This window comes from Bufo bufo, chromosome 1, assembly GCF_905171765.1.
Source record: "Bufo bufo chromosome 1, aBufBuf1.1, whole genome shotgun sequence".
Taxonomy (NCBI): Eukaryota; Metazoa; Chordata; class Amphibia; order Anura; family Bufonidae; genus Bufo; species Bufo bufo.
In genome coordinates, this window is record NC_053389.1 from 777,916,873 (window position 1) to 777,988,961 (window position 72,089).

A 72,089-nucleotide genomic window follows, 5' to 3' on the forward strand; every position below is an offset into this window, starting at 1 on the left:
ACACCCAAAATGTACAATAAGAAAATCAGGATCATAAAAAAACACTGAGAACAACATCAATTGATCCATAAACCCAGTCCATGTGAAACCTCATACACCAGGCCAGCATACGCGTACCACTAGAGATGAGCGAATTTGCTGAAAATTTTTGAAAAATTTGGTTCGATACGAATTTATTCTTGGCGAATCACATTAAATAATGGCTATTTCCTGGCTGCAAAGAGCCTCTATAGTTGTGTAGAATACAGTGCCTTTCAGTAACACGCATAGGGAGTCTGCTGTGATAGTGAAATAATACTGTGAGTCCGTATGACATGCAGATGATAGGCATCACTCTTAGAATCACTGCACACTTCACTTATTTGGGCAGTCATGGGGCCAAAACTGACCAAATAACTCAAGTGTGAACTCAGCCTTACTGGTCTATGTTAGCACCAAGAAGAAGCGCACTACTTTTACACCGTCGTCAGCTGATTCCACATAGATGTCTACAGAACCTGTTCAATTAAACGCTTATACAAGTAGAGCCCACCGACAGAGTGGAGAGGGTGTCAGCAGTAAGTTTGTGTTTACATCAATGATTATTTTTCCCTTAATCTGATCCATAAGAACAATAACCTACAAAAAAATTGTCCCTGTCTGTGCTCTATCTGCCTTTATTCGGTCAGCATTTGGTCAGTAATCCATCAGTATTGTTAATGTAAAAAAAAACAGGAGTGGATCCAAAACAGAGATGACACGTAAATGGGATATTTGCATGTCATCTACTCCTGCTTTTGGCTACCAAATCACAAGCCAATTCTGATGGGATCATACAAGCTTTACAGCTGCTAAACAGACAGGATCCGTCTCATTTTTCCTTCCTTCTGACAGATCAGAAGAAGGGTCAAATAAACGTTCATGTCAGTCAGGCCAAAAGGCAAAATTGTGGCCTAGTCAGGTAGTGGTGAGGGTGGAAACAGCATGAGAGTCCACAGAGTGGCCCTATGATGTAGTGGTGAGGTGGCAGCAGCATGAGGAGGCCGCAGAATGGCACAATGACAGAGTCTGTAGGTGGCGGCAGCATCAGGAGGTCACAAAGTGGCACAATTACAAAGTCTGGAGATATCTTTAGCATGAGCAGACCACAGAGTGGCATAATGACAGAGCCTGGAAGTGGCAGCAGTGTTAGGAGTCCGCAGAGTGGGAAAATGACAGAGTCTGGAGGTGGCTGCAGCATTAGGAGCCCGCAGAGTGGCACAATTACAGAGTCTGGAGGTGGCAGCAGCATGAGCAGACCGCAGAGTGGCACAATTACAGAGTGTGGAGGTGGCAGCAGCATGAGCAGACAAAAGAGTGGCACAATAACACAGTCTGGAAGTGGCAGCAGCATCAGGAGGAGGCCACAGAGTGACCCAACGACAGAGTGTGAAGGTGACACCAGCATGAGCAGACCACAGAGTGGCACAATGACAGATTCTGGAGGTGGCGGCAGCATTAGGAGGCCGCAGAGTGGCACAAATGCAGAGTGTGGAGGTGGCAGCAGCATGAGCAGACCACAGAGTGGCTCAATAACAGAGTCTGGAAGTGGCAGCAGCATGAAGAGGCCGCATAGTGGCACAATGACAGAGTCTGGAGGTGGCTGCAGCATCAGGAGGAGGCCACAGAGTGGCCCAATAACAGAGTCTGGAGGTGGCAGCAGCATTAGGTGGCCGCAGAGTGGCATAATTACAGAGTGTGGACGTGGCAGCAGCATGAGCAGACCACAGAGTGGCACAATGACAGAGTCTGGAGGTGGCAGCAGCATTAGGAGCCCGCAAAGTGGCAGAATGACAGAATCTGGAGGTGGCAGCAGCATCAGGAGGAGGCCACAGAGTGGCTCAATAACAGAGTCTCAAGGTGGCAGCAGCATTAGGTGGCCGCAGAGTGGCATAATTACAGAGTGTGGAGGTGGCAGCAGCATGAGCAGACCAAAGAGTGGCACAACAACACAGTCTGGAGGTGGCTTCAGCATGAGGAGGCCACAAAGTGGCACAATGACAGAGTCTGTAGGTGGCGGCAGCATTAGGAGGCCGCAGAGTGGCACAATGACAGAGTCTGGAGGTGGCAGCAGCATAAGGAGCCCGCAGAGTGGCACACTGACAGAATCTGGAGGTGGCAGCAGCATCAGGAGGAGGCCACAGAGTGGCTCAATAACAGAGTCTGAAGGTGGCAGCAGCATTAGGTGGCCGCAGAGTGGCATAATTACAGAGTGTGGAGGTGGCAGCAGCATGAGCAGACTACAGAGTGGCACAATGACATAGTCTAGAGGTGGCGGCAGCATCAGGAGGAGGCCACAGAGTGGCCCAATAACAGAGTCTGGAGGTGGCAGCAGCATTAGATGGCCGCAGAGTGGCATAATTACAGAGTGTGGAGGTGGCAGCAGCATGAGCAGACCACAGAGTGGGACAATGACAGAGTCTTGAGGTGGCAGCAGCATGAGGAGACCGCAGAGTGACACAATTACAGAGTGTGGAGGTGGCAGCAGCATGAGCAGACCACAGAGTAACACAATGACAGAGTCTGGAGGTGGCAGCAGCATTAGGAGGCCGCAGAGTGGGAAAATGACAGTCTGGAGGTGGCAGCAGCATGAGGAGACCGCAGAGTGGCACAATTACAGAGTGTGGAGGTGGCGGCAGCATTAGGAGGCCGCAGAGTGGCACAGTTACAGAGCTTGGAGGTGGCATAGCAGACCACATAGTGGCACAATGACAGAGTCATGATGTGGCAGCAGCATGCGGAGGCGCAGAGTGGCACAATGACAGAGTCTGGACGTGGTAGCAGCATCAAGAGGCCACAGAGTGGCAAAGTGACATAGTGGGGAGGTGGCAACAGCATGAGCAGACCACAGAGTCACACAATGACAGAGTCTGGAGGTAGCGGCAGCATGAGGAGGACGCAGAGTTGCAAGGTGACATAGTGTGGAGGTGGCAGAAGCATCAGGAGGCCACAGAGTGGCAAAGTGACATAGTGTGGTGGTGGCAGCAGCATGAAGAGGCCACAGAGTGGCAAAGTGACATAGTGTGGAGGTGGCAGCAGCTTCAGGAGGCCACAGAGTGCAAGGTGGCATAGTGTGGAGGTAGGTGGCAATACCAGTACCCTCTGAAGATGATGGGTAACAGAAGGAGGACTTGGCATCATATCTGTGACATCAGGCAGATGGCAGCATTAGACTAGTAGCATCATGTAGCCAGAAGAAACCGGTCTCTATTTTCAAAGTGTTGGTGTGGCCCTAGGGATGATCTAGTCTGATGCATCAGGAATTGGTGGATGGAAATCCTGGCTGATCCACGCGTGATTCATCTTGACTAAGGTAAGTCTCTCCACATTTGGACAGGCGAGTTCTTCTTGGGGTAACTATGACCCCCGCCGCACTAAACACCCGCTTTGATGCCACACTACTGGCCGGGCAGGACAGCTTTTCCAGGGCAAACTCGGCCAGTTGTGGCGACAAATCCAGTTTGGCTGCCCAGTAGTCCAGCGGATCTTCAACGACGGCTGGCAGGGTGCACTCCAAATATGCTACCACCTGCTGGTTCAGGTTCTGCTCCAGGTCTAAATGCTGCTGCTGGTGAGTAGTTTCTTCACTAGGGGGGTGAAGAAAGCTGCTCATCAGCGACTCTAGACTCAGGCTACTGCTAATGGAGCTGGTACTGCTCCTGCCACCCCTCCCCAGTAGCCATGCCTGTAAAACGTGAGCGCAGAGGGGCCCCCCGGTCGGCCCTGCAAGAGGATGGACGGTGGTGCAGATAGGCATCTGCCAACTTACTACATAGGATGTCTCTATAGTAGTTCAGTTTGTCCTCCCTCTCAGCGGGTGTAAAATAGGCCACCATTTTGCACCGGTAGCGAGGGTCCAACAAGGTGGAGAGCCAGAAGTCATCCCGCTGCCGAATGGTGATAATTCTTCTGTCACTACCCAAGCAAGTGAGCATGCAGCGGGCCATTTGCGCTATTGGCTTGGAGGGACTCCCTGCCTCCATCTCCGCTGCATACTGCCACAGTGTGTCTGGGTCCTCTGCCTCGTCTTCCTCATTGCCCTGTAGTTTTTCTTTGGCTGCTCCTGCTCCTCCTCTTCTCTCTCATGTGTAGAAAAACCACCCATTTCACTACACAGTGCTTGTGTTCCAATGTCCTCCTCCTCCTCCAGTTCAGCCCCCACAGGGCTCATGTGGTGGTGAGATCTAGGCGCCACTTCTCCAGTCCCCTGACCAGCCAGATTTGCCAGCATCTGTTCCAGAACATGAAGCAGTGGAATAACATCGTTCATCCCGTAGTCTTGGCAACTGACAAATAACGTGGCCTCCTCAAAGGGCCTGAGCAAACGGCAGGTGTCACGCATGAGCTGCCACCAGCTGACATCGAAGTTACACAGGAGAGTACTCCTGTCCGCTTGGATCATCAGGAAATCATTTATGGCCTTTCTCTGTTCTTACAGTCGGTCCAACATATGGAGGGTGGAATTCCAATGGGGGGAAACGTTGTATATCAGCCAATGTTGGGGGATGCTGTTCTGCCGCTGCAGCTCAAGGAGTGTGTGCTTAGCGGTGTACAAGTGGCTGAAGTGTATGCAAAGTTTCCTGGCCATTTTTAGGATGTCTTGCAGATGGGTGGAAGAATTCAGGAACCGCTTGACAACCAGATTGAATACGTGTGCCATGCAGGGCACATGGCTCAACTCTCCTTGACGCAGCACCGACACAATGTTTTTCCCATTGTCGATCAACATGTTTCCAATTTTCAGTTGTCGCCGAGAAAGCCAGGATTCAATTTCTTGCTGAAGGACACAGAGCAGTTCCTCTCCTGTGTGACTCCATTCTCCCAGGCAAACAAGGTGCAGAACAGCGTGACACCACTGCACCCTGCACAGGTGGTATGCTGAAGGGGCACTGTGAGTTGTCCCTGCAGTGGAGGCTGAGGACACATTGGATTATGAGGAGGCAGAGGCAAACATTGTCGCAGGACCAACGGCGTGAGAACGTGGAGGCGGAAGCGGCGTCACCTGGCCAAGTTGCTGGTGTGGCTGTGCAAGAACCACATTCACCCAGCGGGCCATAAAGGACATGTATTGTTCTTGACCTTAGTAATAGCTCCACATGTCGGCGGTGCCATGCACTTTGGCAGACACCGACAGGCTCAAGGACTGGCCCACCTGCTGTTCTACATATTTGTGAAGAGCTGGTACTGCCTTTTTGGCAAAGAAATGACGGTTAGGGACTCTCCACCTTGGCTCGGCACAAGCCATCAGTTCTCTGAAAGGTGCAGAGTCCACCACTTGGAAAGAGAGGGACTGCAGTACCAGAAACTTGGCCAGGAGCACATTCATCTTCTGCGCCATTGGAAGAGTGCACGCATACTGTTGTCTCTTGCAATCGCTTCACTGATCGACGGAATGATGGAATGACTGACGAGGAGTAGGAGGAGGAGCAGGAACATCAGGACCAGTACATAATGGTAAGGACACACAGCTCCCTTCGGCCAAGGTGGTGAAGCCTTAACTGCCTGAAAACGGGTGCGTGTCACTGGGTGATGCAGCGGTTGCTGCGGCAGGCTGGACCACCACATTGGAGCAATGGTTTTCCCAGGCCACTTTATGGCGACGCTGCATATGTTGATGCAGGGCCGTAGTGCTAATATTGGCACCCTGGCCACGCTTCACCTTCTGCCCACAGATTCTACATATGGCCACGTTCACCTCCTCCAGCGGCTTTACAAAAAACTGCCACACCGCCGAGTAGGTGATGTTATGCCCAACACTACGCACTGTCTGACTGCTACCGCCGCTGCCTCCTTGAACCCATGCACCGTTACTCCCCGGGCAGGTAGGCTCCTGCGAAGCAGGTGGTCTACCCTGGGCACGTTTTGCTCTTGACCTCTCACTGCTGCCACCCTGCTGACTCCCTGCCACACTAGCGACTTGTTTGTTCCACTGCTGCCTCACAGGCAAGCTGCTACCCTCTTCTCCCTAATGATGATGAAGCCCCTTTGTCACCTGGCTCCCAAGTGCGATCAGCTACATCATCAACATCGAGTACTGTCTGCACGTCACTGATGTCCTCCTCAACTGTCTCTAGATCAGGAGCCTGACCGCTCGCAACACCTGCTCCCACGCCACTCTCCCCATCACCACTTGTTCACCTAGTGGAGGAAGCAGTGGATGTCTCCTCCAGATCTTGGCTGGGCAGTAGCTGCTGACTGCCCTCTAGTAGCTCGTCTTCATTGTATAGTGGAGCTTAGCCCACAGCATACAATACTTTTCTGGCTGAGGGAACAGAAAAGGACAAAGGCAGGTTGAAGACAGGTGAGGGCACAGGGCCTGCTCCTGGGCCATGCCAACTAAGCGTCTTGTCAGCGGAACCCACCGACTCTTGGCTGGGGGTGTCTGATGTCACTTGGGACGAAGTGGATGACCGAGTCAACCATTCAAGAACTGCTGTGTTGCTGGTCAAGACACAACCACTAGATGACACCGGAAGCTCAGGCCTCTCGCTGTGACCCCTGCTGCCATGCCCCCTTACTCTGCTGAAACCTGTGCCTGCACCAGAAACATTTAGGCCTCTGCCATTTCTCTGTGCAGGGCCTGGCACTTGTCTATCTGACTTAGGCCGAATAAAAACAGTCGTGGAACACAGACGTGAGCTGTCCGTGGTATCTTTGCCTGGCATCCTGCTGACAGCAGGAGCGCACGGTGTCACTGGTTGCTATAACGCCGTGCGCTTCATGCCGCCGCTGCACTACAGTAATACACTGGTATGATCTATACGAGTGTATTACTGTAATGCAGCGGCGGCATGAAGTGTATGGCGTCATAGCAACCAATGAGGCCGTGCGCTCCTGCTGTCAGCAGGATGCCAGGCTGGGATACCACGGACCGCTCACATCCGTGTTCCACGGCCGTGTGTATTTGGCCATACTGTTAGATCAAATAAATAAAAAGGAAATTAAAACACCCCAAAAACCTTTGTAATTTTCTCACTTTAGCACACAACGGAAAATACTTTTGTGTGCCAGTAACACACAGCAAAAAGGGGCTGTAATTTTGTCACTTCACCACACAACATAAAATAGTTTTTTGTGGCAGTAACACCCGCCAAAAAGGGCTTTTGGGACATATAACTGCATCGCTGACCGGCAAATATATTTTTAGTTTGCCACTAAAACACAGTAAAAATGGCTTTAAAGCAGAAAACTGCACGGCTAATTGGCAAATATATTTCTGGTTTGCCAATAATACACGGCAAAATTGGCTTTAAAACAGATAACTGCACCACTGAGCGGCAAATGTATATATTTTTTTAACGCTAACACACATCACAGAAGGCTTTACCACAGATAACTGGACCACTGAGTGGAAAATATATATTTTCTTTTTCCGATAATACACGTCACAAAAGGCTTTACCACAGATAACTGAACCGCTGAACGGAAAATGTATATTTTCTTTTTCCGCTCACACACGTCACAGAAGGCTTTACCACAGATAACTGTACCGCTGAATGGTAAATATATTTTATATTTTTCCAATAATAAACATCACAATAGGCTTTACCACAGATAACTGTTAGTGGAAAAGAAAATATATATTTTCCCCTCAGCGGTTTACACGTCACAGAAAGCTTTACCACAGATAACTGTACCGCTGAGTGGCAAATATGTATTTTATTTTTCCGATAATATACATCACGAAAGGCTTTACCACAGATAAGTTCACTGAAATCAAGGGAAAAGTGAGGTGTGTGAAGTGTATAAAACTATAATTTTATTGATATACAGTAAAAACAGGGGAAACAGGAGTGCAAACCTAATAGAGCATTCCTCATATGGAACGGTGCAACACTAAAACGCTCAGAGGACTTAAACACGTAGGTCATGAGCAGCAGGGGTAGGCTAGAGATGGATGTTAGCCAAAACCTACACCACCCGCTATCGCCCACAGGGGAATGTATATGTGCTCAACTGGTGAGAGATAGCCCCACCTCGCTCAGGTGGGTGTGATACTGTAAACACAACACTGGACATGCACTGAGCTCAGGGGGTGACAACACCAGTAATGCACGTATATATGACACTGCAGCTAACTCCACTCCCCCTATATGTCAGGGGAGGGAAATTAACATGATTAACCCAGTGAAATAACGAGTCCCCTAGTGAAATCCACATTCATGTCCCACATATATTGTCAGTATTGGGGAACTGTACATGCAGACACACACTGGGGATACTCCCTAACCACCTGCCTGGTATCTGATATTGAACGCAGATGGAGGGATAACGCCATAAAAGTAAGGGACTCACAGGCTAGTTAGCTAATCAGGCAGATAGCTAAGCTTCATCTGAAGCAGTGATTGCCAGGACATTACAGCTCAAATCTATCATCAGTAAGTAAGCTCTATGCGTTACATATATATTAGATTCATCAGGAGCAAGACTGACTGGCTGTAAAACATGTAAGTATAGCTGTACATCAACTGTCCCACCAGCGTGGTGACAGCCTCCGGCGCTAGTTCGTCCGTGAAGCGGCGGCCGAAAGCGCTTCATTTTAAAGAAAAGGTCCTTACCTCCTCATGGCGTGGGAATCCAGTGCGGGGCGAATCCCAAGCCAGCGGGCAGCAACCACCGCCTGTCAGCTCCCAGCAGAGATACGGCCGCACAGAATAGAGGATTGCCACATATGTAGCAAGGTAAGAAAGGCTACTTAAAACAGGAAACCATGCCAAGGACACAAAGGGGGATAAGGGATGAAGATACAATCTGTCTTCCAAATCTTTGCTGAGGTCAAAACCATTGAAGAATAGTCACAGACCTAGCAGTGCCAAGTATATATATAGTAAACACTATGGAAATTTGTAATACCAGGGGCATGTTGGCATGTATATCCTATTGCCAGATGAACCATATCACATATAGCCCATTCAGGGGGCACAAGATGAGAGGTAAATTGTCCCCCAAGAAGGCAATGTGATGGATAATGGATACCGACAAACACTTAACGTCTACCAACGTGCGGATGATAAATAGCCCACGTTGTGGAAAACACTGCATATAGATCAATCGATGAAGCTGACATAGGAGATATGATCATTTAGTCCATGAGGTCGCAGCGTCCCTAATTTAAAGGTTCACTGGGCCTCCTTCTGTAGGACTTTTTGATCTAAATTACCTCCACGAGGCGAAGACCGTACCACCTCGATCCCCTGAAAAGATATTGCCTGTACATCACCTGAATGACAGTTGTTGATGTGATGGGCAAGTGAGGTTTTTCCCACGTATTCTACCTCGCAGGTACATGTAAGCAAATAAACCACCCCCACGGTTCTGCAATTGATAAATGTACGGATAACATAAGATTTTTTTGTAACCATACTGCAGAATGTGGGGCCGGATTTTATAGAGTCGCATGCAATGCAACTGCCACAGCGAAATGTCCCTTTTAAGGGATTCGTCAGCCAGGTAGATGACACTGGTGTCTGAAAAAAGCTGTGGCAGAGTCGATCTTTAAGATTGCAACCTCTTCTGTACGTGACCGCTGGCGTGGGACTCACGAGATGACCAAATAAACAAATAGTAGCGAGCACACTTACATATGAAGTACGTATTTAATATCAAAAATTAATTACACTTGTAAATATATCAAATTAGAATATAGGTAAGGAATAAATATTAGCAGCATATACAGTATGAACCAAAGTCAATATCCACTAAGGTGAAAAATGTCTCTATAGCAGCAACGATAAAGATGAGTTTTCTGATTACATAGAGAATGTAATGAGCTCTAGTTTGAGTCAATGTCCTGGAATAGTTGTATCGACATGAAATTGATGTCAAAAGTATTAAAACGTATAACAATTGTAGGGCAATGAATTGACGTGTGGTCGACATAATATTCAGTCCAAAACAATAATTCCCAATAGGCAGTGATAAGTAAAGCTGTAGTACTGACCATATAATCAAGAGTTCATAAGAACATAGTCGGTATCAGCGCTTGTAAGTTATAGCAGAGTCAATTCACCACATATTCAGTGACAGAAATATAAAAGCCGCAGCACCAGACGGTTATTGAAGGACCTGCAAGCGGGGGTAAATAGGTTTCAGGCCGGTGTACCTTAACGCGCCGTCCCGCGTGTTCTCCGGTACTAACCCGGCGCTTACCACTCCAGAAGTTTTCTTTCTCCCTTCTCAGTCCCGTAGGTTCCGTCTGTTGTATCTGTCTGTATGCAGGCTTTTCGGCGTTCCACAAGAAGTGAGGCAGCGCTCGTGGGCTCTGTTTGATGCAGCACACTTCTGGGTAGTCCAGACATCAGCAATGACCTCACTTGGATTCCCTCTCACACGTGATTAGTGTGGTCAAGGTCCAACATGGCAACAATCAAAAAGCGGTGCGGTGAATTGAATGCAGTACTTCTATATAGCTATTCGCGTTCGTGCATCAATGCGCTTTTTATTTTATGAGGTTGAGAATCAAGTCGAAAGATTCTTTATCTTGCTTGCAAGCAGAAATGAGCCTCCAGATTCCTCAAACGTATTTCGGGACCCGTAGTCCCTTCATCAGTGAGTGGGGGCTGTATACTCCAAGTTGATTTATATAGGGTGCATGTATCATCTCCACACATCTGAATATAATTCACCTAATGTGTTGTTAAAAATCTTTCAAAAGGTGGATCTGGATTGACTTGGTTCATAGAAAGTATAGAGTATAATTTGGTTAAGAGGGATAACATATAATAATTAATGGTCAATCAAAATAGATAAAAATAGATAAAAAAATCAATAGAAATTGATAAAACATGGAATAAAATGCATAAAAGTACTAATGTTAATAAATAAAAACAAACATTTAGATTATATGCGATTTTCATGCAGTAATCATGCGATTTACATGCAATTTCTTCTTATATTTCATCTCTGGTAAGAGGTAAGTGTGTCTTTATTTTAATTGTATTCTTTTTAATTTTTCTTTTTTTCATTTTTTCAAAAATTCTTCTATATTTCATAATTCTAGGTAAATGAATCATTTTGGATGTTCAAGAAGCTTATAGAAGGGTGGGAACCCTCCACCAAGGGAAAACGCTTCCAGGGATAGTCTCTATTGATGAACCGATTGGAAAGGTTATTAGCTTTATGCCGAAAGTCATCCAAGGATGAGCAATTACGGTGCACCCTTAGGAATTGTCCTTTCAGTATTCCTTTTTTCAACGGATACGGGTGGCAGCTCCCCCAATGAAGTAAAGTATTAGTTGCTGTACTTTTGCGATGCAGACCAGTATGAATGCTGCCATCGTCCGATTTTGTAATGGTCAGGTCAAGAAATGTGATTTTAGTGGAATCAATTTCCGAGGTGAAAAATAGGCCATAGTTGTTTCTATTCAGGGCCTCCACAAATTCATTAAACTCTGTGGTAGTACCATTTCAGAATATTGATACATCATCGATGTACAGTGGGATGCGAAAGTTTGGGCAACCATGTTAATCGTTATGATTTTCCTGTATAAATCGTTGGTTGTTACAATAAAAAATGTCAGTTAAATATATCATATAGGAGACACACACAGTGATATTTGAGAAGTGAAATGAAGTTTATTGGATTTACAGAAAGTGTGCTATAATTGTTTAAACAAAATTAGGCAGGTGCATACATTTGGGCACTGTTGGCATTTTATTGATTCCAAAACCTTTAGAACTTATTATTGGAACTCAAATTGGCTTGGTAAGCTCAGTGACCCCTGACCTACATACACAGGTGAATCCAATTATGAGAAAGAGTATTTAAGGGGGTCAATTGTAAGTTTCCCTCCTCTTTTAATTTTCTCTGAAGAGTAGCAACATGGGGGTCTCAAAACCACTCTCAAATGACCTGAAGACAAAGATTGTTCACCATCATGGTTTAGGGGAAGGATACAGAAAGCTGTTTCAGAGATTTCAGCTGTCTGTTTCCACAGTTAGGAACATATTGAGGAAATGGAAGACCACAGGCTCAGTTCAAGTTAAGGCTCGAAGTGGCAGACCAAGAAAAATCTCGGATAGACAGAAGCGACGAATGGTGAGAACAGTCAGAGTCAACCCACAGACCAGCACCAAAGACCTACAACATCATCTTGCTGCAGATGGAGTCACTGTGCATCGTTCAACCATTCGGCGCACTTTACACAAGGAGATGCTGTATGCGAGAGTTATGCAGAGGAAGCCTTTTCTCCACCCACAGCACAAAAAGTGCCACTTGAGGTGGTCTAAAGCACATTTGGACAAGCCAGCTTCATTTTGGAATAAGGTGCTGTGGACTGATGAAACTAAAATTTAGTTATTTGGCCATAACAAGAGCGTTATGCATGGAGGAAAAAGAACACAGCATTCCAAGAAAAACACCTGCTACCTACAGTAAAATATGGTGGTGGTTCCATCATGCTGTGGGGCTGTGTGGCCAGTGCAGGGACTGGGAATCTTGTCAAAGTTGAGGGACGCATGGATTCCACTCAGTATCAGCAGATTCTGGAGACCAATGTCCAGGAATCAGTGACAAAGCTGAAGCTGCGCCGGGGCTGGATCTTTCAACAAGATAACGGCCCTAAACACTGCTCAAAATCCACTAAGGCATTTATGCAGAGGAACAAGTACAATGTTCTGGAATGGCCTTCTCAGTCCCCAGACCTGAATATAATTGAAAATCTGTGGTGTGACTTAAAGAGAGCTGTCCATGCTCGGAAGCCATCAAACCTGAATGAACTAAAGATGTTTTGTAAAGAGGAATGGTCCAAAATACCTTAAACTGGAATCCAGACTCTCATTGGAACCTACAGGAAGCATTTAGAGGCTGTAATTTCTGCAAAAGGAGGATCTACTAAATATTGATTTCATTTCTTTTTTGTGGTGCCCAAATTTATGCACCTGCCTAATTTTGTTTAAACAATTATAGCACACTTTCTGTAAATCCAATAAACTTCATTTCACTTCTCAAATATCCCTGTGTGTGTCTTCTATATGATATATTTAACTGACATTTTCTTATCGTAACAACCAACGATTTATACAGGAAAATCATGACGATTAACAAGGTTGCCCAAACTTTCGCATCCCACTGTATCTCACCCAAAGGGTGATGTGACCTGACCATACGTTCATCTCGTCTCCAAATACCGTCTCCCTCTCCCACCAGCCCCAGTACAAATTGGCGTAAGATGGCACACATGGACTACCCATGGCAACGCCCCTGAACTGATGGTAGAAGCAGTGATTAAACAAAAAGACTTTGTAGTGTAATACAAAATCAAGCAACTTGATGACAAATTCATTATGCTAACCATATTCACTGCCCTGTAAAAAGTACTGTACTGCCCTGCAGCCACCTACGTAAGGGATTGAACTGTAAAGGGCCTCCACGTCAAGATTGGCGAGGAGAGTGTTCTCCTCGACGTGGAGGCCATCCAGTTTGTTAACAATCTCAATTGAATCCCTCGCATAGGAGGGCAAGGCCAACACAAATGGACACAGAATGATGTCGACATAGGTACTAACTTGTTGGGTGAGACTATTGGTGCCGGATATAATGGGTCTGCCTTTAAGGGGATGTATACCCTTATGTACCTTAGGCAGACTGTAAAAACATGCCATCTGTGAATGTTTCGGCAGAAGCTTGTCAAATTCGGCCTTGCTGATAATTCGCAAATCAAGTGCTGAGATCAAGATGTGCCTTAGTTCTTTTAAATACTGTTCTGTAGGATTAGGTGACAAGATGTTATAACAGCCCCTGTTGTCAAGAATGTCACTGCACAAGTTCTTGACATATTGTACCTGATCCATAAGAACAATATTGCCTCCCTTGTCGGCAGGCTTTATGATAATGGTATCATCCGCCTCAAGGGATAAAAGGCCATTACATTCCTGCTTGCTGAGATTATTCATGCCCATCCTCTGCCCCTCTACTTGTGTTAATTCATCAATGACTACCCTCAGGAAAACATCCATGGGGGTAACGTCATTAATGGGGGGATTGAGGTGGGAGCGTTTCCTCATGGAGGTAAATGGCCCCTCCCCAGGGGTCCTTTCTTCTTCAACAAGCAGGTCTGCAAGATTGCGTACATCCTCCAGGTCAGCCAAGTCAACACCCAACTCCTCACACTGATGTCTATCGTGGTGGGCAATTTTTTTTTCCATTTTAAGTTCCTAATAAACAAATTCAAATCCTTGACCCAGGAAAATAGGTCAAAGGAATGAGTAGGAACAAAGGAGAGGGCTTTTTTAAGGAGGCTGACCTCACCATCAGTAAGAGACCTGTGAGACAAATTGATGACTTGTAGTTCATCTGCTTGCTATCACTGCACTTGAGGGGGGCTCAAAGAGACACATCCTTATCGATCCTTCCTCTCTCTCAGAAGGTATGACAACAGAGGAGGGCCTTGGCCTAAAAAATTGGCTCTAGATTGAGAACCTCTACGGGGCCTTCCCCTGTTTAGTCCCCTAGAAGCTCTGGGGGGCTGAGGATATTCCCTCCCACTCCTTGAGGATTCTGTATCAGTGTCCCCTTCTGAGGACGAGGGTTCAGTTTGTGCTTTCAAACCCTTGACTGATGTAGTATTATAAGCGCCCTTCCCTGAAGTCAGTAGTATCCCTCAAATACTGTGCATGCTTCCTTTCTTTGAGTTGGTATATGTGGCGAAAAAAGGGGGAAAGGCGCTCATAGGATAGTATGAAATAATGGGGTAAATCAAACACGAAGGGTGCCAAATAATGTGCTCACCTTTGTGTGTTGTGCATCAAAAACACCACACTCGTGAGATCAGTGGGTATGTGCTGCCAATTCTCCAGAGGAGTGATGTGAGGTTCAATGGGGGGATATGTACCAAGACAGTACACAACTGTGATACCTCTTGGCGCAAACACGACTCCAGTGGATATTACTATAATCTTTTATTATTTAAGTGTGGAGTGACAACGCGTTTCGGAGTGAATATACTCCTTTTTCAAGTCTTTTGGGTCCGTGCTAATGCAGATAGCATAGCTTCTCACATATGGATAGTCCAAGCTGTAAGATCCAAGCAGCTGCAGGCAGCGCGGCCTCTCACGTGTGTGAGAAAGCTGGCTAATCTGGAGCTGTCTCCCGCTCCATACAGCGGGAGACAGCTCCAGATTAGCCAGCTGTCAATCCATGACCCCGCCCCCCGTTCCCCTGGTCTTGAACATGCGTGCTTTCTAACACACGTCAGAGGCCACTCTGCCTGCAGCTGCTTGGATCTTACAGCTTGGACTAACCATATGTGAGAAGCTACGCTATCTGCATTAGCACGGACCCAAAAGACTTGAAAAAGGAGTATATTCACTCCGAAACGCGTTGTCACTCCACACTTAAATAATAAAAGATTATATTGATATCCACTGGAGTCGTGTTTGCGCCAAGAGGTATCACAGTTGTGTACTGTCTTGGTACATATCCCATATATAAAAAGGTTTGGCAGCACTACTGTCCCACATAAGGAGAAGCCATTAAGAAATACCTTGAGGGTAATGATGGTGCACGCAGATGAGGACCCTGGCTGATGATCCCGACGTCAGAATAGAGATACAAAAATCCGCAGCACTCGTCAGTGTATTAAATCCAAAGTGATTTATTCCATAAACAGCAAGGTGATGCAACGTTTCGACCTAACTAGGTCTTTCTCAAGCAACAAAATGAATTTAGTCTGCATGTGCTTTATATCATACAAAGTGGGTGGAGCTATCCCTCCACCAGGTGGGATGATATATCCAAATACATATACATTCGTGGGTCATCATAATAAATGAGGATCACTTCCGATCCAATACAGTGTACAGTGAATAATCTTAGTGACATATAAAAATAGACACTCCTACATAATAGCATTGGGTAGGAGGCAATGCTATTATGTAGGAGTGTCTATTTTTATATGTCACTAAGATTATTCACTGTACACTGTATTGGATCGGAAGTGATCCTCATTTATTATGATGACCCACGAATGTATATGTATTTGAATATATCATCCCACCTGGTGGAGGGATAGCTCCACCCACTTTGTATGATATAAAGCACATGCAGACTAAATTCATTTTGTTGCTTGAGAAAGACCTAGTTAGGTCGAAACGTCGCATCACCTTGCTGTTTATGGAATAAACCACTTTGGATTTACTACACTGACGAGTGCTGCGGATTTTTGTATCTCTATTGGTACATATCCCCCCATTGAACCTTACTTTGAGTTGGGCAGTATACCTCTGCTATACCAATTTGTACCTGGGCAGGTGGGAGAGGGAGATGGTATTCGGAGACGAGATGAATGTATGGTCAGGTCACATCACCCTTTGGGTGAGATACATCGATGATGTATTGATTTTCTGAAAGGGTACTACCACAGAGTTTAATGAATTTGTAGAGGCCCTGAATAGAAACAACTACGGCCTATTTTTCATCTCGGAAATTGATTCCAGGTCACATTTCTTGACCTGACCATTACAAAATCGGATGATGGCAGCATTCATACCAGTCTGCATCGCAATAGTACAGCAACTAATACTTTACTTCATTGGGGGAGCTGCCACCCGTATTCGTTGAAAAAAGGAATAACGAAAGAACAATTCCTAAGGGTGCGCCGTAATTGTTCATCCTTGGATGACTTTCAACATAAAGCTAATGAACTTTCCAATTGGTTCATCAATAGAGGCAATCCCCGGAAGGTACTTTCTTTGGCTTCTCAGCATGCGTTATAATGTACTTTGGAATCACTTCTCAATTTTCGTGAAAGGGATAGCGCTCAAGGTCAAGTTCAGTTGATTGCCATTTATGATGAGGTCAATGACCCAATTCGCAAAATCCTTCATAAATACTGGGGTATTTTGCAGATGGATCCCAACGTCGGTCATCTCGTGAGTCCCACGCCAGCGGTCACGTACAGAAGAGGTCGCAATCTTAAAGATCGACTCTCCCACAGCTTTTTTCAGACACCAGGCTGACGAATCCCTTAAAAGGGACATTTTGCGGTGGCAGTTGCATTGCATGCGACTCTATAAAATCCTGCCCCATATTCTGCAGTACGGTTACAAGAAAATAGAAACATAGAAACATAGAATGTGTCGGCAGATAAGAACCTTTTGGCCCATCTAGTCTGCCCTATATACTGAATACTATGGATAGCCCCTGGCCCTATCTTATATGAAGGATGGCCTTATGCCTATCCCATGCATGCTTAAACTCCTTCACTGTATTTGCAGCTACCACTTCTGCAGGAAGGCTATTCCATGCATCCACTACTTTAGAAACATAAAGTTAAAGAGAGATGCAAAGTGTGAATGCCGTGACCCGGATTCGAACCGGGGTTGCTGCGGCCACAACACAGAGTACAAACCACTATAAATCTTATGTTATCCGTACATTTATCAATTGCAGAACCGTGGGGGTGGTTTATTTGCTTACATGTACCTGCGGGGTAGAATACGTGGGAAAAACCATATGCCCCTGGTATTACAAATTTCCATAGTGTTCACTATATATACTTTAGATCTGTAAAGGACTTGCAGGAGGGAAGTCCTGCTCAAAAATCTGCCTTGTCAGAGTTTATCCGGGCGATCACTGAGATAAGGCGATCAAAGTATATGCAATCTTATATGATCAAAGCAACAGGTCTTTAGCTAAATCCACCTTCTTCGACACCTTCAACATCATAGGGCCCGGTTCTCCCTACTCCTTAAGGACATGTGCAGGTAACATTGAGACGGCAGGGAGGAAAGTAACTGGGTACAAGGTAGAGTCCGCGAATGGTCAGACCTGCTTGTCACTGCCAACCATACTAGAGTGCAAACACATTCCTGAAAACCAGTCAGAGATAACCACACCAGAGGTGGCAGCATACCACCCCCACCTGAGGAGTATAGCTCACCTGATACCGGAACTGGATCCAGAAGCCCCGTTAGTCTTACTCCTTGGAAGATACATATTACAAGTTCATAAGTCTAGAGGACAGATTAACGGTCCCCAAAATGCTCCATACGCCCAGAGACTTAACCTAGGATGGGACATCATAGGAGACGCCTGTCTAGGAGGAACACACAAGCCGACCTTAGTCAACAGTGTGCTCACCAACACACTTGAAAATGGACATCCTTCCCTATTCCAGCCATGTCACGGTAGTTTCCTGATAAAAGAACTGACACACAGTACTCCTTTGACTTGTCCTTTTGCAGATACCTCATGTGAAGACCACGCCTGCAATGGTGAGCAAGATCACTTAGGGTGCACAGTTTTCCACAGAACGAGAGAAGACAACAGGGTCACAATGTCCATAGAAGACAGGCTTTTCTTGGATATCATGGATCAAGGAATAGTAAAAGACAAGTCAAAAAGCTGGGTCGCACCTTTACCGTTTAAACTCCAGAGACAATGTTTATCTAACAACAAAGAACTTGTCTACAGTCGATTCATCTCCCTCAAGCACAAACTTCAGAGGACACCAGAGATGAAAGAAAATTTCTTTACCTTCATGGAAAGAATATTCCAGAACAACCATGCAGAAATGGCACCCACACTCCAAGACTCTGAAGAGTGTTGGCACTTACCCATATTCGGTGTGTATCATCTTAAAAAACCAGGGCAGGTATGAGTAGTATTCGACTCATGGGCCAGGTGCAAAGGCATCTCACTAAATGATGTGTTACTGTCTTGTCCAGACCTCAACAACAGACTTCTAGAGGTACCTCTCCGCTTCCGCAAAGATTCCATAGCATTTACGGCTGACATACAACAGATATTCCACTGCTTCTTCGTCAAGGAAGAACACAGAAACTACTTGAGGTTCTTCTGGTATCGCAACAACGACTTCAATGAAGACATTGTAGAGTAAGGAATGAGAGTTGGAAACAGTCCTTCCCCTGCAGTCACTGTCTACAGTCTCAGACATTCAGCCCGAGATGGGGAAGCAAAGTATGGGTCAGATGTCAGATCCTTTGCGGAAAAAGACTTGTACGTGGATGACTGCTTGAAATCCCCATGCACGAACGAGACCGCAATCAGTCTCCTGAAAAGGGCTCAAGAGATGGTCGCTCTATCTAATTTAAGGTTGCACAAAATCACCTCCAACAGCCATGAGTTAAGGGAGACCTTCTCACCCCAAGACCATTCAAGTGATCTAAAAGACTTGGATCTTAGCACCGACTCCATTCCCATGCAGCGGAGCCTCGGTTTGCTCTGGGATTTAAAGGCAGACACATTCACCTTCCGAATCAGCAAGGAAGAAAAGCCCTTCACACGCAGAGGAGTCCTGTCCACCATAAACAGCTTACCTGTGTACTATCCAAGGTAAAATGATGTTAAGAGACTTCACCACAGAGATGTCTGATTGGGATGATCCGCTTCCCGTGGAGAAAAAGGACCTGTGGACAGGTTGGAAGAAGTCTCTCAAAGCTTTGACCAGCCTTCACATGGCACGATCCTATGCTTCCGTGCCATCAACTGAAGTCAAGATCCAAAGACTATATATCTTCTGCGATGATTGAGTCAAGGCAATTGCTGCCGTAGCATACCTAACGACCATTGATGCCAAAGAACAATGCCATATAGGATTTGTCATGAGCAGGACCAAACTGCCGCCACTCTGAGAACACACGATTCCCAGACTGGAGCTCTGAGCTACTGTGCTTGCAGAGGAGTTGGATGAACTTATAACAACAGAAATGAACCTGGAAATCTAGGAAGTTGAGCTTTACACGGACAGCAAGGTAGTCCTAGGATATATTTGCAACAAAACCAGACGCTTTTACGTCTATGTCAGCAATCAGGTGCTAAGGATCATGAGATCCATTTGATTTGTCCTAAACAGTGGCACTACGTGCCTGCACGGCATAATCCTGCGGACCATGCGACTAGATCCATCGCACCAAGCCACCTTAAGGACAAAACATTGTTTATGGGTCCTGCATTCCTGTACCGTTCAACATCTTGCAGTATCGGATCCAACAAATTCGAAAATTGGTAGACCCAGATGCCTATGAAGAAATCCGACCTGAAGTATCTGCTCTACGTATGGCGACTTTCGGCCACCAACTCAAATCCCATCATTTCAACAGGTTCTCCACCTGGATCTCGCTTGTTCGTGCTATAGCTTGTCTAGTTCATATAGCTCAGTCTTACAAGTCAACATTATCTGTGAGTCAGAAGCCCTCCAAGGTTAGCATCTCTGCAAACACGCCTTTAACGCTCCCAATATGTAAAGGTCCAAGAACATATTAATTCACATGATACAACGTGAATGTTATGCTAAAGAAATAGACTACCTCAGCGAAGGCCAAACAGTCTGCAAGGATAGTGCTTTGAAGAAGCTTTTTCCCATCATTGACCAAGATCGGTTGCTAAGCAAGAAGGATTCAGTAGTGGCGTCTGTTGACGCAGGGTTAGGGAAAAAGATTCCAGATCATGTCTACCTCATTTTTGGTATTTCTGTAGTGATTAGTGTTGTTATAGCACCATCTAGTGGTGTTAAGTTGTATTACACTTTGTTTTTCTTGTTACAAAGACTGCTGCATCGTGGATGGTGCAAAGCATTGTGGGAGTGCAAAGCATCCTGGGAAAGAGAAACCTCCAGTCTCCAGGGCACATCAGCAGAGCTGTCTTTCTGCATATCTCCTTCTCAAACTCCATCATCCTTGTAAAAGCTATTTGGTGACAGATCTACATTTGTTTCGGGAAAATTATGTTATGCAGAGCTGTTCAGCTAGTTATAACTGTTACTCAATGAGTTGTTAATACTGTTAGTTAGCCATGCAATATTATGTATAGGCAGCCATTTTACCATGTGCTTTCACTGGTGACTGTTAATGTTATAGTACATGCTGATGGGATATATGTGACTCCATTTTGTCTTATTCAGCAACGTGTATTACATTTGGTCAGTGCACTTCCAATACCTCCCTACCCCCCTTATGGAATGTGTGACACTTCCTGTGCTGCCTCAGGATATCCATACATTCCTTAGTTTGTAAGTATGAACAGTCCTAGCCATATAAGGCCATCTGGCTCAACTGTATGCTAGCCTATGTGTATATACCTGATTGGTCAAATGCTGTTACTATGAGTCATCTATTATGTTAATGCAGAAGCTTATGTGTGACCATACCATAGGTCGGATACTAATGCTAACATATGATTGGATGTCAAGGAAGCTCAACCCCCTCTATTATAACTGTTTTCCAGCTGTGAATAAACCAGAATGGATTAGAACTACACACGTTTCAGTGTTATCTTCTTCATTCTCCCGGTACCGGATAAGGCTTAATTCAAGCTGATCACCGAAATCATGTGCCAGGGACACACGTTAGGCAAGAGAGTAAATTTTGCCCAACAGCTTGGGGGCTCAGTTTCCGGGATTGGGAGGGTCATCTCTTCAGGTCTACAGTGAAAGACATCAATTCTTGTCCTCCTTGGACCTGGGAGCAATGACCAAAATCCCATTCAAGTAAGTCGAACCATCTATTTATGATTTCGGTGGATTGCGATGCCTGGAGCACGCAAATGTTGATTATAAGCGGCTCATTGAGTCCATATCGTTAGGTATAAAAATGTTGATTATAAGCGGCTCATTGAGTCCATATCGTTAGGTATAAAAATGTTGATTATAAGAGGCTTAGTAAGTCCATATCGTTAAGAGATAGTGCACTATATGAATAATCTGTTCCGGGAACAGAAGGATACAAGCTTGAATTAACTCTTATGTATATATAGTATAAGTATTTTAGAAGTATTAAGATTATCTGTCTGTGTGAGATGTTGGCCGGGTGGTAAGTTTACGGTCGCATCCCACTTTGAAATCATTCTGTTTCTATCACTGCCAACATGTAAACTTTGTTGCACGGTCTAGTCCCACAAATTATTTCCTAGTTAACACATGGGTAGACAATTGGGCAGGATGTAAGAATTGACAGTTAAAATGTGAAACAGAATGTTATGCCCGGCTGGCAACAGGGATGAAGAGCTGCAATAATCTGTTAAAAGCTTACAGACAGTGTACATCAGAACTCCCGTGATTGTGAAGGGGGGCTAGGGTGAGTGAGAAGTTATTAAAAAAAAAAAAAAAAGGGAGTGCCTCAGTGCTCAGTGTCTACAAACAGAAAGGGCTTGTGTTAAACGTTCAGAAATGAACTGGTTAAGTTTTGTTGCCCTTATGATATGTGTGTGTTTAAATAGGGACGATTTATAGCTCTAGGATTAGAGATTACAGCACTAAAAGATGGATAGTTAATGCATAAGTGTATTGATAATTGAAGTTAGAGAAATGAAATGAGCAGCATTTCTTATTTCAAGATGGAGGATTTTGAATCCTATGGAGAGAACAAAGTTGCCATGAGGCATCCCTCCCCCCACCACATCTGCTGTAAACTCCAAAATGTCACTTGTAGTCCCACAAGAACTTTTCCTGTCTTCTCTGAGATGTGTTTTCAGAGAGAACTCCCTCCCATCTCATACCCCCCTCCTCTGCTCAGGAATTTCATATGGGGGTTGAGGGGGGGAGGGGGCTGCTAATTGGTAATGCATGAGCAGAATGTGAAGATACTAATCTGTGTTATCTATAAGATATTCCAGACAGGGCTCCAGTATTGGATTGGATCTTTCCAAATTGTATGTTCCGATGGTTTAAAATGTGCCTGCAGTGATGATGCTAATTGGAAGTGTCCAATCCTATCAATCTAAGGTTGCACCCATTCTAAGTCCTTATTCAGATATGAGTAAAAATTTGAGGAACATGTGGGACAGCTGAACGTCCTTGATGTATTGCTTTACTTCCCCTGTTTGAACACTCCTGAAATAAGACACGCAAGGCAAAAGGAAATGGGGGAAGGGGTAGTTATATAGAATAAGGGGCGATGTGTATAACACTAAACCAAAAACTACATGGCATATAAAATGATTTGTTAATTTTAACAAAATGACTGTATGATTAACATGTATATTGTTTTACAGTGACAGACCATCAGCAATTCTGGGTGTGGTGTGGATATCTGTTTCCAGGAAAGCTGTGTTTGTCTGTGCTGCAAATTTTGGAATGTAACAAAGAGATTGTGTGATTGGGTGAAAGATACATGATTCAGTGGAATGTGAATGGGTGTGGCTCTGAGTTGTATGTAAGTAGCAGAGCTGTGAATGCAATTCATATTTTATGTGTAAGGGCGTGGTTATGAGTTGTTAATGAAAAAAAGAGTACATGGAAAAATGTATATGAATGCGTATGGAGTACGGTATTTGTTTTTAAATATGCGCATTGAGAATTTTATTTTATTTTTCTTGGAAGTTTTTGGTTTTTATTTGTACCAACAGCATTGATCAAGCTGTACATTTTTATTTCAATGAAAAGTTTTTATGGGCCCTTTGTGTGTTCATGTCTGTATTGTCAGATCTGTTTGTTTCAATGTTTGCAGTTACATGTTACATGTTAAGTGTTGTGCTTAACATCAGAGCTCTGTTCGTATGGACAGCTAGGATACTAATGGCAGAACAGAGGACGGACCATAGCGTCCGACTAAAAGGGGTGGACTTAGGTGACTCAGAATGGGAGGAAGGAAATGTGAGCCCTCTATGGGAATAAATGGGGTACTGACAAGGACATACAGAACAGATTCCTTACCAGTAGAAACCATTGACAGGGAATACATCACAAATACATCACAGATCATGTCTTCAGCATTATACTAGATTGCCCAGTCAGCCTATTAGGGAGAGATTTGTTCATTAAGCTTGACTTGCAGGTATTAGCAAAGACTCAGGGCATAAGAGTACACTCAGATCTCATTCCAGTCTCTACACCAGTGCCACTGATTCTTGCAAACATATAGGACCACCCAGAACTTAATAACATTAACCCTGCATTATGGTCCTCAAATGAATATGACACAGGATTCATAGATTGCACACCTTACAAAGCTACTGTGAAACCAGGTGTCATCTCAGTGTTCCAAAAACAATACCCGCTGTCAAAAGAGAAACTTGATGGGCTTAGGCCAATGATAAAGGAATTCCTACAAAAGGGAATCCTGGAAGAGGTGATTTCACCCTGCAGCATGCCCGTGAATCCATTGAGAAAGGCAGATGGTGCTACCCGCTTTGTACAGGATTTAAGGGCCATCAACAACATCATTGTGCCTATAGCCCCTCTTGTACCTGATGTCACTTAGTTATTATCTGCCATTCCAGCAGACGCTGTTTGGTTCAATGTGATAGATCTGAAAAATGCATTCTTTTCTATCCCAGTTGATAAGATAACCAGACTACTTTTTGCTTTTTCCTTTGACAGACGTCAACTGACCTGGTGCAGAAATGCCCCAGGGATATGCTCATTCACCTGTAGTGTACAGCATAGTCCTCCAAGCGATGTTAAAGCCATGGTACATCCCCCCAAGGTTCTGTGCTGCTGCAATATGTCGATGATTTATTACTGTGTAGCATGTCAGCGGAGGCCAGCATTCAGGATGGTTTATCACTGTTACAATGGTTGTCAGGATGTGGTCACAAAGTGACACTTAAGAAAATGCAATGGTGTAAAATGCAGGTTGAATACTTGGGCTTTGTCCTCACAAAAGGTGAACGGAGAATCAGCGCAGAAAGAGTCCAGTCTATTGCGGGTTTGGTCGCCCCGCACACCAAGAAAGAAATGTTATCTTTCCTTGGTATGATAAACGGTAGACAATGGATTCCTGATTGCTCCTATTATGACAATGTTTTGAGGCAAGCCACTCTGGAAGAAAATCCAGATTTGATTAAATGGTCTTCTGAAATGTACAATGCATTTGATTATCTGAAATGTTCGCTCATGTCGAGTCCAGGGCTGGGCCTCCCTGACTATAATATGCCCTTCCACATGTTTGCACGCCAAAATTGTAAAACCATGGCGGGTGTACTGACACAAGAAAACGGAGGCAAGTTGCGTCCTTGTGTGTTTTTCTCAAAGGTAATGCCCACCCCTGTTCAAGGGATGCCGGCATGTCTGTGTTCTCTTGCAGCCTGTGCTATGATGGTAGAGTTGACAAATTCTTTCACAATGTGACATTACACCATTTTGCACACCACTGATGATGTTGTAGGCCTACTCAAGGACATCCGCACTCAACACAGCAGGCAGCTGAGCTCATTGCACTCACTAGGACATGTATTCTACATACTGATAGACCTGTCACCATCTATACTGAGAGTAGGTACACACATGGGGTAGTGTGGGACCATGGTATGATCTGGCAGAGGAGAGGATTCACGGCAGCAGATGGTAAGGATCATGTCTCACAGGGCAATGCGCTGGCAGTTAAGGTGGCGAAATGAGTGGCTAAATGCAACCTCACAGGTTTGTATAACCATTGGGAGATGCCATGTTTGGCACCTCCAACCCCTGAGATGTTGCAAATGCTTACTGATCTTCAGTGGTATGCCACTGAGCAGGAACAGCAAGACTGGTGTTATCCAGTATTGCAGAAAAATCCTGAGATAGGATTAGTCTGCGAAGAGGGGAAGTTATGTATTCCCCAACACAGTGCTTCCATCTTAATAGCACATTTCCACAGAGTAGGACATGAACAGCATTGAGATACTCATGGGTAGGTCTTTCCCCACACCATGGGCAAGACGCCCCCTGGTAGTGCAGGAAGGGGACTTGGACCTGATCAGAGAGGAGTAATAATCTGATCAAGGTCCTCAGTAAAACTGAAGAATAAGTTGCTTGTAAGTCTTTTTCTCTTTCACAGGAACCAACCCATCCATTCTGGATAGGCGACCAGGTGATGATCAAGATCTTAAAGAAGGGAAAGGAACCTGGAAGCTTCACCTACAGACAACCCACCGAGGTAGTCGCGATCACCAGAACAGTAGTCCTCACTGAACAGTCGCCCACGTGGATCCACGCCACAAGGATTAAGTTGGTGAAGAAAAGAGAGGTACTAACGGGGGCAGACAGCCCTGACCTCCAACGAGGCCCAGAGGTACTAATGGAGGCAGACAGCCTTGACCTCGAGGAAGATACAGAAGGGCTACTAACGGAGGCAGACAGCCTTGACCCCCAACGAGATGACGCAGTCGGGAAATTCCTCGAGATGGCTGAGATGCAGTGCCTTAATAATTGCAGTTTTGTGTCTCCTACTTACTGTCCCATGGCTGTGAAACAGACAGATATACTTGAAAACAGAATGCAGAGGGGAAGACAGTATATGGAAGACAAAGGAGAACTTATGGCTGTACCTGGCCAAAACTCTGAACTTAACTGACTTTTGTCTCCAAACCACTTTATCGGCATCTAACATTTTGGAGACATGTCTGGTAGCAGTCCCCACCCCAGTAGATGTATGGACGGAGCTCCTACGTTCCCAATGGAATGACACAGATTTGGGGGATCATGATGTTAAATATGGATATGTAAATCCTTATCATGCTTGTTATGACTGTCCTACATATGAGACTCTGCAAAGTAATATGATAGAAATAATCACAGGTCTTGTCACAGCAGCAGAAATATGTTATAACTTCACCTGTGATGAGACACTATTGCCTCCCTGCATACAAGCAAAAAATGCAGAATAAGACTAAACCAAATATTTGTGATAGAGATTTAGGTAGTTGTAAAAAGATAATATCAGGAAAGAATATGCAATGTAATATTACAAAAACAGTACCATCCCTAGACAAACATGTACCTCTACCAACAGGATGGGTATTGGCCTGTGGGAATACTAGTTACACATACATACCAGCCAATATTACAAAGGGACCCTGTACAATAGCCAGGCTGACGTTAACAATGATACCACTATTCCCAGCAATGCAGACACGACACACACGAGAGACACTTCCCTACAGTTACCAGAAAATTGTGATTATAATGTGAATCTCCTCTCTAGATCAGAATATATGAGTTTAGGGGTATCTTTGATAGGAGTACCAGGTTTGGCCATATATAACCACAGGACAATATCAAAACTTGCCTGTTATATGGTAAAACAGATAAATGTCACTAGTGCAGTTCTGCAAGCTATGCTGCTGGATATACAATCGTATGAAAAGGCTATCTTGCAGAATAGGGCAACTATTGACTATTTATTGCTCCAACATGGTATAGGATGCTCAGCGTTCGCAGGGATGTGTTGTTTCAATCTATAAGATCACTCCCGTGGAATAAAAGATAGAATACGGCAATTAGAAGAGATGATAAAACATATAAAACAAGATGTTGACCAAGGTTGGTGGGACTGGCTTTTTGGCTGAATACCTGACTTTGGTACTCGCCGTGATCGCTGCAATAGTGTGTCTCTGCTGTTATCTGCAGTGTGTGCCCTCCTTTCTAGCCATATGTCAAAAGGTGGCCGAAAGAGGGGTACACTCAACATGATTATACTCCTGAAGGGTATATGGAATACCTAAAGGCTTACAAGCAAACAAAGGAAGAGCAGAGAAAGAACCATATAGTATATATATATATATATAAGGTTCTAAGAGGGGATTTGATGGGATATATGTGACTCCATTTTGTCTTATTCAGCAACGTGTATTACATTTGGTCAGTGCACTTCCAATACCTCCCTACCCCCCTTATGGAATGTGTGACACTTCCTGTGCTGCTTCAGGATATCCATACATTCCTTAGTTTGTAAGTATGAACAGTCCTAGCCATATAAGGCCATCTGGCTCAACTGTATGCTAGCCTATGTGTATATACCTGATTGGTCAAATGCTGTTACTATGAGTCATCTATTATGTTAATGCAGAAGCTTATGTGTGACCATACCATAGGTCGGATACTAATGCTAACATATGATTGGATGTCAAGGAAGCTCAACCCCCTCTATTATAACTGTTTGCCAGCTGTGAATAAACCAGAATGGATTAGAACTACACACGTTTCAGTGTTATCTTCTTCATTCTCCCGGTACCGGATAAGGCTTAATTCAAGCTGATCACCGAAATCATGTGTCAGGGACACACGTTAGGCAAGAGAGTAAATTTTGCCCAACACATGCTATCCATGATTAATACTTTTACATGTTAGTTGTATTCTTGTAGTTTTACTGCACACTTGCACAATCTCTCACTCATGCTCACTGTTCAGAGAGAACAATAAACAAGTTAGACTACAAAGAACAGTCTTCCTATTTGGAAGACAGGAATGGTTTATGCTGAATGTCAGACTGCACACTGTGTGAACGTGTAAGAAGACAGAACAATGCCATTTGCCAGGTGACGGACCTTGCAATAAAACTGCTCCTACCCCCACCTCGGACGCGTCCACTTCCACAATGGAAGGTTGTGAAACATCCGGCTGCACCAATATAGGGGCAGAAGAGAAGCTTTCCTTAATCGCAGAAAAGGCTCGCAACGCCGAATCAGACCACATTGAAACATCTGTCCCATTGTTAGTCATGTCAGTTAAAGGGTTTTACTATTGTCGAATAGTTCTGAATAAATTTTTGGTAATAGTTGGTGAACCCCAAAAATCGCATAAAAGCCTTCAGATTTTCGGGTCGATCCCAGTCCAATACCGCACAAATTTTCTCTGGATCCATTCGAAAACCTGAAGATGACAGCAGATATCAGAAAAAACTGCACCTCGTGTGTAAAACCTATCTAACGTGATCCTGATGTATCTCCACGTCTGGAGAATAAATTAGAATGTCATCCAAATACATGACTACAAAACTTCCCACATGGTGATGAAAAATGTGATTCACAAAATGCAGGAAAACCGCAGGAGTATTGGTCAACCCAAAAGGCATGACCAGGTTCTCAAAGTGCCCCTCAGGAGTATTAAAAGCCATCTTCCATTCATCCCCTTCCTTTATCCTAACCAGATTACATGCCCCCCTTAAGTCCAACCTTGGCACCAACAATCTGGTTAAACAAATCGTGAATCAAAGTAAGAGGGTAAGGATCACGGACAGTAATCCGATTGAGTTCACGGAAATCCAGACATGGCCGAAGGCCTCAGTCCTTTTTTTGAACAGAAAAGAACCCTGCTGCCACTGGAGACTTGGAAGTAGAGATGGCCTTGCGGTTCCCCAGCGGTCGTTTCGCGGCAAACTTTCCTCGGTCGTGATTCGCCGAACATATGTCGATGTCCGCCGGCGCCATATTCTTTTACATTGTGAAGAACTTTGACCCATGAAAAATCCATCAGGTGGTACAGGACAGTCAATTGAGATGTTTCAGCACATGGACATACCCCCAACCTTATAAATAAACCTGATCTGGCCGCCATTTTACATTCAGTCTTTTGCCAGTGTAGGGAGAGGTTGCTGTGTGGAGCAGGGACAGACTGTTAGGGACACAAACGCTAGCTAATAGGGCCACAATAGTCCTTTTAAGGACTGGTATAGGTGTGCTATCGATAGGTGTGACATGCTGAGGGGTGTAATATACTTATAATATAATTTCTAACATAGAAAGTATATTATAGTGCATTTGTATTGTGCAGCATTTGTGTGCGGTTCTGCTGCGATACTGCAGCTACACAGAGTGCCAAATGCTATTGGAACAAATTATTTCAACTGGTGTGATATACCAGTTGCCCCCTAAAAAACTGATTGAAGCAGGGGTGTTATATACCAATTATATACTTTCTATAAAGTGCATTTAGGTAGTGCAGCATTGGTTTGCGGTTTAGTTGCGTTACCTCAACTACAGTGTAATGACCGGCGTCACGCAAAGGGAGGGAAATGGGAAGGCCCTGTCCAAGGGAGAGGGAAAGGTGGTGACCCTTGACTCACCTTGCGGCTGGCACCTGACTGCCCTGACGTCCCTAGACGGGTTCCTCACCCGTACGCCGATCACGTGCCTAAACCCTGGCTTTCCCTAAGATGAGCCCTGTGTAGTGAACGGTGCGGTGGGATCACTAGTCCGCACCACTGACACTAAAGGAAAACACCAAGGAGAGGACAGACAATACAGACAAAACATATAATCCCAGGTGGGCGACAACAGCAGACCACCAAGGCCCACAGGGATCCGGAGGGTAACACTCTGGAACAACAACCAGGGAACACAGTTACACAGCTCCAGTGGGTCAGTATAGAAGTCCAGGCAGGAAGCTCTATATCTGGCAACCAGAGAAGTGTGAGAGGGGAATATAAGGAGGTTGGGAGTGCTGGACAAGAAACAGCTGAGGAGAAGGAGCTACGGATCCCTGAGTGAGCCAAAAAGGGTTGCAAGGCAAACCCAGAAAGCTACCATAAAGAAACAGCACTATGTTTCTACATAGAGCGCGCAGCCACCCGCTGCGACTTCCTTACCCCGGGTATAACGGAGTCAGGCGTGGCTCTTGACACCCTCGTGACATACAGATAGTGACAAACGACATTGGAACAAATAATTTCCACTGGTGTGATATACTAGTTGCTCCCCCAAAAAAGTGAAAAATAAAGCGGCCTACAGTAAAATTTTTATCCATTGACTGCACAATGTACCTCGAGCCACATAATCTGAATTTCTTTTATGTCAGGTGAATGCCTAAATTTTAAGGCCCGTACTCATGTGGCCTAAAATAAAATGTTTCTAGGCTCCAACAGGGCACATTTCAGAGAATTTACCTTTTAAGACGCATAAAAATGTCCCCTAATTAAGATACATATTTTTTTGTTGGAATTTTTGTCATTGGTGGCTACAAATAGTGAGCTGAAGGTTTTTCAGGTTCTCCTGCCATTAAAGTGAATGGGGCCTGCCGCAAACTCGCGGTTCGCAAATATTTGATCACGTTCGCGCGATGGCGTTCGCGAACTGTCCCTGGCCGATGTTCGTCCATCACTACTTGGAAGGTCTTATGTGTCCTTTTGTCAAACTCTCGGCAATATACTCTCTCATGGCTAGTCTTTCAGGTCCAGAAAGGTTATACAATCTAGATTTTGGCAATTTAGCTCCAGGAATAAGGTTGATAGGACAATCATAATCCCGATGAATCCTGGCATCCACTATCAGAAAATACATAGGCAAAATCAGATATAAAAGAGGGTAAAGTCTTAGTAGTTAAAACAGAAAAAAGATGTATTCAGACAATTGTCAATGCAATAATCACCCCAATCCAGAATCTGTCTAGCTTGCCAATCGATGGTGGGATTGTGCTTGCTTAACCATGGTAAACCCTAAACCACTGGAGCAGGGAGACCCTCCAACACAAAACACAAGATAAATTCATGATGAAAGTCACCCACTCTTAACCACTTAAGGACCACAGGTTTATACCCCCCTAAAGACCAGGCCCTTTTTTACAAATCGGCACTACACTACTTTCACCGTTTATTGCTCGGTCATGCAACTTACCACCCAAATGAATTTTACCTCCTTTTCTTCTCACTAATAGAGCTTTCATTTGGTGGTATTTCATTGCTGCTGACATTTTTACTTTTTTTTGTTATTAATCGAAATTTAACGATTTTTTTGCAAAAAAATGACATTTTTCACTTTCAGTTGTAAAATTTTGCAAAAAAAACGAGATCCATATATAAATTTTGCTCTAAATTTATTGTTCTACATGTCTTTGATAAAAAAAAAATGTTTGGGTAAAAAAAAAATGGTTTGGGTAAAAGTTATAGCTTTTACAAACTATGGTACAAAAATGTGAATTTCCGCTTTTTGAAGCAGCTCTGACTTTCTGAGCACCTGTCATGTTTCCTGAGGTTCTACAATGCCCAGACAGTACAAACACCCCACAAATGACCCCATTTCGGAAAGTAGACACCCTAAGGTATTCGCTGATGGGCATAGTGAGTTCATAGAACTTTTTATTTTTTGTCACAAGTTAGCGGAAAATGATGATTTTTATTTTTTATTTTTTTTTCTTACAAAGTCTCATATTCCACTAACTTCTGACAAAAAATAAAAGCTTCCATGAACTCACTATGCCCATCAGCGAATACCTTGGGATGTCTTCTTTCCAAAATGGGGTCACTTGTGGGGTAGTTATACTGCCCTGGCATTCTAGGGGCCCAAATGTGTGGTAAGGAGTTTGAAATCAAATTCTGTAAAAAATGGCTGGTGAAATCCAAAAGGTGCTCTTTGGAATGTGGGCCGCTTTGCCCACCTAGGCTGCAAAAAAGTGTCACACATGTGGTATCTCCGTATTCAGGAGAAGTTGGGGAATGTGTTTTGGGGTGTCATTTTACATATACCCATGCTGGGTGAGAGAAATATCTTGGCAAAAGACAACTTTGTATAAAAAAAATGGTAAAAGTTGTCTTTTGCCAAGATATTTCTCTCACCCAGCATGGGTATATGTAAAATGACACCCCAAAACACATTCCCCAACTTCTCCTGAATACGGAGATACCAGATGTGTGACACTTTTTTGCAACCTAGGTGGGCAAAGTGGCCCATATTCCAAAGAGCACCTTTCGGATTTCACTGGTCATTTTTTACAGAATTTGATTTCAAACTCCTTACCACACATTTGGGCTCCTAGAATGCCAGGGCAGTATAACTACCCCACAAGTGACCCCATTTTGGAAAGAAGACACCCCAAGGTATTCGCTGATAGGCATAGTGAGTTCGTGGAAGTTTTTATTTTTTGTCACAAGTTAGTGGAATATGATACTTTGTAAGAAAAAAAAAAATCATCATTTTCCACTAACTTGTGACAAAAAATAAAAAATTCTAGGAACTCGCCATGCCCCTCACGGAATACCTTGGTGTGTCTTCTTTCCAAAATGGGGTCACTTGTGGGGTAGTTATACTGCCCTGGCATTTTCCAGGGGCCCTAATGTGTGGTAAGTAGGTAAATGACCTGTGAAATCCTAAAGGTGCTCTTTGGAATATGGGCCCCTTTGCCCACCTAGGCTGCAAAAAAGTGTCACACATGTGGTATCGCCGTATTCAGGAGAAGTTGGGGAATGTGTTTTGGGGGGTCATTTTACATATACCCATGCTGGGTGAGAGAAATATCTTGGCAAAAGACAACTTTTCCCATTTTTTTATACAAAGTTGGCATTTGACCAAGATATTTCTCTCACCCAGCATGGGTATATGTAAAATGACACCCCAAAACACATTCCCCAACTTCTCCTGAGTACGGCGATACCAGATGTGTGACACTTTTTTTGCAGCCTAGATGTGCAAAGGTGCCCAAATTCCTTTTAGGAGGGCATTTTTAGACATTTGGATACCAGACTTCTTCTCACGCTTTGGGGCCCCTAGAATGCCAGGGCAGTATAAATACCCCACATGTGACCCCATTTTGGAAAGAAGACACCCCAAGGTATTCAATGAGGGGCATGGCGAGTTCATAGAAATTTTTTTTTTTTGGCACGAGTTAGCGGAAATTGATATTTTTTATTTTTTTCTCACAAAGTCTCCCTTTCCGCTAACTTGGGACAAAAATTTCAATCTTTCATGGACTCAATATGCCCCTCACGGAATACCTGGGGGTGTCTTCTTTCCGAAATGGGGTCACATGTGGGGTATTTATACTGCCCTGGCATTCTAGGGGCCCTAAAGCGTGAGAAGAAGTCTGGAATATAAATGTCTAAAAAATTTTACGCATTTGGATTCCGTGAGGGGTATGGTGAGTTCATGTGAGATTTAATTTTTTGACACAAGTTAGTGGAATATGAGACTTTGTAAGAAAAAAATAATAATTTCCACTAACTTGGGCCAAAAAAATGTCTGAATGGAGCCTTACAGAGGGTGATCAATGACAGGGGGGTGATCAATGACAGGGGGGTGATCAATGACAGGGGGGGTGATTAATGACAGGGTGGGTGATCAATGACAGGGGGGGTGATCAGGGAGTCTATATGGGGTGATCACCCCCCTGTCATTGATCACCCCCCTATAAGGCTCCATTCAGATGTCCGTATGTGTTTTGCGGATCGGATCCATGTATCCGTGGATCCGTAAAAATCATACGGACATCTGAATGCAGCCTGACAGGGGGGGTGATAAATGACAGGGGGGTAATCAATGACAGGGGGGTGATCAGGGAGTCTATATGGGGTGATCACCACAGTCATTGATCACGCCCCTGTAAGGCTCCATTCAGACGTCCGTGTGCGTTTTGCGGATCCGATCCATCTATCAGTGGATCCGTAAAAATCATGCGGACATCTGAATGGAACTTTACAGGGGTGTGATCAATGACAGGGGGGTGATGAGGGAGTCTATATGGGGTGATCACGACAGTCATTGATCACGCCCCTGTAAGGCTCCATTCAGACGTCCGTGTGCGTTTTGCGGATCCGATCCATCTATCAGTGGATCCGTAAAAATCATGCGGACGTCTGAATGGAGCTTTACAGCGGTGTGATCAATGACAGGGGGTAATCAATGACAGGGGTGTGATCAGGGAGTCTATATGGGGTGATCAGGGGTGATCAGGGGCTAATAAGGGGTTAATAAGTGACGGGGGGGGTGTAGTGTAGTGTAGTGGTGCTTGGTGCTACTTTACTGAGCTACCTGTGTCCTCTGGTGGTCGATCCAAACAAAGGGGACCACCAGAGGACCAGGTAGCAGGTATATTAGACGCTGTTATCAAAACAGCGTCTAATATACCTGTTAGGGGTTAAAAAAAACACATCTCCAGCCTGCCAGCGAACGATCGCCGCTGGCAGGCTGGAGATCAACTCTCTTACCTTCCGTTCCTGTGAGCGCGCGCGCCTGTGTGCGCGCGTTCACAGGAAATCTCGGCTCACGCGATATGACGCCTATTGGCGTTAGCGTAGCCTGGGGGAGCCGCCGCAATGACGCCTTTCGGCGTTAGCGTGGCGGCAAGCGGTTAATCTGATATCATGCACCACTTGAGATAAACACTTCTGAGTTAGAGGTGCAGAATCAATAGCAAAAATGAAAATGTTTTTTTTTCTAATGCACTCGGTGAGAACCCGTGCATACGGACGAACTGAGCATCAATCAGGTTCACCCCGGCCCACTGTCGATAAACACCTCAATCCCCACAGTTTTTTACTCTAGCGCCACCTCAGCATTCAGGAGAAATCGGGTACTACCAGCAGTCAATAGTGTTGAGCGCAAATATTCGAATCGCGAATTTTAATCATGAATATCGCCACTTTGAGAATTTGCGAATATTTAGAATATAGTGCTATATATTCGTATTCTCAAATAGTGTTGATCGTGAATATTCTAATCGTGACTTTATCGCAAATTTATTGAGAATTTATTGCGAATATCGGCACTTAGCAACATCTCTAGCAACCAATAGGAAAGTTGCCTACCCCTTAGTGTTGATCGCGAATATTCTAATCGCTAATTTTTATCGCGAATATATTACATTGCCTATTTTCACAATCAAGTAAATAATGACTAGAGATCATGAATTCTCAAATTTGCAAATTTATAGTGAAAATTCGTGCCAAAAATTCACAAAATATCGCAAATTCGAATATTGCCTATGCCGCTCATCACTACCAAAGAAAAATGCACATTTTCTGACTATCCTCTCACTCCTCCAAGAGTCAGATGGGAATTAAATGTTCCTCTTTTTTCTTTTTGCCGTTGAATGTATGGACATACTCTGATAAAATGTCCCTTCTGTCCGCGAAAAATACACACTCCCTTCCTAATACCAGTATGCTTAAAAGCGGATCCAGGAGTAGCTCCCCCTAATTGCATGGGTTCGTCCCCAGACATAAACCCAGGAGTAGCTTCACCCAAAGTGTCAGAGGATGACGATACATCATGTGATAGTACGTCCTGAAAGTGAGGGCCCCTAGATCTCTCTCTCAGGCATCTATCAATGTGTATAGCAAGAGACATAGCAGCCTCCAGAGACACTGGGGTTTCATGGAAGGCCAAAGCGTCCTTCAGCCTCTCTGATAACCCTTGACAAAACTGGCTACGGAGGGCAGGATCATTCCACTCCGTATCTGTAGCCCAACTCCTAAACTCAGAGCAATAAATCTCAGTGGAACAATCACCTTGATGAAGGCCGTGCAGCTTTGTTTCCGCTAGAGAGGTCCGATTCGGATCATCATAAATAAGACCCAAAGCTTCGAAAAATTTATCTACCGACTATAGACACTCCGATCCAGTCGGCAGAGAAAAAGCCCATTACTTAGTAACTGGAATGGTTGACTTGCTTCTTCAACATCATCTGAAGAGACAATAGATACAAACAGCCAGGAATCGGTGGGTTCCTTTGACACCACATTTATTTGGCATGGCCCAGGAACTGCCTCTGTGCCCTCACCTGTCCTGAACCTGCCTCTTGCTTTTGTTGCTCTTTCTTCTAGCCAAGTAATGATAGTCATCTGCACTGCTCCGCTAATTAGCGAAGATGAACTTTGTGAGGACAGTCAGCAGTTACAGGCCAGCAGAGACTTGGAACTACCGATGATTACTGTTGGTGGGAGCACATGTTGCGAAAAGTCACGGACGTGCGCAAGAGACAGGTGAGGGTGACATAAGTGAAAACCAAACAGATGTAGATGATGATGTAGCCAATTGCACTTGGCAGCCAGTTGAAGAGGGGGTATCGTCATCATCAGGGGGCCAAGGGTGGCTGTGTGTCTGTGAGACAGCAGGGTGGCAGTATGTCTGTGAGACAGCAGAGTGAAAGCATGCCCGTGAGACAGCAGGGTGGAAGCAGTGGGAGATCTTCAACCAAATGCAGGATATGTATATCGTCTGCTACTTGAGAGACTACCTGTGAGGAACACACTAGCAGTGCATGGGTTCATAAAAGCAGCAGCAGGCAGGTATCATGCAGTGGTGGAAGGAAAATGCCGTAATAGCCAGTGTGGGAATTTTTCACCAATTCGCTCGGGGACATTAGCTTGGCAGTATGCAGGATGTTTGGGGCCTGCACAGTGAGGTAGACAGTGAAAAATTACACCTGTAATACTGATGACACAGTACCTACAGAATGTTACTATACAGGGAGTGCAGAATTATTAGGCAAGTTGTATTTTTGAGGATTAATTTTATTATTGAACAACAACCATGTTTTCAATGAACCCAAAAAACTCATTAATATCAAAGCTGAATATTTTTGGAAGTAGTTTTTAGTTTGTTTTTAGTTTTAGCTATTTTAGGGGGATATCTGTGTGTGCAGGTGACTATTACTGTGCATAATTATTAGGCAACTTAACAAAAAACAAATATATACCCATTTCAATTATTTATTTTTACCAGTGAAACCAATATGACATCTCAACATTCACAATTATACATTTCTGACATTCAAAAACAAAACAAAAACAAATCAGTGACCAATATAGCCACCTTTCTTTGCAAGGACACTAAAAAGCCTGCCATCCATGGATTCTGTCAGTGTTTTGATCTGTTCACCATCAACATTGCGTGCAGCAGCAACCACAGCCTCCCAGACACTGTTCAGAGAGGTGTACTGTTTTCCCTCCTTGTAAATCTCACATTTGATGATGGACCACAGGTTCTCAATGGGGTTCAGATCAGGTGAACAAGGAGGCCATGTCATTAGATTTTCTTCTTTTATACACTTTCTTGCCAGCCACGCTGTGGAGTACTTGGACGCGTGTGATGGAGCATTGTCCTGCATGAAAATCATGTTTTTCTTGAAGGATGCAGACTTCTTCCTGTACCACTGCTTGAAGAAGGTGTCTTCCAGAAACTGGCAGTAGGACTGGGAGTTGAGCTTGACTCCATCCTCAACCCGAAAAGGCCCCACAAGCTCATCTTTGATGATACCAGCCCAAAGCTTCGAAAAATTTATCTACCGACTATAGACACTCCGATCCAGTCGGCAGAGAAAAAGCCCATTACTTAGTAACTGGAATGGTTGACTTGCTTCTTCAACATCATCTGAAGAGACAATAGATACAAACAGCCAGGAATCGGTGGGTTCCTTTGACACCACATTTATTTGGCATGGCCCAGGAACTGCCTCTGTGCCCTCACCTGTCCTGAACCTGCCTCTTGCTTTTGTTGCTCTTTCTTCTAGCCAAGTAATGATAGTCATCTGCACTGCTCCGCTAATTAGCGAAGATGAACTTTGTGAGGACAGTCAGCAGTTACAGGCCAGCAGAGACTTGGAACTACCGATGATTACTGTTGGTGGGAGCACATGTTGCGAAAAGTCACGGACGTGCGCAAGAGACAGGTGAGGGTGACATAAGTGAAAACCAAACAGATGTAGATGATGATGTAGCCAATTGCACTTGGCAGCCAGTTGAAGAGGGGGTATCGTCATCATCAGGGGGCCAAGGGTGGCTGTGTGTCTGTGAGACAGCAGGGTGGCAGTATGTCTGTGAGACAGCAGAGTGAAAGCATGCCCGTGAGACAGCAGGGTGGAAGCAGTGGGAGATCTTCAACCAAATGCAGGATATGTATATCGTCTGCTACTTGAGAGACTACCTGTGAGGAACACACTAGCAGTGCATGGGTTCATAAAAGCAGCAGCAGGCAGGTATCATGCAGTGGTGGAAGGAAAATGCCGTAATAGCCAGTGTGGGAATTTTTCACCAATTCGCTCGGGGACATTAGCTTGGCAGTATGCAGGATGTTTGGGGCCTGCACAGTGAGGTAGACAGTGAAAAATTACACCTGTAATACTGATGACACAGTACCTACAGAATGTAACTATACAGGGAGTGCAGAATTATTAGGCAAGTTGTATTTTTGAGGATTAATTTTATTATTGAACAACAACCATGTTTTCAATGAACCCAAAAAACTCATTAATATCAAAGCTGAATATTTTTGGAAGTAGTTTTTAGTTTGTTTTTAGTTTTAGCTATTTTAGGGGGATATCTGTGTGTGCAGGTGACTATTACTGTGCATAATTATTAGGCAACTTAACAAAAAACAAATATATACCCATTTCAATTATTTATTTTTACCAGTGAAACCAATATAACATCTCAACATTCACAATTATACATTTCTGACATTCAAAAACAAAACAAAAACAAATCAGTGACCAATATAGCCACCTTTCTTTGCAAGGACACTCAAAAGCCTGCCATTCATGGATTCTGTCAGTGTTTTGATCTGTTCACCATCAACATTGCGTGCAGCAGCAACCACAGCCTCCCAGACACTGTTCAGAGAGGTGTACTGTTTTCCCTCCTTGTAAATCTCACATTTGATGATGGACCACAGGTTCTCAATGGGGTTCAGATCAGGTGAACAAGGAGGCCATGTCATTAGATTTTCTTCTTTTATACCCTTTCTTGCCAGCCACGCTGTGGAGTACTTGGACGCGTGTGATGGAGCATTGTCCTGCATGAAAATCATGTTTTTCTTGAAGGATGCAGACTTCTTCCTGTACCACTGCTTGAAGAAGGTGTCTTCCAGAAACTGGCAGTAGGACTGGGAGTTGAGCTTGACTCCATCCTCAACCCGAAAAGGCCCCACAAGCTCATCTTTGATGATACCAGCCCAAACCAGTACTCCCCCTCCACCTTGCTTGCGTCTGAGTCGGACTGGAGCTCTCTGCCCTTTACCAATCCAGCCACGGGCCCATCCATCTGGCCCATCAAGACTCACTCTCATTTCATCAGTCCATAAAACCTTAGAAAAATCAGTCTTGAGATATTTCTTGGCCCAGTCTTGACGTTTCAGCTTGTGTGTCTTGTTCAGTGGTGGTCGTCTTTCAGCCTTTCTTACCTTGGCCATGTCTCTGAGTATTGCACACCTTGTGCTTTTGGGCACTCCAGTGATGTTGCAGCTCTGAAATATGGCCAAACTGGTGGCAAGTGGCATCTTGGCAGCTGCACGCTTGACTTTTCTCAGTTCATGGGCAGTTATTTTGCGCCTTGGTTTTTCCACACGCTTCTTGCGACCCTGTTGACTATTTTGAATGAAACGCTTGATTGTTCGATGATCACGCTTCAGAAGCTTTGCAATTTTAAGAGTGCTGCATCCCTCTGCAAGATATCTCACTATTTTATACTTTTCTGAGCCTGTCAAGTCCTTCTTTTGACCCATTTTGCCAAAGGAAAGGAAGTTGCCTAATAATTATGCACACCTAATATAGGGTGTTGATGTCATTAGACCACACCCCTTCTCATTACAGAGATGCACATCACCTAATATGCTTAATTGGTAGTAGGCTTTCGAGCCTATACAGCTTGGAGTAAGACAACATGCATAAAGAGGATGATGTGGTCAAAATACTCATTTGCCTAATAATTCTGCACGCAGTGTACTATTAAACTCTGCCCAGTGATGGAACCTACATGACCTCCCTAACACAATTTCCCTTCAAATCTTAGGCTACTTTCACACTAGCGTTTTTGCTGGATCCGGCAGGGTTCAGCAAAAACACTTCCATTACTTATAATACAACCATCTGCATCCGTTATAAATGGATCCGGTTGTATTATCTTTAACATAGCCAAGACGGATCCGTCATGAACTCCATTGAAAGTCAATGGGGGACGGATCCGTTTTCTATTGTGTCAGATTGTGTCAGAGAAAATCGATCTGTCCCCATTGACTTGCATTGTGGGTCATGACGGATCCGTTTTGCTCCGCATCCCATGTTGGAAAGAAAACCGCAGCATGCTGCAGATTGCTCTCCGGTGTGAGAATACAACCAAACGGGACAGAATGCATTTTGGAGCATTCCGTTCTTTTTAGTTACATTTTGCCCCCATTGACAATGAATGGGGACAAAACTGAAGCTTTTTTTCCGGTATTGAGACCCTATGAAGGATCTCAATACCGTAAAATAGAAACGCTAGTGTGAAAGTAGCCTTTGTAAAGGAAAAATAGCCCACCATGTATGGCTATAATCCCATAAGGATTTCTCCTAATAGTCCAGGATCCAGTCATTATTCAAAATAATTGTAATTGAAAACGTGTTATACTGATCAGGGAAAAGGAGAAGACAACTTATCACATATTGAGTTTGGTGGATGCTATTTTATCTATCTATAGCTGTTATCTACTGGTTATGTTAATTAGCTGACTGTTAAAAAGTGATCTGGACATAACAAGAAGTGTCCGACTGTTTTATAGTTCATTGCCCAGTATGCTTGACCGGTCACTGGTTCATTTCTGTAACTCTGCCTACTCGAGCACAGCTCTTGTGGCTATTCCCATGAAAGGCCAAGATAGGAATTATCCTTTATATAAATGAAATGTGATACAATATATCAAACATTCACCTTAAGTGTATTGCACTTATATTATTAGTAGAAGTATTTAATTATTTATACATTTATTTAAATGATTATAATTTTAATAATAAATTCTGTTAATAACTTAAAGTAAATAACTTAAAAAAAAAACTACAGTGGTGTTGTAGTTATTGACTACGTAAATAATTGCTAATTAGATATCAGAAATGATCACTGAGAGAGAAGAATAGGCCTATAGAGAATACCTGTATATGGTTTCCCCAAAGATCTATAGCTCAAGATAATTACCTGTATGAATAAGCTAATATAAGGGGAAAAATGCTATAAATACAGCAGACTTGGTAAGATCACAGACATCAAATGATGGACATTTCTGAAGGTAGAAATTGTCGATATTGAGTGAATTTAGTTTCAGCTGTTTGAGGTTTAAATATTAGCAAAAAAATGAACCAATCAACGATAATAATACATTATTACAAACAACTACTGGAGAAGATGAGTTAAAACATTGCGTTAGGTCAGTTGTCTTCTGGGGAACCATTTATTAACTTCCCAGAAACCCTAAGGTTTTACAGGTTTGGAATCACCCTATTACTTGCGGGTTGGTGTATGCTTCAAGATAATTCACTTTGATGGAGAATGGGACACGTGTTATTGACTTCTATATAATAGCTTTCTCCAAAGTGTTTGGTCAAACGTTCATTTTATTTCCCACATTTCTTTCTCTCTACCTCATATGTCTACTTTGGAACATGTTAATATTTGTGACACTCTTTATGGATCCTCATTTGCAGAAGCCAATGTATTTTTTCCTACGTAACCTCTCCTTTGTAGATGTCCTGTACATTTCAGTGGCACTTCCAAAATTAATGGACATCATTATTACTGAAAACACTCGAGTTTCATTTGCAGCTTGCTTTACGCAAATGTACTTTTTTACTTCCTTTGCTTGCACAGAGATATGGCTGTTGACCATGATGTCTTACGATCGCTATGTAGCAATCTGCTTTCCATTGCACTATGTGTTAATCATGAAGAAGAAAAAGTGTGACCTAATGGTGGCTGGTTGCTGGCTTTCTGGATTTTGTAATTCTCTTTTTGTTACAATTTTTGCCTCTCGCTTGTCCTTCTGCAGGTCCACATACATCAAGCAAATATTTTGTGACATTAAAACATTGACAAAGATTTCTTGTGGTGACATCCATGAGTTCCAAACAATGATATTGGTGGAGGCTTTTCTCATGGGTCTATGCCCTTTCTTGCTGATTTTGATGTCCTACAGTAAAATTTTAGCAAATATTCTAGGCTTAAGTTCTATTCATCAAAGGAGAAAAACTTTTTCCACGTGTACCTCTCACCTTACCATCCTTCTAATGTTTTATGGGACCCTACTCTGTATGTACATGATACCACCATCAGAATACTCAGAGGAACTTGACCAGATATTTTCAGTCTTTTACCTAGCAGTGACACCTACACTGAACCCTTTGATTTACAGTCTAAGGAATAAAGAAGTTAAAAATGCCATACATAATATTTTATTCAGCAATTTATTTTACAAAGGCATCAGTGTCTGCAAAGGTGCATTGTAAAGCTCCTGGGTTCTGAAGCATAGTCGGCATCATGGTATCCTCCAGCAATCCTATGTTATTTGTCTCGTTCCACAGCAACATTCCTTTCTCCTCTCTAACAAAGGAAATCATTTAACGGATGTATACAATGAATATTCACTTTTGAACACGTTTTTTTTAAATCTAAGTCTGTGCTAAGATTTTAATATGCTGAATTATCAAAAAAAATGTGCTGGAAATTTTTAAAATCTACATATTTAAAGGGGTTTTCTTGTATCAACAAGAAAGTGGGCACTGCTAGAAAGTGGACTAAAATAGATTAACATGCTCCAAAATGCACAACTTCTTTTATATCATAAAAATGGCAAACATCACTTAATAAATCCTTTAGAAACCCCCCTTTCCCCCCAAAAAAAATGTTGCTAATTGAACAAGAAAATTAATTGTCTTGAAAAAGTGTTGTCCAAGTATTTAATACTAATGATCTATCCTCAGGAAAGGCCAATGGCCGGTTGTTTGAAGAGGATTCTGGTGAGCGCCACTGCCTCCTCACAGCTTAACAAGCACGGCTGTACATTAGATAGCGGCTGTGCTTGTTATTGCAGCTCAGCCCCATTCCTTTGAATGGGACTGATCTGTGCCGAAGCCATGTGACCAATGAACGTAACATAACTGGACTAGGAAGAGTCAGCTGAGCTCACAGAGCTCCGCAGTCTCTTCAAACAGCTGATCAGTGGGGGTGCTGAGAGTAGGACCCCCAACAATCAGGTACTGATGACATATCCTTAGTATAGCTCATCAGTAGTAAACACTCAGATGAGGCCACACTCCTGGGTAGGTGATATGCTATACCATCAAATTCAAAAACAATTTTATGGTTCAGAAATCCTTCATACACCTAGGGAGCAGGACACTGTTAGGCAGTGGGCACCCAGTGTTACTACATTTACCGTATGAGCTTCAGCAAATTTATTGACTGCAATACATTGATGTTTCTACAGTATCTTGTGCAGTAGTGACAAAGCATGCATAATAGACAAAGTAATGACATAAGCTGTGTTCTCTGGAAATTATACAGTCGAAAATCACATGCCCTGTAGACAGGTAGAGCTGTGTTTGTGCTTGTTGACTTCATTAGAATACTATTTCAAATGTTTTCTTTCCAGACCCTACAGCTTAGTGGGAACATTGATGAAGATCCCTTAGATTGTTCCACCTCTGGCATTCTTTCCTCTTTTGCTTCTATTGATTATGCAGGTTATCTTTTCCCCAAGAGATAACAGAAAGATGCCTCTATAGTACCACCTAATGGACATAGCATCCCTAAAGTTTATTTCTGGCTAATCTGCATATCTTTTTTCCCAGTGAGCATGCCTTGGTCTCTATTATTTTCTATAACAGTTCTTGAGCTGTCCACATAGAGAAGCAATACCCCCGAGGTCTTTCTAATGGGAAATGGAAAACAGAAAATGTAAGTAGTGGTGAGGGGAACACAACAAGATTTATGGTTAGGACTCTAAGCAAGGTAGATTCCACAAAAAAATAGAACATGTCCTATGAGTGCCGGCGATGTGTGGTCCGCAAAATGCGGAACGCACATGGCCGGTGTTTTGCGGATCTGCAAAAACACATACGGACGTGTGAATGGACCCAAACTCTCTTGCATATGTGGTACACCCTTTTTCTCAGTGAGGGATCATTTGGTGCCTGAACACTTCCACCCCCCCCCCCCCCACCCCTGATAGCTGGCAAACAGCCACCTGGAACCTACATTTTGCCCATTTTGCCCAGGATTGCTTGAACCCAATCAACCAATATACATGAACTAATCTCACATTTTCCAACACCAACTTGCCTACTAGAACCTCCTGAGCAGAACAATGGGTGTATGGTTGTATTTGGGTAGGTCACGAGGTCACGGCCTAAAGCACTGGGAGCAACCCACATCTCAATTTGTCACTAACCAGCCCAATCACAAAACCTGCCCACTGTTGTTCCACTTTCAGTCTCCATATAACCATCCAATGGCAGAAAAACCAACCTTCTTCTTTCACTTGACTCCTGGAAGTGGATTCATCATTACTAAGTGAAGAGATTAACATAGCAGCAGACTCAATACTGTTAGCATTTCCTGCCATATACAAAACAAAAGGTAAGTGCTGTTTGGATACGCTTCATCTGTTCACGACAAGAGCTTAGTTCTGATCTTTCCTCTAGTCAAACCAAGACTAGGGCTCTTTTTCCAACACCCTAGCCATAGTAATCTGCCTTTTACATGCTCTCCCTAAACATTTCCTAAGAAATTACATCTGAATTTATGTTAGTACAAAAGGGTCTCAGCTTTGGCATGGCGACTTAGGCAGCTACACCCCAGTGCTCCAGAGACCATCAGTAGACCAAAAGAATTACCCAATATTCACCTCACTAAAGAGGTCATGCCAAAAGGGAAACCTAAACCACTAACTCCTGATGCTTCTCCTGGCAGATTTGTGTGGCATAGTCCTCCAAGAAAACTGTACTGCCCACACCTGCTATGTAAATAACTAAGGGACCTATCTCTCTCCTGATAGATGGTCCACAGGAGGCGGAATGAGTATGCTAACAGCCAAGACACTGTGAATAGTCACCACATCAGCAGCAAGCGGCGTAGTAGCTAAAGGCTCATAGGCCTTGGTGCAAGAGTTCAGCTTGGGCCCCCTTCGATCAGTGCTTTTGGCCAGGGGCACGGAAGCACAAAGCCTTTGTGCTGCCTGAGGCAAAAATTTAAACGGCACCCACCCATGCCATATTCTTGACCTAACCCCTTCCCTCCAGCCAGAGGTGTAACTTGACCAGCATGGACTTTCTATAATACCGGTGTCTTCTTATGCAGCACACAGATCTTTGGGCCCCCTCAGGCTCCTGGGCCCGGTAGCGACTGCTATCTCTGCACCTCCTATAGCTACGCACCTGCCAGCAGGTATTAATTATTCTTAGGACCAAGTAATTTATATTATGAAGTGAACACAGATACTTACACTACATTTCTATTAAAAAGTCCATTACAGACTGTTATCAACATTTCTTTTTCTAATTGTTGATTTTATTTTATTTTTTAAAATGTATTTTCAGCCTATAATTATGGGACATCATAAAAAACCTGAGCTGCTACTCTGGGAGGTGAAATATTTACTTTATAGCAGCCATAAGGACATTGGAATATGAAGACTGAAAATGACTAAATCCCTTCTGTGGTATAGTATTCTGATCATGGTCTGTGACAGATAAAAAAGCCACTGTTTAGATGAAAGGAGGTGTTTGTTGTCCCCAGCATGAATTGTGAATGGACGATCCTGGGTTATCACTATAACTATGTGTTACCTTTAATTGTAATCCAGTCCAAGATGACTGATGGGAAGTGAACTCTACAGAACACAAAGTGTTAACCTATTATGAGGTTCAGTGGCCAATTTGCAAATGGCAAGATTTTAATTTCAATTTTTAATATAGATAGTTACATGGAAAAAACAGACAATATAAATACTGTAAGAAGGTACCTGGAATCATCGTGGATGGAAGGTATGTTGTCACCGAGGTTCCTGGCAGGTTTACTGGGAGTAGTCAAAGTGCTGGGTTGGTGACTACTCCCCATGTTCCAGGCCAGGTTTTGCCAGGCATAAAAACCACCCAGCACTGCCAGGTGGGTGGATTTACCTCCCTCTGACAGTGGAGATCAGGAGTCTGTGTGCTGTGAACTGAGGGTTGTGCTGGAATTTGAGGTTTGAGCCGGGCTGGAGGACTCAGGCCCCTCTAAAGGCAAACAGGCCACCTATGGACTTGAAGAGGATAAACTGCTAACAGGGTGTGAATTGACACCCAGGAGAAAAGGTGACTTTTATTGTTTATGGACTTTCCTTGTGTGTGAACAAACACCAAGCCACCTGTGTTTTGTGATACACCTTATCTGCATATTGTTATACACCAATGTGTGAATAAACACCGCTGTTTGATTCAAGAACTGTGTACTTTGCCTCTATAATGCATCCGCTAGTCCTAACTACCAGAGCGAATCCCCACAATACTTAAAAAAATATATATATTGTGAACATAAAAGTGTGATTGCAACAAAAGATTACTTTGTATGATAAAGTATTAACCTTCTAAGGACAAAGCCTAATTTGATACTTAAAGGGGTTGTCTCATCTCAGACAATGGGGGCATATCGCTAGGATATGCCTCATTATCTGATAGGTGTGGGTCCCACTTCTGAGACCCACACCTATATTGAGAAAAGAGCCCTGCGCAGCCTCCCTCCATTCATTTCTATGAAGCACTGGTTCGGCTATTTTTGTCAGGCCCATAGAAGGGAATGAGAGCAGTGGCGGGTCATGCGAAGTGCACTCCCATTCACTTCTACGGGGAGAGCGCATGGTGGTGGCCGGCCTGGAGGCCTCCAGCCTCCAGCCACCACTTTCCAGTGCTCTGTTCTCGTTATCGATGCGGGTGCCCGTGGTACCATTAACTATAAGACAATGGGGGCATATCCTAGCAATATACCTCCATTGTCTGAGATAAGACAACCCCTTTAAAGCTCGACAATTATATATTTTTTTTATCTCACCGTTTTGAAAGTCATAGCTTCTTAATTTTTCCATTGACCTTGCCTTGTAAAGGTTTGTTCTATGTGGAATTACGTAGTTGTATGTTTAATGGCACCAGTTTGTAGTACCGCTAATGTATTGTATAATGTTTCAAAAATATTTAGGGTGTTGGCGTGAAAAAAAAAATATATATTCCTTATTTTTAGTGTTTGTTTTTTTGTTTTTTATTTTCCAAGTCAATATGGTTATGGAGATATGAAATTGATATATTTTTTGTAATGTGTTATTACATTTAAAATAAGTACACGTTTTTAAAGTTTTTATTTTTTAAAGATTGCTTTGTGTTTCCATATTCTGACACCCATAATTTTCTTATTTTGCTGCTGATGGAATTGTATGAGACTGTTTTTTTTTGTGAGGTGAGCTGTAGTTTTCATTCATACCAATTTGGGATACATGTAACCTTTGGATAAATGTATAATTTTCTATTGAATTTTTTGGGGGAGATGAGGTGACGAAAAATTACTAGAGATAAGCAGACTTCTTGATATTTGTTTCATGTCAGATTGGGCAGTTTTTTTCCAAAAATTCAATTTGTGACTTTCATCGTTTACCTGCTTGCCGTTGACATCGCAGCGGCGAGCAGGTGTAATTACACCGCTGCACCATTCACTTCTATAGGGCAGCTTATTCCTATACATTTGAATAGGAAGGAGCTGCCCCATAGAAGTGAATGGGACCGGTTGTAAGTACACCTGCTCGCCGCTGCGATGTCGACAGCGAACAGGTAAACAATGAAGGGAAGGCAGAACTCGCGCAAGCGCAGCCTTCTTTTCAAACTGCTGATCATTGGGGGTGTTGGATGTCAGACCCCAGCTGATCTGATATTGATGTCATCAATATTAAACAAGCAGACAACTCTTTTAAGTTCATGAATGCAAAAACAGCAATAAGCAATAGCAAATAATGTCAGAGTGACACTTACATACGTAGCTATGGGTAAACCAAATGTGGTAGAATTGGAAAAAATATATATTCTGCCACAGTTGTATGGGTTTTGTTTTTACGGCGTTCACTATACGGTAAACCTGACTAGTGCTCTTTGTTATCCAGGTCAGTATGATTACAGTGATACCATATTTATAGAATTTTTCTTGTCTTTTAATACTAAAAAAAAATAAAAGCTTTTTAAAAAAATATTTTTTTTCTTTTCGTCACCATATTTTTACCCCTATAAGGCTGCGTTCACATGAGCTTGTCCGGATTAGTTCCGGATGCGTCCCGGTGTGTTGCGGCAAACCCGCGCGAGTAGGAATGCAATTGCAGTCAGTTTTGACTGCGATTGCGTTCCGATGTTCAGTTTTTATCGCGCGGGTGCAATGTGTTTTGCACGCGCGTGATAAAAAAACGACTGTGGTACCCAGACCCGAACTTCTTCACAGAAGTTCAGGTTTGGGTTCGGTGTTGTGTAGATGTTATTATTTTCCCTTATAACATGGTTATAAGGGAAAATAATAGCATTCTGAAAACAGAATGCTTAGTAGGTGATCAGTTGAGGGTTAAAAAAAATAAAAAAAATTAACTCACCTTCTCCGTTTGTTCGCGTAAGTCCTGCGGTGATGGACCATGTGATTGGAGCATGTGATCTTACGTCACCAAAGGTCCTTTAGCCCATAGTTCATCTTTTGAGAAGTAAAGAAGAGACCGGGACTTACGCGTACAAACGGAGAAGGTGAGTTAATTTTTTATTTTTTTTTTAACCCTCAACTGATCACTTACTATGCATTCTGTTTTCAGAATGCTATTATTTTCCCTTATAAACATGTTATAAGGGAAAATAATACAGTGAATAGACTGTCACCTAGCAACCATGCGTGAAAATCGCACAGCATCCGCACTTGCTTGCGGATGCTTGCGATTTTCACGCAACCCCATTCACTTCTATGAGGCCTGCGTTGCGTGAAAAATGCAGAATATAGAGCATGCTGCGATTTTCACGCAACGCACAAGTGACGCGTGAAAATCACCGCTCATCTGAACAGCCCCATAGAAATGAATGGGTCAGGATTCAGTGCGGGTGCAATACGTTCACCTACCGCATTGCACCCGCGCGGAATACTCGCCCGTGTGAACGCAGCCTAACTTTTTTATAGTTAAGTCTATGGAGCTGTGTGAGGGCTCATTTTTTTGCGGGACAATCTGTACTTTTTATGAAAAAAACTGCAAATCAGCATTTTTTTTCCATTACGCCATTCACTGTATTCACTGCACATTTTTTATATCTTAATTCTACGAGCATTTTCAGACCCAGCATTGCCTATGATGGTAAATGTTATTGTTTATTTTTATTTTGAGGAAATGGAGGGTGATTAAAATTTTTATATTTTTATTTTTTATATATATATATTTTTCAAACTTGTTTTACTTATTATTATTTTTTTTTTCTTTTAAAGACCCGAAGTGAACCCTAACTTGCAATCATTAGATTGCAATTTGTATAAAGTAATGGAACTTTATCCATTACCATATACAAAGATCAGTATATTATAATTCGGTGCTTCCACCTGCAGGCCTGATATACTGTACAAGTAACAAGCCTAGAAGCCTAGTGCAGGCTATGGCTTATTACTTTAATGGAACACCTTTTTATATCTCCACCTGGTGTAGGCATTCCTGCCTGGCAAGCACATGCTTTCGCATTCAGATGCCATGGTCACATTTAATCATGGCATCAGAGGGGTTAAATGTTCGCGATCAGCAATACCCCAATTGTAGACATTAACCCCGGGTGTCTGCTGTGCGAAACAACAGGCACCCAGCTGCTATGGCACTTGCTCCATTTTAAAACCTGTGCCATCTTTAAGGACCCGACATCCACAGTACATGTATTGCAGATGTCGGGAAGGGGTTAAACACACAGGGAGACATTTATAAAATCAGATATGTCAGTATTGGGTCTTAAAAAAAGTCACAAGTCATGACAATTGTACCATTTTCTGCAACATTTGTTGTTCCTTGCTGCATTTAAAAATGGTCTACAATGTGTGTACAATTATTAGACAAGTTGTATTTTTGAGGATTAATTTTATTATTGAACAACTACAGTGCTGTTGGTCTTATTAAAAATTGTTAATAAATCACAAACCTGAATATTTAAGAAAGTAAAAGAGGGGTTTTGGCTTTCTTAGGAAAATATCCATGTATGCAGAATTATTGGGCAGCTATTAGTTAGTGGAGAATCATTATGTAACTAGATGAAAAAAGAACATTTTCCCAGTTCACTTGTTTAGTTTCATCTGTTAGGCCTCTTTCACACGGGCGTCGCCTGTGAGGGCCAGATATCATGCGGGTGCGTTGTGGGAAAATGCACGATTTTTCCGCACGAGTGCAAAGCGTTTTAATGCGTTTTGCTCGCGCGTGAGAAAAATCAGCATGTTTGGTACCCAGACCCGAACCCGGACTTCTTCACAGAAGTTCGGGTTTGGGAACGGTGCTGTGTAAATTTTATTATTTTCCATTTATTACATGGTTATAAGGGAAAATAATAGTGTAACAGTCACGTACACTACACACAGGAGGGAGGATAGTGACCACTGCGCTCCACCCTCACCCCTGGCCCTGCCTATTTGCCTTGCAAGTCCTGATGACAGGGGACAACTGGACGGCAGTCCCTAACTTAGGATACGTGCAGGGAGGACAGACAAGACAAATAACAGATCGTGAATGGACCAGGTCAATACCAAGAGAGCAACGCAGTACAAAGGGATAAAGCAGAGAATAGTCAGGAGAAGCCAGGGTCAAATACCAGGAGAGTAATGAAGTACAACAGGAGCCCGCAAAGAATCGTCAGGTGGAAGCCGGGGTCAGAATACCAGGAGGGTTGCGCAGTACAGGAGGAGCAGGCAGAGGATTGTTAGGGAACACAGGATCAGGTAAGTATACAGGAAACCAATAATTGGCAAGAACCTAATTAACAGGCAACCTGTGGCCAGCATGCTGCCTGTTAAATACTGGCTAGCTGGGGTCATGTGACGTGGCAAGCGCCACATGACCCACACTAGGGAGTACAGCTGAGCACCGAGTGCCCAGCTCGGTGCTCAGACCTCCCCTGGTTGCTAGGGGAACTGAGGACGCCGGCCGCGCAGAGGAGACGTGCGCGGCCGGTCCGTCCCGCCCCCTTTTATCCTAGGAGACGAGGACGCTGTGCGCATCCTTGCTCCTGCACAGAAACGGGACACCGACGGCGCTGAGAAGAACGAGCGCCTCGGCGTCCCGTGACAGTACCCCTCCGCTTATGCGGGGCCACCGGAGCCAAGACTTCAGGCAACGGCCTTTCAGGATGTTCTAAATTTAATTTTCAAACCAGTCTAGGAGCATGAACCTCCCTAGCAGGTTCCAAGATCTCTCTTCGGGTCCATAAACCTTCCAGTGAATCAGGTACTGTAAGGAATTACGCACTCTCCTGACATCCACTATCTTAGACACCACATAATCGACAGCATCATTAACAAGAACCTGCGGAGGCGAGGCTTTCGATGGTACAACAGGTTCAAAATATTTTTTAAGTAGAGATTTATGAAACACATTATGAATGTGGAACAACTCGGGCAGCTCCAACCTAAACCATACCGGATTAATCACCTCCGTGATCTTATACGGTCCAATAAAACGAGGAGCAAATTTCCTAGAAGCTACCTTGAGAGAGAGATTCTTGGAGGACAACCACACCTTATCCCCAACCTGAAAGTTCACCCCCTTGGAACGTCTCCTATCGGCCTTGAGTTTCTGAGTACTTTGAGCCTTTTCTAGGTTCGATTGAACCCGGGCCCAAACTGTGCACAGTTCAGAGGAGAGCTTATCGGCCTCAGGGTTAGAGGAGATGGATGACCCAGAATGAAAACGGGGATGGAAACCATGGTTACAAAAAAAAGGGGTAACCCCAGCAGAAGAATTAACACGGTTATTCAAAGCAAATTCAGCCAACGGAAGGTATTTAACCCATAATTGCTGGCCATCAGCAACATACGACCTCAGGAATTGTTCCACAGACTGATTAAGGCATTCAGTCTGCCCATTACTCTCAGGGTGGTAGGAGGAGGAAAAAGACAACAAAATCTGGCATCTTTGACAGAAAGCCTTCCAAAAATTGGACACAAACTGCACACCCCTGTCAGATACAATATTTTCCGGGATACCATGTAACAGTACAATCTCTTTAACAAAAATAGACACCAGGGTTTTCGCATTCGGGAGTTTAGACAGGGGAATAAAATGAACCATCTTGATAAACCTATCGACCACTACCCAAACCACAGTCTTACCCTCCGCCGGTGGCAGGTCAGTAATAAAGTCCATCGAGATATGGGACCAGGGTCTACTGGGAATGGGTAGGGGTCGAGTCCTAGATGTCTTAGACCTAGCACAAACCTCACAGGCTGACACGTAGGACTTAACATCCCTAGTTAGAGTGGGCCACCAATAAGATCTAGAAACCAGCTCCTTAGTGCCCTTCAAAACCCGGATGTCCACAAAAGGCAGAATCATGACACTCACCCAACAGCTGTAGATGAAAATGTATGGGGACAAACAACTTATCTGTTGAGGTGGATGCCGGTTCCAGATGTTGTTCAGCCTTAATGAGAGCCGAGATATCCTGGGTTAAAGGGTTTCTACCACCTCATTTTGACCTAATTAGCTCTCAGACACTAGCGATCTGCTAGTGTCTGATCTACCTAACAATGCTATTCTCAGACCTGTGTGTGGATCCGTTTCACAAAAAAACGAACTTTTATTAATATGCTAATGAGCCTCTAGGTGCTATGGGGGCGTCTTTTCAGCACCTAGAGGCTCGGTCTACTCACATTGTATGCCGCCCCGCTCGCCAGTTAAGCCCGCCCATCTCCTCTCGCGCCTGCGCCATGCGCGTCTGTATTCAGCGCAGGCGCAGTGAATGTCTGACCGCTCCCTGCACAGACATCTCCACTACGCCTGCGCCGATGACCGAGATGTCTGTGCAGGCAGCGGTCAGACATTCACTGCGCCTGCGCCGAATACAGACGCGCACGGCGCAGGCGCGAGAATTCGTCCGCTGGCTCAGATGGAGGATGGCATTCAAGAGGAGATGGGCGGGCTTAACGGACGAGCGTGTCGGCATACAATGTGAGTAGACCGAGCCTCTAGGTGCTGAAAAGACGCCCCCATAGCACCTAGAGGCTAGTTAGCATATTAATAAAAGTTCGTTTTTTTTGTGAAACGGATCCACACACAGGTCTGAGAATAACATTGTTAGGTAGATCAGACACTAGCAGATCGCTAGTGTCTGAGAGCTAATTAGGTCAAAATGAGGTGGTAGAAACCCTTTAAGGCTGCTATGAAGATATTTGCTGGTAGGGTGGATTCAGGTGGTGCCTCAGTAGGCATAAAAGCATGGAAGCTCCGAGATAATGTGTCAGCCTTCACGTTTTTACTTCCAGGCCTGAAAGTAATGGAGAAATCAAAACGAGTAAAAAACTGTGCCCATTTGGCCTGACGGGGATTCAACCTTTTAGCAGACTCGAGAAACATCAGGTTCTTATGGTCAGTGACAACAGTTACACAATGCCTTGCCCCCTCCAGAAAATGCCTCCACTCCTCAAATGCCCATTTAATAGCCAGCAACTCCCGATTCCCTATGTCGTAGTTTCTCTCGGTGGGAGAAAATTTTCTGGAAAAGAATGCACACGGTCTCAGGTTAGTAAGGCTAGCAGGACCTTGTGAAAGGACTGCTCCTGTGCCGTCCTTGGATGCATCAACCTCCACAATAAAAGGTCTCTCCTGATCTGGCTGGATCAGAATGGGAGCGCTACTGAATGGGTTAGGGTTTCAAATGAAGTAATGGCCTCTGAAGACCAATCCTTCAAATCCGACCCTTTCTTAGTGAGGTCGGTCAATGGTTTAGCAAATACTGAAAAATTCTTAATAAATTTACGGTAGCAATTGGCAAAACCTAAGAACCGTTGTAAGGCCTTTAAGGATGAAGGCCTTACCCATTCCTTAATTGCTAGTACCTTACCAAGATCCATTTTGAAGGCGTGATGAGTCAGGACATGCCCTAGAAACAGTATCTCCTGTACACCAATGACACATTTCTTTTGTTTAGCGGATAACTGATTCTCCCTCAACACCTCCAATACTTGTCTAACATGAGACACATGAGATTTGAAATCAGGAGAAAATATCAAAATGTCGTCAAGATAGACAATGACAAATTTACCCAAGAACTCCCTAAGAATATTGTTCATAAAGTTTAGGAACACAGCTAGGGCAATTTCTGAGTCCAAAAGAAATAACCTGATATTCAAAGTGTCCAGCCGGAGTATTGAACGCCGTCTTCCATTCGTCTCCCTCCTTGATTCGGATTAGATTATATACCCCTTTCAGGTCAATTTTAGAAAAACAGATTGCCCCCAGAACCTGGTTAAATAAATCCGGAATCAATGGGAGAGAGTATCTATTATGGATAGTGATCTTATTTAATTTCCAGTAATCGATACAAGGCCTAAGACCACCATCCTTCTTCTTAACGAAGAAAAACCCCGCTCCCATAGGAGAGACAGAAGGTCTAATGTGCCCCTTACCAAGGCTTTTCTTAATTTAATCCTCCATGGCCTTGCGTTCGGGCTTAGAAAGATTATAAATATGCCCTTTAGGAAACCTGGCACCTTCTACTAATTCTATGGTGCAATCATAAGGTCTATGGGGTGGTAGAACCTCCGGGGTAGGTGATGAGAACACATCAGAATATTCCCTAATGACTGTGGGTAATGTATCAGATTCTACTGAGACCCCAGCCTGTACCATGGACAAGCACGAGTCACACTTAGATCCCCGTTTTACGAACTCCCCCCTGGACCAATCTATAGTGGGGCTGTGTAATCGGAGCAAAGGCAACCCAAGTACCACCTCGACTGGTAAGTTCTCCAGAACTAAGAGGGAACATTTTTCAGAGTGGCACACACCCACAGTTAAAGAAATCTCTGAGGTACACGACCTCACCGTACCACCTACCAGGGGAGTGGCGTCAATAGCCATGACATGGATAGGTGTAGGTAGAACAAAAATTGGAATACCCAGTCTTATAACGTACTCAGAATCAATGAAGCTGGCCGCTGAGCCAGAATCAATAAAGGCCAATAAAAGTACCAAAAGCTTACTTTTCATAATATCAGGGTGTACCTGGTCTTTAGGTTGCCTTGCCTTGGGAGACTTGACAGAGAGGACCTTCTTAGGACACTGGTTGATCCAATGGTCAGGATCTCCGCAGTAAAAACACACTCCACGTCTGTGGCGCAGATTCCCTCGGGTCATGCCGACCTGCATGGGTTCTTCGGTAAAGACCTCAGTGTAATTTCTGGGATAGGCCTCAGGCTGGACCACCATCTGAGAAGAGAACTGTTGTTCCTGTCGTCTCTCTCTAACCCGTCGGTCAAGTCGGACAACAAGGGTCATCATCTCCTCTAGAGTTTCTGGAAGCTGATAACTTACTAGAAGATCCTTTAAGTTATCAGACAGACCTGACCTGAACTGACTCTTAAGGGCTGGTTCATTTCATCCTGAGGGGACACACCACCTTCTAAATTGGGTGCAATATTCCTCCGCAGGTAGATCGCCCTGAACCAGTGCCTTTAGAGCAGTCTCGGCTACCAGTGCCCTGTCTGGTTCATCATACAGGGTACCCAGGGCCTGAAAAAAAACCTCCACTGATGTTAAACAACTGGCGTCAGCTGGTAAAGAGAATGCCAAGTCCTGGTGATCACCCTGTAATTGGGAAATGACAATGTCCACGCGTTGACTCTCGGGGCCAGAGGACACGGGGCGCAAACGGAAATAAAGTTTACAAATGTCCTTAAAGGAAAGAAACTTCTTCCGGTCTCCAGAAAAGGGTTCAGGAAGCTTAATCTGGGGCTCTAAATGCGGACTGGAGGCCTGAGGAATGGAAGAACCTTGTCCTAGCTCAAAAGAACAGAGTTTCTCCCCAAGCTCCTGCACTATTTGCGTCAGGTTAGAGACATGGTCAGTCAGGGTCACCAGAGGATTCATGATACAGTGGTTTGGTTTGGGCCTGTTAATCTGTAACGGTCACTTACACTACACACAGGGGGGAGGATAGTGACCACTGCGCTCCACCCTCACCCCTGGCCCTGCCTACTTGCCTTGCAAAGTCCTGATGACAGGGGACAACTGGACGGCAGTCCCTAACTTAGGATACGTGCAGGAAGGACAGACAAGACAAATAGCAGATCATGAAGGGACCGGGTCAATACCAAGAGAGCAACGTAGAACAAAGGGATAAAGCAGAGAATAGTCAGGAGAAGCCGGGGTCAAATACCAGGAGAGTAATTACAACAGGAGTAAGTACAACAGGAGTCCACAAAGAATCGTCAAGTGGAAGCCGGGGTCAGAATACCAGGAGGGTTGCGCAGTACAGGAGGAGCAGGCTGAGGATCGTCAGGGAACACAGGATCAGGTAAGTATACAGGAAACCAAAAATCGCCAAGAACCTAATTAACAGGCAACCTGTGGCCAGCAGGCTGCCTGTTAAATACTGGCTAGCGGGGGTCATGTGACGTGGCCAGCGCCACATGACCCACACTAGGGAGTACAGCTGAGCACCGAGTGCCCAGCTCGGTGCTCAGACCTCCCCTGGTTGCTGGGGGAACTGAGGACGCCGTCCACGCTGAGGAGACGTGCGCAGCCGGTCCGTCCCGCCCCTATCACCTATGAAACGAGGACACTGTGTGTGTCCTCACTCCTGCACAGAAACGGGACGCTGACGGCGATGAGGAGAGCGAGCGCCTCGGCGTCTCGTGAAAAATAGCATTCTTAATACAGAATGCTAAGTAAATTAGGGTTGGAGGGGTTAAAATTTTTTTTTTTAACTCACCTCATCCACTTGTTCGCGCAGCCCGCCTTGTCTTCTTTCTTCTTCTGGATCATGTGATGGACCATGTGGTGAGCGCAGTGACGTCACCAAAGGTCCTCTTCTCCCAGGTCCTCAAAGAAGAAGAAAGAAGACAAGCCGGGCTGCGCGAACAAGTGGATGAGTTGAGTTGAATTTATTTTTTTTAACCCCTCCATCCCTAATTTACTTAGCATTCTGTATTAACCACCTCCCGACCGCCTAACGCAGGTATGCCTCCTGCGGGCGGCCGGGTTATTCCTCCTGGACGCATCGGCGCGTCCTCTCGCGAGACGCGAGATTACGAGCATAGCTGGCCCGCGCATGCGCAGTGCGGGCTGGGAAAAGTCGCAGGAGAAGTTCGTCACCAGCCTGCCAGCCAATGATCACCGCTGGCAGGTTGCTGACTTTTTAAAAATCGAATCACAAGCCATTTAACACATTATATTTATAAATATAATGTGTTAAATGGCTTCTGGTCTCTCTGCAGGTCCTTTTCGTCGGTTGGTCCCAGCAGAGAGCACAGATCACTGTGAGTACACCAAGCACAACACATTTAGCCCCAGATCACCCCCCCATCACCCCAATTAACCCCTTGATCACCCCTGTCAATCACTAGTGAAAGGGAAAAAAGTGATCAGTGTAAACTATCACTTTTTTTTTTCCCACCAGTATTGACTGTTAGGTTTAGGATAGTTTAGGCCCTTTTGGTAGTTTAGCGTCAGTTAGCGCCCAGCCCACCGCACCGCAGTCACCGATTCGCTGATTAGTGTATCGCTAATCAGCATTGGTACTTTTATAGTATCTGTAAGTGATCAGAACTGATCACAGTCAGATCTATAATAGTATTAGTGTCATCTTAGCTTGCCCTCCACCCAAAACGCAGTGTTTGCCTGATCGGTCGCCCACACGTGCGTTCACCCACGCCCGCCCCGCCGCAGTGACAATTTTTTTATTTTTTTTTATAACTGCACAATCACTACACAAGCGCTGCGGCGATAAAAAAAATCAGTTTTGATATTTTTTATCAATCGCAGCGGCTTCCTGTACTTCGCTAGCCTCCCATTTGTAAGACAGGCTTGCTTTTTTTCTTGGGTAGTCTCAGGGAATACCCCCTAAATTTAGTTGACCAAATGGCAAGTAAGGGGTATTCTTCTAAAGAGGCCTACATCTTCTGACCCAGTCGGATGAGGAATGGGAACCCTCATCTGACGAATCCAGCGGGTCAGAATACGAACCTGTAGAAAGCAGTGGCAGTCTGACCCAAAGTTCAGACGATGAGGTTGAGGTCCCTGATACCACAAGGCGTACCAGGCCCCGTGTTGCTAGACCACAGGTTGCGCAGGATCCGCTTCAAGGGCAGCAGAGTGGGGCTGGCGCTGTCGGATTACGTGGTGAGGCATACACCAGCAGCGCAGCCCATCCTGGACCTAGTACCAGCACTGCCGTAGAACATGGTGAAGTGGCGAGCACCAGAAGGGCAGTTGAAGCTGGTACGGTGGCACGTGCAGTAGTTCCCCCATCGCACAGACAGGCCCGTAGAGCCCCAAGAGTCCCTGAGGTGCTGGCAAACCCTGATTGGCAGCCCCCATCTTCAGTCGCACCAGTAGTTCCCCCTTTCACCGCCCAGTCTGGAGTTCGGGTTGAGACAGCTCAGATCGGATCGGCACTGGGGTTTTTTGAGCTGTTCTTCACTGCAGAGCTCTTTGACTTAGTCGTGGCAGAAACAAACCGGTATGCCACTCAATTTATAGCCGCCAACCCGGGAAGCTTTTATGCCCAGACTTTCCGGTGGAAACCTGTCCAAGTTTCCGAATTTAAAACTTTTCTGGGCCTTCTCCTCAACATGGGCCTGACAAAAAAGCATGAATTGCGGTTATATTGGTCCACAAACCCAATTCATCACATGCCCATGTTCTCTGCTGCCATGTCCAGGACACGATTTGAGACCATCCTGCGTTTCCTGCACTTTAGTCATAATAGCACCTTTCGTCCCAGAGGCCACCCAGCTTTTGACCGGCTCCACAAAATTCGGCCCCTCATAGACCACTTTAACACCAAATTTGCAAATTTGTATACCCCTGAGCAAAACATCTGCATAGACGAGTCCTTGATACATTTAACCGTGCGCCTTGGCTTCAAACAATACATCCCAAGCAAGCGCGCCCGGTATGGGGTCAAATTGTATAAGCTCTGTGAAAGGGCCACAGGCTATACGCACAATTTTCGTGTCTATTAGGGTAAAGATCAGACCCTGGAGCCGGTCGGTTGCCCTGACTACCTGGGGAGCAGTGGGAAGACAGTCTGGGACTTGGTGTCACCCTTATTTGGCAAGAGGTACCACCTTTATGTGGACAATTTCTACACAAGTGTGCCCCTCTTCAGGCATTTGTTTCTAGAACAGATTGGCTGCTGTGGCACCGTGCGACCTAGTCGCCGGGGCTTCCCCCAATGGCTTGTTACCACCTGTCTTGCAAGGGGGGAGAGGGCTGCCTTGTGTAACGAAGAACTGCTTGCGGTGAAATGGAGAGACAAGCGTGACGTTTACATGCTCTCCTCCATTCACGCAGACACGACAATCCAAATTGAACGGGCAACCAGTGTCATTGAAAAGCCCCTCTCGTTCCACGACTATAATTTGCTCATGGGAGGGGTGGACTTCTATGACCAGATGTTGGCTCCTTATTTACTCTCCCGCAGGACCAGACGCTGGTATAAGAAGGTGTCTGTATACCTAATTCAATTGGCTATGTACAATAGTTTTGTTCTCTACAGTAAGGCTGGGAGAACAAGATCCTTCCTCAAATTTCAGGAAGAGATCATCGAAAACCTCCTGTATCCAGGAGGTTCCGTGGCCCCAACCACCAGTGTAGTGAGCCGTCTACACGAGCGACATTTCCCCAATGTCGTTGCTGGTACCTCAAACCAAGCGCCACCCCGAAAAAAATGTTGTGTCTGTAGCAGGAGTGGAATAAGGTGTGACACACGCTATTTCTGTCCTGACTGCCCTGACCACCCTGCCCTATGCTTAGGGGAGTGTTTCCGGAAGTACCACACACAGGTACACTATTAGTATAGGGATTGCGTGACACAGGACAGGCACACAGGGATCTTAGGGCCCTTTCACACAGAGCTGCTGCAAACCTCTCCTTTCACCTGGGACAAAGTACATAATGTACTTCGCCACATCTCTGGGCGATTTGCTCTTTGCACATTGTCCCATGGGGAAGGAGAGGTTTGTCCTATAAAGGTAAAAAAAAAAAAAAAAATCACAGGTAAGCAAAAAAGTTAATGTTCCAAAAGTTCAATAAAGTTTATAAAAGTTAATGTTCTGTTTCAAATGTTATATAAAGTTAATGTTAATAAATTTATTGCGTTGCTGCCTGTTTTTTTTTTGTTTTTTTTACCTTGTAGGTGGACCAAGCGATCAACCAGCTGCAGCACTGATGTGCATTCGGACAGAAGCATTGCGCTGCTGTCAGATTACACAAAGTCGGTGTATGCTGCGCTGCAAGACGAGATTTCTCCTCTGCAGTAAAAAAGATGCCGAGGCTTATGAGCTGAGGGGCGGTGTTCATATGCTTTGGCAAACATTTTTTTATAAAAAAAATAAAAATTCCGGCAATGATTTATTCATCCACATCGATTGATGTGAATGGAGAAATCGGGTTTGCCAGGGCATACGAGCTGAGTGGGTTTGTATGTTGGGCGGAGCTCCTATGTCCTGGCAGACGCCTTTCCCCTCCTTTTTTTTTGCACATTTTTTAGCAGAGTTTTTTTCATCCACATTGATCGATGTGAATGAAGAAATCTGTGCCGTTCATTTTTTCTTTCAGCACAGAGGCTGAACAGAAAAAAAAAATCTCATTACCCGTATGCTCAATATAAGGAGAATAGCAGAAACTCCTAATGTTGGCCATACATGTAATGATTGTGGAGACCCTCAAATGCCAGGGCAGTACAAACACCACACAAATGACCCCATTTTGGAAAGAAGACACCCCAAGGTATTCGCTAAGGGGCATATTGAGTCCATGAAAGATTGAACTTTTTGTCACAAGTTAGCGGAAAGGGAGACTTTGTGAGAAAAAATAAATAAAATCAATTTCCGCTAACTTGTGCCAAAAAAAAAAAATCTTCTATGAACTCGCCATGCCCCTCACGGAATACCTTGGGGTGTCTTCTTTCCAAAATGGTGTCACATGTGGGGTATTTATACTGCCCTGGCATTTTAGGGGCCCTAAAGCTTGAGAAGAAGTCTGGAATCCAAATGTCTAAAAATGCCCTCCTAAAAGGTACTCATTGGAATTTGGGCCCCTTTGCGCACCTAGGCTGCAAAAAAGTGTCACACATGTGGTATCGCCGTACTCAGAAGAAGTAGGGCAATGTGTTTTGGTGTGTATTTTTACATATACCCATGCTAGGTGAGAGAAATATCTCTGTAAAATGACAACTTTGTTTAAAAAAATGGGAAAAGTTGTCTTTTACAGAGATATTTCTCTCACCCAGCATGGGTATATGTAAAAATACACCACAAAACACATTGCCCTACTTCTCCTGAGTATGGCGATACCACATGTGTGACACTTTTTTGCAGCCTAGGTGCGCAAAGGGGCCCAAATTCCAATGGGTATACAATCTCTCATGGGTATACAATTTTTTTTAAACAAAGTTGTCATTTTACAGATATATTTCTCTCACCCAGCATGGGTATATGTAAAAAGACACTCCAAAACACATTGCCCTACTTCTCCTGAGTATGGCGATACCACATGTGTGACACTTTTTTGCAGCCTAGGTGCGCAAAGGGGCCCAAATTCCAATGAGTATCTTTACGATTTCACAGGGCATTTTTTACGCATTTGGATTCCAAACTACTTCTCACGCTTTAGGTCCCCTAAAATGCCAGAGCAGTATAAATACCCCACAAGTGACCACATTTTGGAAAGAAGACACCCCAAGGTATTTCGTGAGGGGTATGGCGAGTTCATGTAAAATTTTATTTTTTGTCACAAGTTAGTGGAATATGAGACTTTGTAAGAAAAAAATAATAATAATAATCATGTTCAGCTAACTTGTGCCAAAAAAATATATATTCTAGGAACTCGCCATGCCCCTCACAGAATACCTTGGGGTGTCTTCTTTCCAAAATGGGGTCACTTGTGGGGTATTTATACTGCCCTGGCATTTTAGGGGCCCTAAAGCGTGAGAAGTAGTTTGAAATCCAAATGCGAAAAAAATGCCCTGTGAAATCTTAAAGATACTCATTGGAATTTGGGCCCCTTTGCACACCTAGGCTGCAAAAAAGTGTCACACATGTGGTATCGCCGTACTCAGGAGAAGTAAGGCAATGTGTTTTGGGGTGTATATACCCATGCTGGGTGAGATAAATATCTCTGTAAGAGACAACTTTTCCCATTTTTTTTATACAAAGTTGTCATTTTACAGAGATATTTATCTCACCCAGCATGGGTATATGTAAAAATACACCCCAAAATGCATTGCCCTACTTCTCCTGAGTACGGCGATACCACATGTGTGACACTTTTTTGCAGCCTAGGTGCGCAAAGGGGCCCAAATTCCAATGAGTATCTTTACGATTTCACAGGGCATTTTTTACGCATTTGGATTCCAAACTACTTCTCACGCTTTAGGTCCCCTAAAATGCCAGGGCAGTATAAATACCCCACAAGTGACCCCATTTTGGAAAGAAGACACCCCAAAGTATTTCGTGAGGGGCTAACTAACTTGTGACAAAAAATAAAATTTTACATGAACTCGCCATGAGTTCATGTAAAATTTAATTTTTTGTCACAAGTTAGTGGAATATGAGACTTTGTAAGAAAAATAAAAATAAAATAAAAACAATCATTTTCCGCTAACTTGTGACAAAAAAACTTCCATGAACTCACTATGCCCATCAGCGAATACCTTAGGGTGTCTACTTTCCGAAATGGGGTCATTTGTGGGGTGTTTCTACTGTCTGGGCATTGTAGAACTTTAGGAAACATGACAGGTGCTCAGAAAGTCAGAGCTGCTTCAAAATGCGGAAATTCACATTTTTGTACCATAGTTTGTAAACGCTATAACTTTTGCGCAAACCAATAAATATACACTTATTGAATTTTTTTTTATCAAAGACATGTAGAACAATAAATTTAGAGAAAAATGTATATAGAAATGTAGTTTTATTTGAAAAATTTTACAACAGAAAGTGAAAAATTTCATTTTTTTGCAAAAATTTCAGTCATTTTTAATAATATCAAAAAAAGTAAAAATGTCAGCAGCAATGAAATACCACCAAATTAAATCTCTATTAGTGAGAAGAAAAGGAGGTAAAATTAATTTTGGTGGTAAGTTGTATGACCGAGCAATAAACCGTGAAAGTAGTGTAGTGCAGAATTGTAAAAAGTGGTCTGGTCATTAAGGGGGTTTAAACTAGGGGAGCTGAGGTGGTTAAGAATGCTATTATTTTCCCTTATAACCATGTTATAAGGGAAAATAATAAAGATCGGGTCCCCATCCCGATCGTCACCTAGCTGCCATGCGTGAAAATCGCACCGCCTCCGCACTTGCTTGCGGATGCTTGCGATTTTCATGCAACCCCATTCACTTCTATGCGGCCTGTGTTGCGTGAAAAACGCACAATATAGAGCATGCTGTGATTTTCATGCAACGCACAAGTGATGAGTGAAAATCACCGCTCATGTGGACAGCCCCATAGAAATGAATGGGTCCGGATTCAGTGCGGGTGCAATGAGTTCACCTCACGCATTGCACCCGCGCGGAAAACTCACCCGTGTGAAAGAGGCCTTAACCCCTAGTGACCGCCAATACACCTTTTTCTGATGGCCCAGTCTAAGCGCTGCACAGGTCTGGGCTGCATAACCCCTTACATCCTTGGGCCTAGTGTTGGCCCCAGGCCTGCCTCCAGCATTTCCCAGCAGGCTGCACCTCTCTGACACAGCCTGCTGGTGAATGTCATAGCACTGACCTTAAAATACTGTGCACCATAGAAATAGTGTATTGTATTTTAGATCAGAATATCGCCTATTATGATCCCCTCGTGGGACTTTTAAATAAAAAAAATCCCAAAAAAGTATCCTTTTCCCATTGAAAAAACGCTTTTCAATGGATAAAATTGAAAAACATAATTTCCTCTACATATTTGGTATCACCGTGTCCATAATGACCCGCACTACGCAATTATCATGTAATGTTTCATGTATGGTCAATGCCATAAAAAAATAATCCAGAATTGCTGCTTTTTTCTTATTAGCCACCAAAAAAAAGTAATAAAAAGCAATCAAAAAGTGTTATGCACCCCAAAATGATACTGAAAACTGCAAGATGTCCCCAAAAAAATCAAGCCCTCACACAGCTTTGTAGAAAGAAAAATAAAAAAAAAGTTATGGGTCTTCGGATGTGGCAATGCAAAAACATTTTCTTCTTAAAAAAAGTTTTTATTGTGCAAATGTTGTAAAATGCTAAAAAATAAATATGTATTTGGTATCGCTGGAATTGTACTGCCCTGAGGATAAACTTATATTATTTATGCCCAAAAAATTAACGCTGCAAAATAAAAACACAGTGGCAGTATTGCTGTTTTTTCCTCTCCCCCTCCCAGAAAGAGTTACCAAAAGTTAGTCAATAAGTTATGTGCAGCCCAAAATGGCACCATTAAAAACTAAAACTTGTCCCCACATGGCTACATAGTTGGAAAAATAAAAAAGTTATAGCCCTTGAGAGGCCATCATGAAAAAATGAAAAAAAAAAAAAAAAAAAAATAAGGGGTTAAACTCTGGAGGTGCTATTCATAAATCCATTTTATTAACTACAGAAATAATTTCCAGTTACAGTAGTTATTGCCACTTATTATTGAAAAAAAAAACTGTGTCTATAGAGAATACCTGTACATGGCTATTTTATTCTTTTAACTTCCCCCAGAGAAAATAATTTATGTAAAGGAGACATATAAATTGGGTAGAGCCTGGCAAGAGGACTCATAAACCAAACCTGGGCATTTCCAAAGGTATTGCAAATTCCACATATTGAGTAAATTGAGCTTCAGCTGTCTAATCTCTTTTTGAGGTTTAAATATTAGAAAAATTGGAACAAATGAATTATAAAATGTAAATTTTACCAATGACCACTAAGAAAGATGGCTTAACTAAGTTACTGGTGGATAAATATTTCTTAAGGCCTATTGCACACGACCGTATGGCTTTTTCAGTGTTTTGCGGTCTGTTTTTCACAGATCCGTTCTTCTGTTTTTTGCTTCCGTTGTGTTTCTGTTCCGATTTTCCGTTCCGTTTTTCCGTATGGCATATACAGTTATACAGTAATTACATAGATAAAATTGGGCTGGGCATAACATTTTCAGTAGATGGTTCAGCAAAAAACGGAACGGAAACGGAAGACATACGGATGCATTTCCGTATGTGTTCCGTTTTTTTGCGGACCCATTGACTTGAATGGAGCCACGGAATGTGTGGGCAATAATAGGACATGTTCTGTGTTAAAACGGAACGGAATAACGGAAATACGTAAACGGAATGCATACGGAGTACATTCCATTTTTTTTGCGAAACCATTGAAATGAATGGTTCCATATACGGACCGTATACGGAACGCAAAAAATGGCCAGTAAACGGGGGAAGAAAAAAGGCCATGTGCAAGAGACCTAAGAGTGGATTCATATGTAGGTTTATGGGTGTGTTTTGTGCTTTGTGTGTTTGCATTTTAATGGCATGTTTGGTGCAGCTCCAGATATTTGCTATGGGAAATATGAAATGCAGGACACAAGTCTTTTTTGCTAATGGTGTTTATTTTTCTATTAGATGCCATTTTTTGTCTTTTTGGCTGTAGCTCACATTACCTTCTCTATATGGAAAAAAGTTATATGAAGAAAACACAGGTTGCCAAAAAAAAAAAGCCAGATAAAATGAACAAATGTGATGGCCATAAGGGCTTATTGCCAGGTGCAGGCTTTGTGCTTTTTTTTAACCAAAAATATCAGAAATTCTTTGCAAAAAAAACATTGGTATCAGAAAATTATGTAACCAAGTACCCTTGCTGTATTGTCCCATTTTTGCTGCAATTTCTGTAATAATTACTGGATAAAAAGCCATAAGACCTGCAGGAGTGAATACACACTATTATATAATACATTCTACTTTACTTCATGTTCTTGTTTTTCATGTTCCTATTAACATTTGGATTATGTCTGGGTTTTTAAAGTGATGTCGGTATGGTAAAAAGGAAAAAAAAAATTTACTACAGATTATTAAGACACCAAATTTATTTGGTCTTCATGTTTTACTACTTTAAAAAAAAAATGAAAAAGCTCTAAGATTGCTTTGTGTCGTTATATTCTCATAATTAAACTCATTTTATTTTTTTTTAATTTTTTTTTTATACTGACAAACCTGCGTGAGCTTTAGTTTTTATTGATAGCATTTTAATACACATGGCACCTTCTGACCATTTTTTATTCATTTTTTTGGTGGTGGGGAACTAGGTGAATTAATGGGATTTAAGCCTCATGCACACGTCCGTGAAACACGGACCGTGTGATACCGGCCTGGATTTCTTCTGAGTGCAGGAGCGCACAGCGTCATTGGTTGCTATGACGCCGTGCGCTTCCTGCTGCCGTCGCAGTACAGTAATACACTGGTATGATCTAAGAAATCCAGGACGGTATCACACGGTCCGTGTTTCATGGACGCGTGCATGAGGCTTTAGGTTGGGAACTTGTGGATGCGAAGAGAAAGAAAAAGAGAGAGAGTTGTTGAAATGGAATTAAACTTTCTATGTGTGAATGTTATGATTAGAGATGAGCGAATTTCTCAAAAATTCAATTCCGCATGTTAGCTAAATTCTTCGAAAAGATTTGCTTTGATCCGAATTTATTTGTGGCTAATTACATTAAAAAACGGCTATTTCCTGGCTGCAGAGAGACTTTATAGGGGTGTAAAACACTGTGCCTTGCTGTAACACGCATAGGGAGTCTGCTGTGGAAGTGAAACAATACTGTGAGTCCATATGGCATGCAGATGACAGGCGTCGCTTTTAGAATCACTGCACACTTCACTTATTTGGGCAGTAATGGGACCAAAACTGACCAAATAACTACTGAAGTATCAACTCAGCCTTACAGGTCGATGTTAGCGCCAAGAAGAAGCGCACTCTTTTTACACCGTCATCAGCTGATTCCACATAGATGTCTACAGAACCTGTTCTATTAAACACTAATACAAGTAGAGCCCCCTGACAGAGTGGAGAGGGTGTCAGCAGTAAGTTTGTGTTGATGTCACTGATTATTTTGGCCTTCCTCTGATCCGTCAGAACAATAACCCACAAAAAAATTGATCCAGTCTGTGGAGCATCCGCCTTCACTCGGTCAGCGTTTGGTCTGTAATCCATCAGTATTGCTAATGCCCACAAAAACAGGAGTGGATCTAAAACAGAGATGACACATGAATGGAATATTTGCATGTCTTCTGTGTTTTGTACCCACTCCTGCTTTTGGCTACCAAATCATAAGCCAATTCTGATGGGACCATACAGGCCTTACAGCTCCCTTACAGACAAGAACCGTTGTATGTCTCATTTTTCCTTCCTTCTGACAGATCAGAAGAAAGGTCAAATAGATGATGATGTCAGCCAGGCTGAAAGCCAAAATAGTGGACCACTCATGAAGTGGGGAGGGTGGGAACAGCATGAGAAGTCCACAAAGTGGCCCTATGACATTGTGGTGAGGTGGAAGCAGCATGAGGAGGCCACAGAGTGGCCCAATGACAGGGTTTGGAGGTGGCGCCAGCATCAGGAGGCCACATAGTGGCACAATGACAGAGTCTGGAGGTGGTGGCAGCATGAGGAGAACACAGAGTGGCACAATAACACAGTATGGAGTTGGCAGCCTCAGGGGAAGGCCACAAAGTGGCACAATGACAGAGTCTGGAGTTGGCAGCAGAATGAGGAGGCCACCGAGTGACACAACTACAGAGTCTTGAGGTGGCCACCGAGTGGCACAATGACGAGTATGGAGGTGGCGATAGCAGCAGCATTAGGAGGATACCACAGAGTGGCAAGGTGACAGAGTGTGGAGATGGCAGCAGCAGCATCAGGATACCACAGAGTGGCAAGGTGACATAGTGTGGAGATAGCAGCAGCAGCATCAGGATGCCACAGAGTGTGAAGGTGACATAGTGTGAAGATGGCAGCAGCAGCAGCATCAGACCACAAAGTGACCCGGTGACAAAGTGGGGCGGTAGGTGGAAATACCAGTACCCGCTGACGAAGGTGGGTGAAAGAAGGAGCACTTTGCATCAGATGTGTGGCATCAGAGGGTGGCAGCATCAGAGTAGTAGGTAGCCAGGTAGGTAGCAGGTAGCCAGAAGAAATCGGTCTTTTTTGTCAAAGTGTTGGTGTGGCACCATGGATAATTTAGTCTGATGCATCAGGAATTGGTGGTTGGAAATCCTGGCTAATCCATGCCTGATTCATCTTGACGAAGGTCAGTCTCTCCACATTTTGGGTGGAAAGGCGAGGTCTCCTTGGGGTAACTATGGCCCCCGCCGCACTAAACACCCACTCTGATGCCACACTACTGGCCAGGCAGGACAGCTTTTCCTGGGAAAACTCGGCCAGTTGCGGCCACAAATCCAGTTTGGCTGCCCAGTAGTCCAGTGGATCTTCAATGATGGCTGGCAGGGTGCACTCCAAGTATGCCACCACCTGCTGGTTAAGGTCCAGCTTCAGGTCTACCTTCTGCTGCTTGTGAGTAGTTTCTTTACTATGCAGGTGAAGAAAGCTACTCATCAGCGACTGTAGACTCAGGCTGCTGCTGATGGAGCTGGTACTGCTCCGGCCATTCCACCACTCCCAGCAGCCATGGCAGTGGAACGTGAGCACAGAGGGCCCCCCAGTCAGACCTGCAAGAGGATGGCGCAGATAGGCAGCGACCAACTGACTACATAGGATGTCTCTGCAGTAGTTCAGTTGTCCTCCCTCTCAATGGGTGTAAAAAGACCGGTAGCGAGGGTCCAACAAGGTGGAGAGCCAGAAGTCACCCCTCTGCCGAATGGTGACAATTCGGCTGTCACTACGCAAGCAAGTGAGCATGCATCGGGCCATTTGTGCAAGTGACTCGGAGGGACTACCTGCCTCCATCTCCACTGCATACTGCCACTGTGTGTCTGGGTCCTCTTTCTTGTTTTCCTCATCGCTCTGTAGCTCCTCTTGCTGCTCCTCCTCTCCTGTCACCTGAATAGAAAAACCACCCATTTCGCTACACATTGCCTGTGCTCCAATGTCCTCCTCCCCCTCCTCCTCCTCTCCCAGTGCAGCACCCACAGGGCTCATGTGGCCGTGAGATCTAGACGCCACGTCTCCAGTCCCCTGACCAGCCATTGTTACCACTATCTGTTTCAGGACATGAAGCAGTGGAATGACGTTGTTCATCCGGTAGTCCTGGGGACTGACAAATAACGTGGCATCCTCAAAGGGCGTGAGCAAACGGCAGGTGTCATGCATGAGCTGTCACTGGATGACATCGAAGTTACACAGGGGAGTACTCCTATCCGCTTGCATCATCAAGAAATCATTGATGGCCTTTCTCTGTTCATATAGTCAGTCTAACATATGGAGGGTAGAATTCCAACGGGTAGAAACTTCTAAAATTAGCCTATGTTGGGGATGCGCGTTCTGCCGCTGCAGCTCAAGGAGGGTGTGCTTTGCGCTGTACGAGTGGCTGAAGTGCATGCAAAGTTTCATGCCCATTTTTAGGATGTCTTGCAGATGGGTGGAAGACTTCAGGAACCGCTTGAAAACCAGATTGAACACGTGTACCATGCAGGGCGCATGGCTCAGCCTTCCTTGATGCAGCGCCGATAACATGTTCTTCCCGTTGCCGGTCACCATGGTTCCGATTTTCAGTTGTTGCGGAGAAAGTCAGGATTCAATTTCTTGCTAAAGGACATGGAGCAGTTCCTCCCCTATGCGACTCCGTTCGATAAGGCAAACCAGGTGCAGAACAGCGTGACACCGCCGTGCCCTGCACATGTGGTATGATGGAGGGGCACTGTGACTTATCCCTGCAGTGGATGCTGAGGACATGGTGGAGAATGAGGAGGCAGAAACTGACATTGTCGCTGGACCAACGGCATGACAACGTGGATGCGGAAGCGGCGTGACCTGACCAAGTTGCTGGTTTGGTTGTGCAGGAACCACATTCACCCAGTGGGCCATAAAAGAAATGTATTGTCCATGACCGTTATTACAGCTCCACACAACGCCGCTGCCGTGCACTTTGGCAGCCAACGACAGGCTCAAGGACTGGCCCACTTTCTGTTCTACATGCTTGTGCAGGGCTGGTACTGCCTTTTTGGCAAATAAATTTTGGCTTGGGACTCTCCACCTCGGCTCGGCACAAATCATCAGTTCTCTGAAAGGTTCAGAGTCCACCACTTGGAATGGGAGGGACTACAGCACCAGCAACTTTGACAATAGCACGTTCAGCTTCTGCGCCGTTGGATGCGTGCACGCATACTGTTGTCTTTGGCAATCGCTTTGCTGATTGATTGCTGATGGAATGACTGACGAGTAGTAGGAGGATCAGGAGCATCAGGAACAGCAGACGATGGGAACGACAGACAGCTCCCTTCGGCTGAAGTTGTGGAGCCTTGACTGTCTGAAATTGGGTGCAGCGTGCCACTAAGTGATGCAGCGGTTGTTTCGGCAGGCTGGACCACCACATCGGAGCCACGGTTCTCCCAGGCCACTATATTGTGATTCTGCATATGTTGACGCAGGGCCATGGTGCCAACAATGGCACCCTGGCCACGCTTCACCTTCTGACCACATATTCTACATATGGCCATGTTGAACTCCTCCGGAGGCTTCACAAAAAACTGCCACACCGCCGAGTAGCTTATTTTACCCCAACACTTTACACTGGCTGACTGCTACCGCCTCTGCTTCCGTGAACCCGTGCACCACACCTTTCCATGCAGGTAGGCTGCTGCAAACCAGGTGGTCTACCCCGTGCCCATTTGGCTTCCGACCTCCCACTGCTGCCACCCTGCTGACTCCGGGCCACGCTAGCGACTTTCTGGATCATCCGTTGCCTCATGGGCAAGCTGCCACCCTCTTCTCCTGATGATGACGAAGTCCCTTCTTCACCCGGCTTCCAAGTGCGATCGGCTTCATCACCATCGAGTACTGTCTAAACGTCACTGATGTCCTCCTCAGCGGTCGCAATACCAGCTCCCACGCCACTCTCCTCATCACTAGATGCCCGCCTAGCGAAGGAAGCTGAGGATGTCTCCTCCAGATCTTGGCTGGGCAGTAGCTGTTGACTGTCCTCTAGTAGCTCGCCCTCGCTGCATAGTGGAGCTGATTCCACAGCATACATAACTTCTCTGTCTTAAAAAACAGAAAAGGACACAGGCAGGTTGAGGACAGGTGAGGTCACAGGGCCTGCTCCCGGGCCTTGTCAATAAGGGTTGTGTCTGACAAACCCACCGATTGTTGGCTGGAGGTGTCTGATGTCACTTGGGATAAAGTGGATGACCGAGTAAACCAATCAAGAACCACTGGGTTGCTGGTCAAAACACGACCGCTAGATGACACCGGGAGCTCAAGCCTCTTGATGCGACTCTTGGTGCCACACCCCCTTACTCTGCTACGACCTGTGCCTTGCGCCAAAAACATTTAGACCTCTGACACTCCCCTGTGCAGGGCCTGGCACTTCTCTGTCTGACATACTGTTAGCTGAACTAAATAAATAAAAATTAAATTTAAACACCCCTAAAAGCGACAAATATATATTTCTTTTTGTACTGAAATAGGCCACTAAATGCTTTCACCACATATAACTGCAGAAATAAACTGTGTATATATTTTTCTTTTTGTGCTGAAATACGCCACTAAACACTTTCACCACATATTACTGCAGAAGTTTAT

At 44.2% G+C, this 72,089-nt stretch overlaps 1 protein-coding gene across 1 annotated transcript; it reads left to right on the forward strand.

Annotated features, from left to right (window-relative positions):
* The first annotated feature begins 14,219 nt into the window (after positions 1 to 14,219).
* On the forward strand, positions 14,220 to 42,626 carry LOC120987995 (olfactory receptor-like protein OLF4). The gene is made up of 6 exons (XM_040415920.1): positions 14,220 to 14,271; positions 18,685 to 18,853; positions 20,226 to 20,402; positions 36,202 to 36,360; positions 37,890 to 38,002; positions 41,707 to 42,626. The coding sequence occupies exons 1-6, from the start codon at positions 14,220 to 14,222 to the stop codon at positions 42,624 to 42,626; spliced, it is 1,590 nt and encodes a 529-aa protein (XP_040271854.1).
* Positions 42,627 to 72,089: the final 29,463 nt, after the last annotated feature.

Coding starts and splice junctions, on each gene's coding strand:
- LOC120987995 (XM_040415920.1), top strand. CDS start 14,220: ATGAGTAGGAACAAAGGAGAGGGCTTTTTTAAGGAGGCTGACCTCACC. Junction 18,854..20,225: donor TTCAATGAAGACATTGTAGA/GTAAGGAATGAG, acceptor CAATATGTAAAG/GTCCAAGAACATATTAATTC. Junction 36,361..37,889: donor CGGACGTGCGCAAGAGACAG/GTGAGGGTGACA, acceptor TCTTTCTTCTAG/CCAAGTAATGATAGTCATCT.